The 72,089-nt window shown below is 35.5% G+C and overlaps 1 pseudogene; it reads left to right on the forward strand.

Moving 5' to 3' along the window:
- The first annotated feature begins 32,897 nt into the window (after nt 1–32,897).
- LOC118602424 lies at nt 32,898–33,016 on the forward strand (annotated as a pseudogene).
- Nucleotides 33,017–72,089: the final 39,073 nt, after the last annotated feature.

Consider the following 72,089-nt stretch of genomic DNA (forward strand, 5'->3'; position numbering starts at 1 on the left):
AACAGAGGTTGTTCTCTATGAGGTCTTCAGATTATTTTTTATTCATGGCTATTCTAGCCGTTTGAATGTCTCAAGAAAAGTATTAGCATCTACCACTGTCAGCCTGAGACTGAGGGTGGCATGATTGCTGCATGATCAAGAATATATTGAGAAAGTTGGGAAGAAAGGCCTCCCCCACAAAATACAAGCACACGAAGACACAGAAATACACAGATAATCCAGATAAGAGAGGTGAAGGTGAGGAGAAGAATGGAGGGAGAAGGGAGAAGAGGGGAGACAAGCATAAAATTTAAAAAAATAATAATCGTATCAAGCTAGGAGGGCAAAAACAAAAACAAAAGGAAAGGGAGAATATCAGTGTAAAGTTCAATAGAATATCAATGTGAATCTAAGATGGGTGTGGGATGTTACCCTCTTAATTCTGTTTTCTGTTACCCAGTTTAGAACAGTTCTTTTCAAATTAATTGCTATGTGAAAGTCTCTGTATCCTGCCTTGTTAATACTCACCTGGGATCTTGCCACAGCTCTTCGACTGGCTTTGGGCTCTTGGCTTTGCTATGTCCACTGTGTCCTTCATCCTGCCAAGATCTCTAAACTCATTCACAGTATCTTCACAGCAGATATTCTTGTGGGGTGCCTGGCCCCTGCCCTGATTCTCCTGGCTCTAAATCTTGTCTTTGTGAAGGTGAGGAATAAGAAAGGAAGGTACTTTATGATTTCTGTGTTGTGATAAAATGCCAGAAAATAAAATAGTTTCCAGCAAAGCAAGGTTAGTAGGTGGATACATCAGAAAAGACACATAGTCAATCTACAGGAGTACAGTGAGATGAAGACTTAGATGAATAGTATGAGTAACTGTGCTCTTAAATATTTTCCTCTTCATCGGGACCATATAGAAAGTATGTCTGTGCTGAAATTCTAACTGTGGCAGAGGATGTCTGACTCAATTGTTCTCTTTTAGTTATTATATGTGCCTAAGAAAAACAAATATAAGAACTCAAAGAGCCAGAAAGAAGAAAGAAAGACATTAGGGAGGGAATGACAGAAAATCATTACAGCAGCGATTCTTTTCCTCACCCCCGCCACTGATGGCATCATTTAAAAGCCAAACCTTTTTAAGTTTTATAGATTCAAATTATCTTGAAGCTGTGGGGGCTTCTACTGATTTATTTCAGAATCTTGCTTTTAAAATAATCACACGATTATACCTGGATTAAAAAAAAAAAAACATTTTAAGGAAAGTTTCTCTGTTTAGTTCAATTGAATTTAACAAATATGGAGTATTTGCCTATTATGTATCCATAATTGTAATAAGTACTAGGGGTGCCTTAGAAATGGAGACTACCACCATCCTGGCCCTCATGAAGCTTATGCATGGTAGTATTTAAATTGTAATTTCTAGAAAGATTTATGTTAGCAATAAAGAAAATTCAGCTCAAGTAGAGTGTATAACAAAAATGGCTCTGGGATTAATTAAATTAATAACTATTATATACTTTATCCTCTTTTGGAGAGTCATAGTTCATATTATCACGTTTGAAGTTGAAAGGAAAGAAACTCTTAGCCTATTCTTGTTGCTATAAAAGAAAACTATCATAGATCAGATGGCTTAAACAAGAAACATTTATTTTTCACAGTTCAGGAGGCTGGGAAGTCCAGCAATTTGGTGTCTGCTGAGAGCTCACTTCCTGGTTCATAAGGCTGTTTTGAACTGTGTCCTCTCATGTTCAAAGGGGTGAAAGAGCTCTCTGGGTTATTTTTTATAAGGACACTGATCCAGTTTATAGGAGCTCCACCCTAATGACCTGAGCACTTCTCGAAGACCCCACATCCTAATACCATCACAATAGGAGTTAGGGTTTCTATATATGAATTCGAGGGGACACAGACATTCAGTCCATAGAAGAAAGCTATTTGATTTGTTAAAGGCATTTTGTGGATAAAGATTTATTCTGATGTGTGACAGAGCGTACATTTTATGTAATTTTTTTGTAATTTTTATTTAGTTTTAGTTTGGCTTTTACAACACACTGATTTTTAAAGAAAGTTACTAGGAATGAAATGTGTTATTAGAATTGCTTACCATGTTTTTGATTCCTCCAGACATTACAAACACTTGAATCCAGGAGGCAACACAGAAATCCAGAGATTTCCTGTTTCTTTTTCATGGATTTAATTGTATTTGATGGTATTTGTTCCAGATAGGTTAAGAGAATAAACTGTGTTCTCTAGGTTTGAATGAATCTTAACTTCACATATTTATTTCTCTATGTTGGTATGTAACGGTCTCTGTTGTGGAATAAGACACACCAAAAGGGAGAAACATTAACAATAGAGCATGTGGATTAATAATAGAATATATGTTGAACTTCCAGCATAAGCACTATTACAGTGCATTCGAAGGGTTGAGAGAAGGGAATGGGGAAAAAAGATGTGGAATAGGAAAATAAGTTTATATTTAATGGCAGCTGTCCCTAGATGGGAAGTTCATGCATTTTCTATTTCATGCAGTTGAAGGTGGAGACCAGAATAGATGACTAAAGTTTATTTCAGTAAGCACCTATTGAGCAATAAGAATGAGCAGTACTAGAGATGCCTCAGGGTAGGAACCGAGACCCAGGCAGGACTTAGACCTTTCTTTTCTCCATGTGCTCTGGGACAGAATGAGAGAAGAATCCTGCAGTGGTGTCTCAGTCACTTTTGCAGCCAGGCCCCTAGTATATTGCTTGGTCAGAAAAGCTATCAGACAGATATTTGTTCATTTGGGTAGAATTTATCAATATTCAAGCAAATTCACCTCTTACCATTTTAGTTTCTGTGAATCAAATGTTTCTAGAGTAAATCCATTGACCTAGCCACAAGAGGTCAACTAAGGAACCTAAAATTAGCATGTATTAATTACTTAGAAAAATCATGTTTTACTGTGCCAGAAAACGTTATGTATATATTGATATATGTTCTTTTTAATTCTCACAAGCCTAAGAAAGCCTATTCTTTATTTCTCAGCATCAAGAAACCAAAGCTCTGAGAGTTAATTAACTTACCCAAGGTAATACAAATAGTAGATGAAAAACATCATCCTTTCAGTCTAATAAGTAGAACATTATAATATGAACTTGGAGCAGCATGACACAAAAACCCAACCCTTAAATTTTATCATCTAGTCACAAAAATAAGAAAAAAAAAATGCTTGGTATCTACAGTGAGCAATGACAAAGAGGTTACAGAATAAATGACACTAAATTATTCATTGTTACATTCTAGACTTCAGAGGAGGATGGTATGTTTGTGTGTGTATGTTAATTAGACATTATCCTTGGTGCTCACTTTATTAGTCATAATCATACACTAGTCACAAGGAATTAACAATTTAAAGCAGGATAGGACTGATGCCTGCAACTAACCATTTGGCCGTTAGAGGGAGCCTCCATCTCACAATTGAGCCTCCTACCACAGAAGGTGTGAAATCCTGTTTTCTAAGGGAGCCCTGAGAGGTCCAGGAAAACAAACTATCTTCAAGTGTATTGGGGAAGAGGGGCTGGGGGGGGGGGAGCTCTTATTTTAAAGCGTTTCATTGCCCAGTTGCAAAGAGGAATGTATATCATTATTGTTCATTACCTAAATTAAAGTTACTGAAATCCAATAGAGTGTTAGATGTTGCCTCCAATTCATTATATTTTTCAAAAATTAAAAATTGCAAGTGTTATCTTGGTCATTATTGAGACATTTTATTCCCCCATGCTGTGCTGTGACATCCCTTGGCTTCATTAATATAGTGACTAATGATACCAACTAACTGTCAATGGATTGCCTCCTCCCGTATTCTCATTTCTTCTGATTCCTAAAGGGAGAGTGTGATATATACCAGGACTAAGGATAAAAATATGCACACTTATACAGTTACATTACCATTATGCGAAATTTGGAGGATAAAGAAATATCCTAATGCCAGTTAAGGAAAAGCAAACTTTAGTTAACTATTTTTTTTTTTAGTTGCATTTTACTTACTTAATTTACTTATACGTGAAAGGAGGGAATAGAAAAAAGAGAAGGCATGTTTTTCTTTTTTAGCCTGCATTTTAAAGAATAGTGATGGTGATGATGAGGATGATGATGATGATAATTTAATTGTTCTCATAGAATTTATTTCCTTGTGTCATGCTTCCATTTTTTTCTCTTATTTTTTTTCTGTTTATTTGCTCTATATTCCTCTACCCCATTTTCTTCTTTTCCACTTTTTTCTCTTCTCCTCTTTACGACATCTATTATTTCTTCTTTGTTTTTTTCTAATCACTTCACATTCTCCAAGGCATTCTGCCATTTCGCACACAAATTAACTTAGTCAGCTTTTTTACAGAAGCTGTCAGTCTCCTGCATCAATTCCACATGACTTGAAATAGTGTGAGGAAGGACCTCCCCAAATCCCACTGCTGATTTTAGAGAAGACGATCTCTAAGATGATTAGCTTCTGAGCTCAGGTAGGAAACCGATGATGGCTGGTCACCTGTCTTGCCTCTGATTGAGCAAAGTGGAAAATAGATACAGTTGTGCTGGGATTTGATATACATGAACCAGGGCAGGAAGAGAAGCTAAAACAGTTAAGGGGGAAACATAAAATTAAGGGGTTAAAGCTAGAATAAGAGAGATAACTCTCTCTGACTAGTTGTGTTACTGTGGTTAGGTCTTTCACATTCTCTAAGTCTCAATCTATATAATGGAAATAAAAATCTTCACACACACACACACCCCCCACAAAGGTTTACCATGAGAATAAGTGAGTAATGCATATAAAAATGCTCATGAAAGAACTTGGATGTAACTAAGAGTGTGATTTTGAAAGGTGATATGATGATGTAGAAAGGGCATAGGTTTCGCAGTCAGAGGTTTTGATCCCTGCTGCAGTGCTTTCTAGATGCTTCACCTCCAGCAGAACTTAGGGGCAGATGCAAAGGTTTCAAACCCGAGGTCTGCACCCCTACCTGCTATGTGATCTTAGATAAGCCAAATCAGTGTTGGGGTTTCTATTTCAGTATCTTCAAATCGAACATAAATAGTACCCACTTTCAAGTTGACAAGAGTAAATATGATGATCAGTAGTCAGAAAGTGCTGTAGTCGGAAAGGCAGGCTGCTTGTCACCTCTTTTATTCTTGAGCACCACTAAGCCTTTTTACCCCTCCTGTCAGGTATCAATTACTTCAACCAGCATACAGACTGCTCCTTATTGTAATAAGAGCTTTCCAAAATCTAGTCTCTCTTTCAGCCACTGTTCTAGTCGAATGTTCCTATGCTGATCTTCTGCTGTACCCAATGTATCATTGCTCAAGTTTGGAACAAAATCACCTGGGTCTAAATCACAGAATATCCTGGAAAAAGATGCAAACATGATTATGCCCCTGGTTCACCACAAAATCATTCTGGTCCTGCCTCCAGTGAGGCACCCTTACTTTAGTTCTAACAGATGTTCTAGAACCCTCGCTGAAAGAATGCTGCAGAACTTTCTTCTCAATGTTCAAATAAGCACCAATTTTAACTGAATTAGCTTCCTGCTTCACTGAAATGATGGAAGCCATCTGGTGTGACCACCTCTCCTTTCTAAAAAAAAGTACATACTTTTTATTCTCAACCTGGCTGTTTCTTCTCTGTCTCCTTAACTCCGTCTCTTTTATTTTTCCATAGCTATAATATGGACATTCCTAAAGACTTAGTCATAAGTGCTTTAATTTCCCGAGGTTTACTCAAATGTTTTAGTAAGTGCATCCATTTTTGTAGAATCAACTGTTGCTTTTGTCTAGATGACTTAAAGTCAGCATCTTCTGCTTTGCTCTCGCTTATGAGCTCCAGTTTTTTATGTCCAGCTGCCCTCTGGGAATTTCAAGATTACTCTATGTTGCTTACAGTATAGTGTAGAAAAAACAGGAAATGCATTACCCTGTTCTTACAGAGCACATTATTTTCCCCTTGCTGCTGCTACAAATTTAGCAGCATAAAACAACACAAATTTATTATCTCACAGTCTGTAGGTATGAAATTCAGCACAGTATGGCTGGATTCTCTGCTCAGAGTCTTACCAGACTATAATCAAGATATCTGCTGAGCTATGGTTCTCATTTGGGGCTCATGGACATCTTTCAGGTTCACTGGTTGTGGAAAAATTCACTTCCTTCTATGCTTTCTATGTGGACTTCTCCATCTTCAAAGTAGCAGAAGTGGGTATAACCTCTTCGTGGTTCTAATCTCTGACTTCACTTTCTGTTTTTAAAGGTTCATGTGACTATATTGGGCCCAACCAGATAATCTAGGATAATCTCCCTATTTTAAGGTCTATTTTTTAGTAATATTAATTACATTTTCAGCTTCTTTTGCCAGGTAAGGTAACATATTCACAACCTGTTGACTCTTATCTGGGTCCATATATATATATTTTTTCTATGAAAGAAAATTACTGATGACATGTCTGTCACCTTTTAGATGGAAGATTAAACTAAAAAGGAATAATAGGAACCACTTGGTCCAATCTCTTTACTTTCCAGGTAAGGAAGGTTGAGGTTCAGTTAGTTCGTAGACCTGCCAAGGTTACACACTGTTCAGTGACAACTTCGGTGCTCTTTCTACTGTGTCCCAAATGTAGTACTTCCATCTTTTTCCAGTAATTTCATTTATTAAAAGCATTGCCATGTTTTTATTCCATTGAAGTTATATTTAATCGTAAGTTTTCTATCAATTATAACAGCTATTTGTTTCAGCTTTGAGTTGTTATTAAATGAAACTGTTAATAAAAACATTAACAAAAGACTTCTAAAGTTTCATGGAGACCTGAATGAAGCAACTAGAGATAAATCATAATGAAAACTTTGAATGTATATAGATATGCATGCTTAAACACATATGGGTAATATGTATGCAAATATACCTGATTATATAGAAACAGGGTAGTAGAGTGTAAGAGTGTCTAGCTAGCACCGAATGAGTCAGGAAAATCTCCCTGAAATGAATTTTGAAGGACAATAAAAAAATATTGGAAGAAAGCGAAGGTGTTGTTACAGAAGAAAAAGGCATAGATGTCTAAATTAATAAGTTAAGAGCATCAAGCAGATTGGATTTTATTTTCTAAAATGGAAGGACTCTTTTGAAGAATAACAAAGGGATGATTGTGGATAGATAAGAAGGAATCATTTGCTAGAAGGCTTTGGATCCAAGTCCATAAGACGGCATTTAGATTGTTTTTTTAAAAAAGCTAATTGAACATTATATTACAACTGGCCACCATGGGTAAGATAGAAAGAGGAACGGGGAGAACCAACCAGGAAATGGTTCATGAATACAGACATTGATTATGAAATGTGAGAGTATGGAAATGGAAAAAAATGGAAAAATCAGGGAAACGTGGTTAAGACATGGAAGAATTGGCTGACTGGTTGAATGTGCTACACGTAAGAAAGAAAAAGACTTCAGGTGCAGGATTTGAACTCGGATGATCTGCAGGATGGACATGCCACCATCAGAGTTGGGGGAAAATAAAAGATGGAGTGTTTTCCTTTCATATATACAGAATTTTATTCATAGGCTGTCATATGTAAACTTGAAAGCCATTAATAAGTATAGGCAATTATACTAGGTATCACTTTTTATTCTTTTTTTCCACTTTGTTTCCCACAAGACCAACCATTTACATTTTAAAACAATCATTTAAAGATAAAGTGATTATTTGGATTTGTGGTAGCTAAGATTTCTAATATATATGAAATTAGTGTTTGTAAAACTTCACAAAAATGGAAAATATTTTTTAAGAGGCAGTGACTAATATTTGACATTCTACATCTATCACTAAATTCCACTTTGTAGAAGTTTCTCTAACATTCTTTTCTCCTTGCTACTCTGCAACTCTCACATTCCCATTATAAGCAAGGCTTGTCTATACCTTCCTCATCAACATTACCTTAACCACATTTCTATAGTATTGGTCAGTGGAACTACTCAGGGTTCTCCGGGGAAACAGAACTAGTATTACTTACTTTATCTATCTTCTTTCCTTCCTTCTTTCCTTCCTTCCTTCTATCCTTCCTTCCATCCTTCCTCTCTCTCTGTCTCTCTCTCTCTCTATCTCTCTCTGTCTCTCTCTGTGTATGTCTCTCTCTTTTTCTTTCTATCATCTATCTATCTATCTATCATCTATCTATCTATCATCTATCTATCTATCTATCTATCTATCTATCTATCTATCTATCTATCTATCTATCTATATTTATTATGAGGAATTGGCTCATACGATTATGAAGGCTGGGATATCTCATGATTCCTATTTGCAAGCTGGAGATCCAGGAAGGCCAGTAGTGTAATTAGGTCTAAGGCCTAAGAATCAGTGGAGCAAATCAATGGTTTAAATCTTCTTCTACAAAAAAGAGAAGATGAGATGTTCCACTCAAAGAGTAGGGCAGGAAAAAAAAAAAAAAAAAAAGGACAACTTTTTTTTCCTTTTCTCTGTCTTTTGTCCTACTCAGGCTTTCCATGGATTGAAAGTACCAACTCAAATTGGGGAGAATAATCTACCCTACACATTGTTATTCAGACGCTAATCTCATCTGGAATTATCCTCAAAGACACACCCAAAAATAATGTCTTATCTGGGTACCTTAAGGCTAGTCTAGCTGACATCAAATTAACCATCACAGCCAGTGAACTGGGAAAAACTGACAAAAGCTGCAAAAGTGTGAATGATTAGAGACAAAAATGCCCATAAGTTAAAAAAAAAAAAAAAAAAAAAAAAAGGAAAATTTTTGTTTGGGTTTCTGTTCATCCATTTATTATAATATACTTCCCTCATCTCTGGTTTCTACCTCTTTCATCCTTTAGACAAATTTTCCTAAGATCTCACTTTATTAGTATCACTTAGTTAAAAATCAAACAGCTTTTTAATTGTTTCTCATTGCCTAAAATACCTAACTCTAATTTTTAATGTGGCCAGTTTTCTGAGGTATTATTTTTGTTTTTCTCCCAGTATGTTTTTACCCTTCCATTTCTTCTTTCAAGCAAGTATCCAGGCTCTGTACTCTCTTGTGCTAGGGGACGTCTGTGGCAGTGAGGAGATCAGGATGTCTTTCCCTGGCTTTTCTTTTCTATTATTTGTTTGTTTGTTGACAGCAAATAATAATAATAATAATAATAATAATAATAATATTTAATTTTTTTTAATTTTCTATTACAATTGACATTTGATATTATATTCCTTTCAGGTGTATAGCCTTGATTAGACATAACTTGCATAACTTACGATGTGATCACCCCAATGAATCTACTACCTGTCTGACACCATACATGATATATATTACAATACTACTGACTATTTTCCTTGTGCTGTACTTTACAACCCTGTGATTACTTTGTAACTACCCATTTATACTTCTTAATCCCTTCATGTTTTTCATCCAGCTGGCTTTTGTTTTCTAAAAGTCAGAGAAGTTTAGAATAAAGATCTTGGAGGGATAAAAGGCTTAAAAGTACCAGATACAGATAACATTTAGAAATTTTAATTGATATTGAAATTAGTGTGAAGTTGGGCTTATGACAGAGTAAGAACATTTCTTCTTCTTATGGAATATTTAATTTTATCATAATGCTTTTTCTATGTTTATTGAGATAATTGTATATTTGTTATCCTTTTATCTAGGAATAGAGCAAATTATATTTATAGTTTTCCTAATCATGAGTTACCCTTTGGTGCCTGAGATAAAATCACTTTACATATTTCTGAATTTGTTTATTAATATATTGTTTAGGAGTCTTGCATATAAGTTTATGATTGAGCTTAATTTATATATTTTTTCTAATATGATCCTTGTTTGGTTTTGGTATCAGTGTTAGCTTCCTAAAATCAAGCAAGTTTCCTTTTTTCCTATTCACTAGAAAAAAATGTATGAGGTTCGAATGAGCTCTTTCTTGAAAGTTTGATAGAATCTTCTGTGAGACTATGATAAACCTTTTCCTTTTAGGAAGATTTTTTACTGCTTATTATGATTTTAATGATTGATTATAGGACTATTCAAACTTTCTAGTTCTTCTTAAAAAGGTTTTAATATGCTTTGTTTGTGTAGGATGTGTGCAATTTTTAAAAATTTTCAAATTTACTTTAATAAGGTATTCACATGCTTTATTATAGTTTTAATCCCTGTATGTCTATTTCTTCTATTTTCCTTCATTAGTTCTGACAAAGTTTTGTTTAGTCTTTAGTCTTTTTATATAAATATATTTTGCCATTGTTGAAAGTCTTATTATTATTTCCTATTTTATTAATTCCTATATTTTAAAATCTTTTTTTTTTTCTATTTTCTTTGGGTTTATTCCAATGCTATTTTTTTCCTGCACTTTGAACTGGACATTTAGCTCAAGTTTTTAAAGGTACTCTTGTAATTTATCTAGAATACAGTCGTGTTGTCGTAGCTGCCTCTCTCAAAGTTTACAGTTTGACGTACTGCCCCAAATGGTAGTTCTTTAAGTAAAATTTCTTGAGCAATAGAGGCAAAATAATAGCTCTATTCTAGCTCCTCTGACCACTCTTGAAGTATGATATTCAGTTCTCTTTACATAATTAAAAGAAACTTTAACATATATAGGATGAACATTGATAAGAGTAAATAGAATATAAAATAATATTGAATGTCAACTCTAATTGAAAAATAAAAATTAAAAAAAGAAAAATAGGAAATAGTGGGATATCTGAAATTCATAATGAAGAAATACTAAAATAACTATTGACTATTTAACCTAGAGATTAAAATGGTAATGGAAGGATGAGAAAGTCTTCAAATTTTTGAGATGCTATAATATGAGGAGAGATTGAACTTTTTTTTGTTTGCTTCTAAATGGCAAAAATTAGTTTACCAGATAAAATTCAGAAACTAAATTTTGATTCAAGAAATAAGTAACTCCTGATAAGCTACTTGGTGGTAGAAAATCTGTTATCACAAGAATTGTTCACAGGCTAGTCCATACAACACAGCTAAATATTGTGGTAAAATATCATGTATGATTTGGGGAATTGACTATGATAACCTTTAATGTTCTTTCCAAAGTTGGGATTTTACGATTTTAAATTCAGTGGTCATTGAAAAGAGATCCTGTATTGTCTACTGCTTTTGTTGCCACTGCAGTACCTAAAACTTCCTAAACGAGTTATATAAATTCCAAAAATGAACTTATAAATAAATGAATAATTGAATAAGTAAATAAATCATGACAGCAGCAAATATGATATGAATATGCGTGGTCTCTCACCACCTTGCCTATAGTTAATGCAGCTATATATTTAGAGAGGTGTGTATGTTGGAGGGGGTGAAGTGGGAGGTAAAGAAAATCTTTTAAAATTCAAGCACTGGAAGTGATTTCTTATTCGGAGTGAGTAAAACCCTCTAATGCTTCAATTTAATGACACCTTGGGAATGTTTTATGGATCAGGTTTCATCACCTGTTAGCAATGGGACTGAAAGGCTGAGCTATTTTTGATGGATGGCCCTTCAGAGTCTTGTCTTTAAAACAGTACCCTTGACTCACCCCTTCTCAGCTACTCCCTTCATGCAGTATTCTGATAATCTTCCTTCCGCTGTCTCCTGAGTTAGTGTAGGTCATCTGCTTTTGTTTGCAGTAAACTTCTATCCTCCTTCCTACCTTGACTGTAAATTACTTACAGGACTTGTAATTCTGCCTATTTTTCAGTTTGGGGAGGGAATTTTATCATGTACTCTCTAATTTCAGTCATCATTCTCTTATCCTTAGATTACTACAATAGTCTCTCACCTACTCTGCCTGCTTCGAGTTTCACCCCCTTTCTCCTCCCATCTGATTCCTATTCTGCATCCAGGTGATCTTTTAATAATAATAGTAATAATAATAATAACAATAATAGTAATAATAATAATGCAACTTTCTTGTTTACCCCTGTGCCATGTTCCTGAATTACTTGATAAATTCCAAAACCTCAGCATAGCCTAAGAGAGGCTGCAAAACCTGTAGCCTGTCTACCACTCCTACATTTTTCTCACCAGTACCTATCTGCACCAGGCATAAGATCTTTGGTTCTTTGATACCAGCCATTCTCTTCATCTCTTGTCTACATCTTGACACAAATTGTTGCCTTTGCCTGGAACCCTGACTAGTAATGTCTAAGGAGTTTAATATGGCAAAAATAATTTGTAACAATGAATACATGTATGGCAGGGTAAATCTTAATCAACAAAGCTTACAAAAAATGAAACTTTTTTCATTAAATGAACTTAATGACTTTAGGCCACCATTTGCCATCTCTGTCCTTCTACTAGCTGGTTTACTTGATTCCATTATACTGTCTAATGATCCTTCATATTTCTATAAGAACGCTTTTTTTTTTGAGGGTTTCAAACATAGTTACGACATTTCCAAATTTCAGATCCTTCGGTAGCTCTCTGTAGTCAATAGGATAAAATATATCCTAGACTGCAGGTTGTGCTCTCTCAATCTCTGCCTTTCCCTTGTTTCTGGAACACTGACTGCTTAACAACAGACTACATTTCCCAGCATCCCTTTTAGATACATCTAGCCCTTTAACTAAGCTCAGGGCAGTGGGATAACGAATGGAAGTGATGTCTATAGTCAAGATCATCTCCAAGTGCAGTTATTATTCTGTAATCTGACCTCTGCTTACCTCTCTGTTCTCACATCTTGCTCTTCCTAAACCTTTACACTCTATTAGTATCAAGTAACTGTGGTCCCCAGTTGTGTTGTTATTGCATGCTATGAACTTTTTCTCCTTTTGTTCACCTAGGATGAATTAACCTCTGTGCCTTTCATTATCTTCAACTTGTAGAACTTCATCTCCTGTAAATTTTTCTTGTCATCCTCTCCTATCTGTTTTGGTCTGAGTTAAGTGCTATCCCTGTGAGCTTCTACCATACCGGGACTATTGAAATTCTTATTTATATATACATTCTATATATTCAGTTTTTCAATTAGGATAAACATTCTTTAAGAAAGCTACTGTGTTGCATCCGCATTGATAGCCTTAGTGCCTAGCAAGGGTTTGTCACTTAGTCCATACTTCACTGAATTGCTTCTCTTATTGACCCTGATATTAAAAATATTCAGGTGGCAGAAGGCACTGAAACATCATAACTAGTTGAAAGCATGTAGTAAGGAGGAAAGAAGAGTAACATCCTCCAAGCAGCATTGGATGTCTACATAACTGGAGTTCTAGAAGAAACCATTTTCATTGTAAGAGGAAAAGAATCTTTGATTCTGTATCTCCTCCCCAGTTACACTCACGTTCCTTGTTTCTCTCTTGTTTTTTTTTGTCCACATCTTCTTTAATTGGCCTTTTTTCATAGCATGCTACCATCACACTTCAAACTTGACTATAAAAGGAATGCCTTCTTATCACTATTTCACAAAGTATCACAATTGCTTCGGACCAGAGAAAGCAATATAAAAGCAAAAATATAAAACATTTTTTTGTTTGCCCTAACTATAGAAGAGTGACATGATTGGTGAGGTAAAGTATAATTGAGTATAGGGGAGAAAAATGTTTGGGGGAAAAGATTGCTTTTATGGCATAATAACAATATTATGTCACAGCTATCGCATGACGATTGTTATTTGCTTTTATATCAGATATTTATGAATCACAATTCCTAGCTGATTAAGTGACTTAGATTGTTAGTAATCTTTCAGCCCTCCTGCTCACTGAGTTAACATTAGAGTCTAAAAGTTGCCCTTTCTGTTCTTTTCTCAAGGCAAAGAGAGTTAATCCTTAGTTTTTCATCTCCTCAACTATGGCCAATATTTTTAGTGGTTGTTATGACACCTCCAGTGGTTATGCCAGCAGAGACATTTCTGCTGCATCTTCACACAATACAGGCTACACAAATCTCACTTTCCTATATGCAAATTTTAGCAAGAAAGCTATTTATTCATGAAAAATATATTTATGGAAGCACCTTTTAAATTTGTGCTTGATTGATGTCTCAAATTCATATTTTTCTCTCTCTCCAATTTCCCTGTTTTGTTTGTTTTGTTAACATTCTTGTCTGGGGCTTGCACTGAGTCCAAGAACCTTCCCGCTCTCCCCAGAGTCCCTGCTAACCTTGCTAGAGCCCTCTTTCCTATTACCCATAAGGGAGGTCTTGATGTTTGACTTCTACCCACAGCTCTGACTTACTGTGAAGGTACTGCTTTAGCCAGGCTTCGGGGTTTGCCTCTTGTCTTAGTGGAAAATACAGAGGCTTGTTCCTTCTTGACAAGGTTTGAGATCACACGTAGGGTTTTGGGTTTGCCTTTCAAAGACAGGAAGGATAACAGGGCCTCCAATGCTGACCAGGCTGTGAGCCTATGGAGAACATTTCCCTCTTTCCTGTATGTCTGGAGATAAAACTCCCTTCTGTCCTTTTATTCTATTTCCTTCCCTCTTGTGTGGATCTTTAATGATTGCTAGAGTTCTGGGAATTTATGCTAATAATGAATTCTCAAGAGCAACTTTCCCTTTTTTTCTTCTTTTTTTTCCCCTTGAATGGTTAACTCTGAAAAGAATAATTTATCAAATCATTTTTATTCAACTTTGGAGGAAGAAGAAAGAGGAAAAGGGGGGAGAAAAGCCCTTTTGCGGTTTTAATTGCTTTGCTGCGTCTGGGGGAGACTCTGCTCAGCTTATCAAAGCTCACACAGCCGATGCCCTGCGCTCATGGCTCAGCGCTGCCTCATTGGAGCGGCTGGGCTCTGCTGATGGACTAGATAGTGCCTCAGCTAATCTGATGGCTTCAGTGCTTAGGAAGCTAATTCAAGTGATGAATTGAAAATTTTGGGAGGGTGGAAGAAAAAGGATAGGGGGGTATTTTTCAGAATTTTTAAATTAAGATAAAAAAATGATGTATTATTCCTTCCTTTCTGCTTTTCTCAGGACTTAATAAATTTGTATGTTTAAGGGGGAAAATAATTTCTTCTTTAGTGCAAAGATCATAATATGAATTAGAGTCTATTGTTTGATTTAGCAGTATCTCTTTCTAATATTCGGGACCATCTCTACAAAATGTGTCTCATTGAGGAAGCCAGAAATCCATGGGAGCATTTATACTTGCAGAAGAGAAAGTTGAGGTTCAAGGAGGTATTCCAATTATGGCATATAATAGGTTGTTTTAAGGAAATGTTGACAAGATGGTCACAATATCTAGGAAAGCAGAATAAGAGAACATATAATTAAGTTGAGTGTAAAAGAAATACATGGACTGTTAGAGACGTAGAAAAACAAGTTTTTTATAAAAGCGATTTGAGAGCAGCTTGTGGAATCACTACCAACAGAAGGGCTTAAAAACTGATATTTTATAAACCGATCTTTAAAGGTAAGAATGGTGGTCAAAATTAGTTTGTGTGTGTGTGTGTGTGTGTGTGTGTGTGTGTGTGTGTGTGTGTGTGTTTCTTTAAGATCTTATATAACCTTGAAGTTGTACAGAAGTGCTTTGTGGGCAGGTATAGATGATTGTCCAAGTACAAATAGAAAAGGCATACACTTGTCCATGTGCAGTTCTCCTTCTGTGTTTCACAATATGCATGTTTTCTTCCATAGTGGATAAGAGCACCAACTTTGAAGCCAAGCAGCCTCATTCATATTCTGGTTCTACCACTTAATAACTGTGGGTATTTAAGCATGTTACATGGGTGAGTATTAAGCACATAACCTCTCTGTGCTTCAGAGTTCTCATCCATAAAATCAGGATAATTATAATTATTGCATCATAATGCTGTCATGAGACTTAGATGAGTTAATATTATAAAATGTTTGGAGTGTTGCCTGACACACAGTAAGCCCTATGTGATACAAACTGTGCTTATGCTATGCCAATCCATTGTCATGATACAAAATAAACTACTTAATCCTCAGTCCAACTGTACTGCAGCTTAGGCATTAAGCCACCAAACTTCCTATCTCCTTGCATAGAAATGCTATGGCCAATTCACTACTGTTGGTGTTAACGAAAGCTTTGGCATATTATTATGATGATGATCAGTATTACTATTATCTGTTTTTTGTGGGTATTGGTACTTGAGTCAGGTCAAGTGCAGGAAGGCAGAATGGGAGCTATAGTGTGTATACAAAGTGCATGGATTTGGGGATCCCTCAGACCTGTCTGTGTTCAATTTCAGCTTTTTTCTCTGACTGTGAGCAATTTACTTAACCTTTGTAAGTCCTAGTTTCCTCAATGTAGAAAAACGATTTTGAGGATAAAGAGGAGGATGGTGGTGATTTGAAATGCAGTCACAGCCATAGCCGACTCCCTTATACAGGGAAGTCAGAAAATACTTGCTTATTACTATAGATTATGGTGATATGGGTTGCTATTGGGGAAAGGGTATTGTGTGAAAGATTTTTTAAAATAATATGCTTAAATATCTTTTGAATAAGATAATTTATAGGTATTACGTCTACCAAACCATTTGATATATACTTCACATTTAAAAGATTAAGAACCCTTTAACTATGATTTCAATTAAATTGTTTAATTGGAGGCAGAATGCAGGGTTATTGCTTGTCACTTATATCTGATAAAGAACCTGTGTTTTCTGGTTAATTCAATTTAAAATAAATCCCATCACTTTAAATATATTAGGAGAAGCGGGTGAAAGGGCTTTCTCTATTGAAAGCAACAATGGAACAATCTATTATTAAATGTAGAAAATGATGCTAATGCAACCTGATGGCTGAGATTTCATGGCACAAAAATCAGGAAATTCAGAGTTCTGTTTCCCGCAGCAACCATAACTCTTCTATTCTTGAGCATGTGTAACATTTCATATTACCAAATATGCACTTAACTCTAAAGTATTATATATGCACAGTGGGGCTGGATTATACTCACCGTGGGCACCAGAAATGTGAAATTCCTGACATTTGTGTATTTGAGAATTTAAGTTTCAGTGGTGCTTTTTGTGTTTCTTTATTATTCCTATTTTATTTTAGATTTTTTAGAATCCTCTTTTAAAATATCGTCACTGACTTAAGCCTTAAGCTTCTGTGTATGAGGTAATAGATACGTCAGAAAGACTACAATAATTAGTCTTTGTGAATGAATTGGAGACATACTTTGCACAAAACCCAATCCTGTGCTCTTTAATTAAAAATTTATGCTCAATGTTCAGATCCTTCAGTTTGCAACTTCTTACTTAGCCTCCAAAACCATCAATCAACTATGATTAAGTTCATCCTCGCAGTCACCAGTTTTTCTGTTTGAAAATGTTTTTTGGAAAAACTCATCCTGGTTTGATATTATTAATGTCCACAGCCCACCCATGTATTTATTTAATTAAGGAAGATCGATATAACTAGCCCTTTTACTATTAAATTCCTTTAGGATATACTTTTCAACCAATCTAATCTCTCTTCACTCCACATAATTAAAATCTAAAACAAAAACAAAACAAGAACCATAATAAACCATGTTAACCACTATAAAAATCTATGTAATCTCGATTTTTGATGGTGTTATTTCAGTTTAGTTCTTTGGTGGTAGATAGTAATCCATGGGAACTCCTGGCCATAGTCTCTTGCCATCAATTACCTGAGAGGAAAGGAAGATTCTAATATAGTCAGGTATTTCAAATGCTACAAATCTTAGAGATCATTGCATTAGAAGTTCTATCTCATGGAATTTGCCCAAAGCATCTAAACCAACAAGGGCACGAGGATATATGTGCAGAAGCTACAATGTTAAAAAAAAAAAAAAGGAGGTAAACAGAATACCTTGTCCTTTAATAAGGACTTGTTGACTAAATATTGACACAGCATCATAATAAGCAGCATTTAACAATGATTTATTCACAACATGAGTAAAAGGGCATCGAGAGTGTGTAGGAGTGGGAGGAAGTGATAGTGGGTGTTGAAAGCAGATATAAGTGGATGAGATAGAGATGAGCTGAAGGAAGCATTTTAGAGGGATGTGGATATAGTGGAAAAGAAGTATAGATTTTAAGGATATGATTTAGACTGATTAGCAGGAAGACTGGTTGTCAAAAGCATAGCCTTAGAATATAGTTCAGTCAGGATTTATTGAATGCTTATTTACCAAAAAGCCAGCGAAGCAGAGATATAGCAATCAAGAGGGAGAAAAAGGAAGACATCCTGATGAAATGAAGAGCTAGCGTGTAATGAATGAGCATTGAGCTTATGCCTAGAACATCGAGAGATAAGACTGAGCTACCTCGGCAGAAACTCTTCCATTGAAATTTTACACTGTCTTTTCTTTCCTTCCCACTGCAATTACCCTAATCTGAGCTCTTATTTTCCCTCTTAACTCACTCATGCAAAAATTTTTGTGTATCTTTCATCAGCCATTGTGAACAGGAGCCCTTCAATCCTTTTAAATGTAATTATAAGAAGAGATACAATGGGAGCAACTAATTCAGACTGGTGAATCGGGATAGGGTATTTTGTTTGTTGTTGTTGTTGTTGTTGTTTGTTTATTTGTTTTTTCTATCTTATTTCTAGATTCCTTCAGTGGCTTCCCAATTGTTAGACCTTGTCTTCATTCCACCTAAAGCATCTTAATGCTGATAATAGATTAAAATATTCTAAAAAAGTTTTTTTATTTTGCCACTTTCTTGTTTGTGAACTTACATTGACTTTATATTTTCTTTTACATGTCTTTTATACACTTAAGCTCCTTCCACATTATCATTGTTTCATACTTCTATCCAAATTCATAGTTCTTCATTCATTATTTATTTAGCTAAGATATTGCCCCTCCCATCTCCCTGCTATGAGGACCACTGAGGTTACAAAGATGAGTAAGATATGCCCCCTGTTCTCTAAGAGTTGATAGCCTAGTAATACAAAGTAGAAGTATACAAAAATGAGTGAAATGAATGTATAATGCTATGATAGAGTATATACAGGACACGGCATAAAGGAAGGAATTGTGAAGTCTCTCCGAGCAAAGAAAACTAAAACTAAAAAAGAGGAAGAGCTTAAGCTAAATATTAAAATAAAAACAAGCTGGAATTGCAAACTGAAGGACAGCTTTCCTTACTAAAGGATGGATACGAATAAAAGCATGGATAAATAAAGCAACCTGTGAATTAGAAGAGAGGTTGACGTTGATTTTGAGCTCAAAATACATAGAAAAATTAGTCTAAATCATGGAAGGGTCTCTTTCTTATACTAATTAATTTGTAGTCACTGACTTCCATGGAATAGTTCTATGAAAGAGGCATGACCAGATTTGAATTGGGGGCAGTGTGGAATCTAGCTCATTGAAAGGCGAGACCAGAAAGAAACAGCATGACCTGTTGAGAGCCTGCTGTGTTTCTTCAGACAAGGGTACCTCACCAAAGGTACTAAAACAGGTTAGTGAAGGGAGGAGAATGATATATGAATAGGTACAGATCCAGGAACAAGAATTTGTGGCATAATTTCAAGATTTTTCAATTGGTGTCTGGACCGATGGTTGATATTCATCACAGAAGAGATTATATAAGCTTATAAGAGGTAGAAGAAATAATGTAGAGATGTAAAGAGACAAAATAATGAATTCAATCTTGGGAGTTTTGCATTTGAATGTTGTGGGTTGATTCAAAGAGATGATTGAATATATGGATTTTAAACCTAGGAAAGAGTCCTAGGCTATAGAAACACATTTGCAAACCATATAAAAATTGCAATTGAAATCATGGAACACATCCATTCATTCAACAAATATTTGATGGAAGCCAATTATATGCCACAGAGTCTTCAAGATGCCAAGGATTTAGAAGTAAGCAGCCTCTTGTAGAACTTGCATTTTTGCGGAAGGTGTCAGACAAGAAGTAAAAAAGTAAAATGTGTAATATGCCCACTGGTAATAAATAGAGCATGGAAGAGGGACACGGAATGCAAGGATGGTAATGATGAAAAGATTTGCAGTTTCTAAAAAGGCAGTCAAAGAGGACCTCACTGAGAGGGCGATGTTTAAGCACAGACAAAAAGAGAGGCCATTGCTGCTATAGTTATGGGTAGAAAGGGTAAAGTTGAAACTGCGACAGAGGAAGAAAACCTGATGATATAAGTTTTAAAACTATTGAACTAAAAAATTGTTCAAAGAAATTTAACATAGTTGCAATATGTTTGGTAATATTTTTAAGTTTAAAATGAAAGTGTTATCTAAAAAATATTTTTATGCTTTAAATGTAAAATATAGATTAATTGCTAGAATAATAAAAATGATCAGAAATTTGGATTCTTTACTTAAACAGTGAAAAGGGATACTTGAAATTAAAGTGTTTTCGAAAATCATTCTAGCACGCACCTTTTCTCTATATATCTAAATATCTTTCTAGCTATACATCTCCAAGTAACTTTGGATCGTGTGTTTAAGTTCATACTCTCCATCTCTAAACAAGTCCGCCATGGCCCTTCACCATGGTCAGGCTATAATATTAGGGGATTCTATACCAATAAGGGAGAGATGTCTAGAAACTTCAAAAACAAACTATCCCCCATACCTTAATGGTTTCTGTGTGCCTTTTCACCATGAACCTCGCTTTAAGAATTTTAAATTTACTAAAAATTGAGCTGTTATAGTTTCATCTTTTCTTCCTTGTAACAACAAAAATCCAAAATGTGTGATAATTTGTGATCAATTTCTATAGCACTCCAGGAAAGTGTTGACTTTTTTCTATTTATTTACTCATTTCTTCCCCATGTGTATAATTAAAACAATAACATTATGCATGCCCTGCATGGCATAATTTTAATACGCCCAGATACTCTATCACCCTGTCCAAACCAGACAAACCGAATTTCTTAATGTAAGAGTTTTTCCCAATATCTTCATCTTTTTTGCATGAAAGCATTCATTATGTTCTTTATTCCTGTTAACTGCATTCTTCTCTTACTCATATCTAACGATTATTCTTTAATTTGGAATATTTCCTCAAAATATTTGATGTAATCAATGTATAACTTTTTAATATGAACACAATTATGAGTTTTATACATTTTCATATATAGAAAATATTAGCTGTTCATGATCTTTGTCCCAGAGACAGAACCTAATATTAAGTTGCTCCAGACCAACTGTGCTCCCTAAAGCCCAGCATTCTTCTACCCACTTGCGCTCTTTCTCTATCTGTAGGACTGTCATTATTATAGAAATCCAGGAATCTCGAGATATTTACCATCAAATGTAAATCTCTTACTTAGCATTTTTTTCAAACTGTATTATTTGTGTGTAGATCTCAGTTATTATTGTTTGTTATTGAAAGCAAAACAAACAAACAAAATAACCTCACATACTCATCAGAAGCTGTCCTTATCTTTAATCTACATTTTCTTTTGCGCGCGATCTCTCTCTCTCTCTCTCTCTCTCTCATTCTCTCTCTCACACACATATATAGCACTTATATTTTGCTCTCTACTTAGTAGAAATGGCAATTGGACACAATTATATAGCAGCTAGTTTCATAGGCATGAATAAATCTATTCATTATATTTATAGGATAAAGGAAAAAGTTATATTTTATAAAAAAAAAAACTTTTTCATTCTTCCCTGTCAGTTTTTCACTTCAGCTCAACTCTGTGTTATTATCTATGTGGGGGGTAGATATGTATTTTTCAGTGTATCTTGGGCACAGTTTCTTGCTGCCAAGCCATATTTGATGTACATTCCTGTAGGCCACAGAATGAGTTCATTGTGGGCTATGACTTGAGTTAAACTGCACATAGTTTTTGACCTAAGCTGTTTGTCATATCATTGCTACCTTTGAAGAGTATGGGAAAATCAAATGTTAACTGCATCTGCTTTTTAAATATTGTAATAAATTTCTCCATATTCTCAGCTTCTCAAGTGGTATAGAGAGCTTCATCTGCCAAGATAATCATTGCTTTATCCTTTCTTAAAGACTTCTTGTGTGTAGGCATGACGAAACCAAAGATAGTAGCCTGCAAGCTCAGGATAAACTACACCATGAATGCACAGCAAATATCTCACAGAGATACAGTAATTACACAACAAACATTTCTTTGCTAAGCAATGAATTATAGAGCCCAATATCCTGTAATTACAAACCATTTATATATCTGTTTAAATTACTGTGGATGCCACTTAGCGTAATCACTTTGGTGATTAATCAAACATTATGTGTGGTATGGAATACTTCAGAGTTCACAGGTGTGCATGTTTTTCAAATGCTTGCCCTAAAGTATCAAACGCCAATGCTGTAGTATTTTATTTTTCCCATATTTTGTCGAAACTTCTATAATCCCATATTTTTCTTCAATTACTATGGCTTTAAGCATGCTTTGGAGGCATTTAGGAATATACTATCCAAGTTTCAATGGTTAAAAAGCCTTGTTTTAATAGCTACAGTTTTCTGAGCCTTAAAAAGCAGACACTTCAGGGGGTTAAATCAGAAATAAACTCATCTTGCCAAGTATTTGTTCTGGAGTGAAGCTTTAATGGTGCATTTTGCTCTTGAGTGAGAATGTCAACAGAATAGTCAGAAAGCTTTCAAGGAATGGGGCCAAGTGCCTACCAAGGTGTTCCTTGGGCAGATCTGCCCTAAGGCTGTGAATGACAGGGATTAGTTCAGGACCATTGGCCTGAGCTCTTGCATTTTTGGCTGCTATAGTTTAATCTTTCTGGCAACATTAAGTAAGGGTCAAATCAGATTATTCTAAACCAATATGAGAATAATTTGAGAACAATAGCTGGCTAGGGAGAGAACATCATGCAACTGAATTATAATAAATTATACAGAATCTTGCCTTGAAAGGAATAATTTGATCACAAGATCTGCAAGTAACAATTATTACTGATTGCAGCAGGCACCCCTCAGCAGCTCATATGGAAACCCCCTTAGGCGATAAGCAACCTGATCCCCTCAGTTTGCACATGATCCAAATATGTGGATCTGCCAATGTTTATATTATCTAGGAACAATAGCTAACATTTGCTATATGGAAGAAAGTATCCTAAGTGTTTTGCCTATATTAACTCTGTTGATCTTTACAATAACTTCTTAAGATACATACTATCTTTACCCCATTTCATAGATGAGAATACTGAACACAGATTTTTTTCTTTTTTCTTTCTTTCTTTCTTTTTTTTTTTTTTTTTAAGTATTTGGCTCTTATCTACTACATGGCAGAGTTGGCTTTTCAACCCAAGCAGCCTGGCTTTGAAGTCTGTGCTTCTAAACACTATGCTATGGAAGCCTCTCCTTAAAGTCCAAAATGAGTCTTACTTGGAGATATATTATTGATTTTAATTGTATGTTGCAACTCAAAAGTATTTAATCTTAGAAATCATAGTCTTCCTGCCAAAATTTTTGCATAGCTCTCATTTGTGCAACTCTGCATGAGTGTCTTACAGCCCCTAAATTTCATTACATAGTACTTTGGACCCAACTAACATAGCTGTGTGATATGAAAGAACAGATCGAGGGATTAATAACTGGCAGTGCAACTCATTGGTAATTTAATGTGCAGGCTATCAGGTAATTTAGCTGCCTCTATCAATTGCCTGCTTCCTCTTTTTTATCTTCTCCTTTCATTCCCTTTTCTTTTAATTAAGAAAAAAGCATTGTCCTTAGACTGTAAAAACTAAATTTGAATTCCCAACATTGAGAATTTCTTCCTCTAGACTTTGGAAGGCAGGAACCCAAAATTGAAGAACAAAAATCTATTTGAAAAGAGTCAAAAATAAATTTGATATGGAAGCATCACAGAAATCTGAAAACATAAAAATAACTAATGAAGAAAAGAAAGGTAACTGTGGGAATGGAGGCACTCGAAAAAGTAAAAACAAAAACAAAAATAAAACAAAACAAAACACCTCATCAGCGCTAAGAAAATGAAGACATTCTTGAAATTATTTTATGATTATTGAGAGAGCGAGAGAGGAAAAAATTAACTGCCAACAGGCGAGTGGATTGAAAATGTCTTAAAGTGGAGTGAAACCTCTTAAAGACTTTTTTCAGGTCACAGAGGTTTTAGTAAATAGACTCGATAAATTGATTAAAAGGTTTTCTAGGAAACTGTTGACACCAGTTTTAAGTTTGAAGTATACAGGTAAAGCAATCCAATTCATTTACTCATTCACATAAATTTGAGATTTGATACCACATAAAATGCTGTGCTAAGCATAGCTCCTACCCTCCAAAGATCAGAATTCAGAGAAGACAAGAGAAATATCCTCAACTAGCAGTATTCTAAAATCACCATGTTAGAACACACATACACACAGACACACAGACACACACACACACACACACACACACACACACACACACGGGAACACAAAATGCCAAGGAGATATTGCACAAGGGGACCATTAAATGACAGTTGGAAAAGACTTTATAACAGAGGTAATATTGAGCTGACCTGGGTAGCTATAATTTTACAGAGAGAAAGGAAGGAGTCTAATGCAATCTGTTGAGAACCAAGTGTGACCAGTGGATACAGGGTCAGTAAGGCCTAGTACTATCTCTTTTGTTAATGAACATGGAGTAATTTGAGACATTTTTTGATAATCGAGAGTGGATTAGGCTCTGTATAAGCTACAACAGAAGATGCTGTCTCTGTTTTAAGGGTTCTGAGTACTGTTGGGGTGAAATAATAGACCAGTAAACAGATCTCTTATGATATAACCAGATATGACTGATAAAAGCAGTCAGAGCATTAGGGAGTAAAACTGCCTAGAGGTGACATTTGAACAAGGCTTAAATTGATTAGAAGGAGTTTGGCAGGTGAAAGAAAACTTTGCAGGGTGAGAGAAGAGTTTGTTGAAAGACCTGGAATTTTGCTTGGTAAACCATAATTAGATGTGGATCCCACATCCCACACCCAACTTCCCTTGTTGATTTTCCTTGCATGGGCTGGAGCCCAACACTGAAGGTCTCTGAGAAGAAACTAGGCTCATTCCTTCTATCTTCTGTTGATTCCTTTTGCCCTAAATTAGAAAGTGGCATCCCATCTAGTAGGTCTATGATCAGAATCTTCATTTTTAGTAGAATTGTATTCCATTGCATTTCTCATTAAACTATAATTTTACATCATTTAAGACAATAATTTTGAAGTCAACACGGGACATCCTATGTGATATACTCCATCCGTCTAGCTCTATCTTGAACTTTGTTTTGGCTTCCTTTCTTTGAAGTGTCAGCCTGCATCTCATTGTGTGGGTGCTCATGTATGTTTGCGTACATGTATGTTTGGGAGATTCTGCATTATGTAACATTTTTAGCACCTCAAATAAACATTTTATAAAAGAAAATATCAAACATATTAAAAAGTAGATAGAATGGTATAAAGAACACTGTGTATTCATCAATAAATTTTAATAGTTATCAATTCACGAGCGCTTTTGTTTCATATATATTACTACCCCATCTTCCAATAATTTTGAAGTGAATCTTCATCATGTTATTCATCTGAAAATCTATCAGTACATATCTCTAAAAGATAGGGATGTTTTAAAACTTAACCATAATACCACTGTTATTCTGTAAATTACCTATTGTTCCTTAATATCAAATATTCAGTCAGTATGCACATTTCCCTAATTTATAGATAGGCAGGTAGATCCATAGATGGGTGCGTGGGTAGATGATACATACATACATACATATATACATACATAATCAGTTTGTCTGAATCAAGTTCTAGATCCTTTCGATTTCTATTGTAGTTAGTTAATAACATCTTTTCAGTCTTATTAATCACTATGAACTTTTAATCAACATGGAGGGATCAGCAAATGATAGTCTATGGACCAAATACAATTTACAACCTGCCTTTGTTGAGTTTTGTTGAGATGCAACCATGCTCATTAGTTTATATGCTTTCTATGACTGCTTTTATGATACCCTCAGTATTGAGTAGTTGTGACCAACACTATATTGCATGCAAATCTAAAAATATTCACCTCTTTCCCTGGACAGAAAAAGTTTGCTGATTTCCATTTTGTGGTTCCCCGCAACTCATTTTCATCTTATCTAAAATACAAAATTATTTAGGGTAAGTATTATACATATTTTGAGTACCAAGCCTGGCTGTAGAAGAAATGTACCCTTCCCCTTTAAAAACAAAATGGCATCCTACGAACTACAAACTCTTTTGGAGGGATGTAGAAGATAAAAAGATATAAGAAAGAGACAGCTTGGCTTAGTCTTCACAAAGTGGAAATAACTTGCAAATGTTACAACCTTAGGTCCTCAACATTATACTTACTTGGCTTTGCCACTATACTCAAAGATCATCAAGTCTTGGAGACTAACTTCTACCTCGTTAGCTCAGCTTTTTGTCAGCATGATTTGCAACAATAATGATAAGATTTAACATTTAATTGGACTTGAAATGTATTTCTAGCACTGCTGTCAATACATGTATTAATTAAATTCTCTTTCTCCCTCTCAATCTCTCTCTCTCTCTCTCTCTCTCTCTCTCTCTCTCTCTCTCTCTCTCTCTTACACACACACACACACACACACACACACACACACACACACACACACACAGGAATTAACTCCATTTTATAGATGTGAAACTAAGGCATAGAGAAGTTAATGGAAGCCCCAGACTGACCAAACATTTGTGTCAGCTTGCCATTATATTCTCTTCTTTGTTAGAAAATCTAAATGAAGAGTCAGTTTTTTAATCAGGTTGATTGGTGAGCATGGAGCAAGATCAATGCAATTTAGGTAGATCTTCTTGGTGGTAATGTAGCTCAAGATATAATGGTACAATCTGCACTCCATTTTATAAACAAGGATAAATGTGCCAAACAGCACATTCATGTTTGCTCATTCAGGAACCCTGTGGCCTGGATTATGTTGAAGATACAATGACATCATTTCCTTGCCCCTTGACTTTCCTTATGAACCTATGCAAACTATTCTCTTTTTCTTCAGGATGGTTAAAAAAACGTGACTAGGTTTTATTTTTTCATTCTCCAGTCCTGTTTCTGTAAGCTTTTGCCCAAGTCATCTTACTTAAGTCTGGATATTTCTCAATCTGCTTTGCTTTACATTTTATAAACTCTCTTTGGCACTTCTATGGATGACTACTCTACTCTATTTTGCTTCTTGATAATTTCACTGTCAATGAGTAAACCGATTTCCATATTTTTGAGGCATTTTATATTACCTCTACCTACTCAATAAACCCTTGAAAAGATTAACTCTGTCAGAAGGATTTTTAATGATAGTATATTTAATTTCCAAGTCTATAATAGTACACACCAGCATAGTCAGAATTGATATTTTATTATCTATTCCAGAAGGAAGGGCAAGAGTTGTTTTAAAAATTCATAAGTACTCTTAAGTCTCAGTGCCAAATTCCAAGACAGGACAGGTCAAAGATTCAGAAAGACTAGTACTGCCAGTGTTTGTATGAGACCTGGTAGGAATAATTTCTGCCCCCATGCCTGCCAACCCTCACTGTCTTCAGCAAGTACAGCTGAGAGTGAAAACCTTGGGACTGTACTGGCATTATGCAGCCACCCAGATAGACATAAGCAATATTTTGGTGGTCATTCCTACTTTCGTAGTTTACCTCTCTCTGAGCATTCAGCCTCATGGTAGGGTTAAATGCATTTAGAATGAAAATAAACCAGTGAGAAATTAAATGTAGTCATCGTTATCTAAAAAGGATTTTAGGAATAGTTAAGTTATATACTGTAATGTGGAGTGAAGTGACATCTTCTCTCAATCAGCCTCTACCCCTGGACTAGTGTCTTACCATCTCGTGAAAGTAATGTCTGGCATATCATGAAAAAGGGTTCGTGTTCCATGCTTAAGTCTACGTGGAATAGAGAGACAAGAAAAGTCAAAGGAAGTAATATGAACATGAGACAGAGAAGAGGACATGAGACTGAGAGGGTTCTGATTACGAGAATAGAAGGTCCAGAGATTCACAGGAATCTTGGAGAACACAATGGATCTTTTTACATCTGATAGAATGAGCTCTGAGCCAATGTTATTTGGATTGCAAATTCAATACAGGACTATACAAACAATAAAATGTGAAAATTAGGCAGTGAGGTTTATCGAAGTAAGAGAGAGGGCTTTTCATTAGCATATCCAAAAGAATGATCAATTCTAATCCACTGTGGACTCTTCTGATACCTTCCTGTAAGTTCCATATTTTTGTGGTCCACTGTCTTTCTGTACTCAGATGGACTGATTCCACTTATGGAGGGCTTTTAATGATTTAATGATTTGAAGAAAATTAATTATTTTGTCTTCTTATAGACGCTTGTATCCTCCCATATTCTGCTAAATATTGGTTATCTGCATTACTTAATATCCTAAGAATACCTTGTTTCTGCTTACTTTTCCTTAAAGATCTGTAGCAACTTCTGTCATGCTTTCTTATCTGCATTTCTATAAACAAAAAAGTAAATTAAAAAAAACATTCATTTCTTAATTGGAGTGCAAAATACACATAAATCCTTCTTCTGTCCCCTCTGACCTATCCCCACAGATTAGAAATGTGAATGCTATGTTACATCCTGTGTCAAATTTTTAAGTGTCATTTTTCCATTGAAGGTGAGAGATTTATAATTTCATGTTCAATTTTGAGTTTTTATTTTCGCTTTGACTATGGGGTATTTAGTGCTTTTGAGAACTACTTTGTATGGTGTGGGGAGATGATCACAGCTTTTACTTATTTTTAAAATTTTCTTACCCATTTGTCGTATAGCTGTCAGATGCTATAATAAAATTTCTATTTTCACACTTGCAACTGAAATGACCACTTCCTTTTAGTGAGAATTTTTTTTTTAACCATATAAGGTGGGTGGGTTATGTTGCCTTCTTGTAGGTGGATTTGATCACTCAATTTCTTTGGAGGCACAACTGCATGAGCAAAATGCTCAAAGTTTTGTGTATCAGGATGAGAGGCTAGAGCAGAGCATAGAGTTTCATGGAGGTTTCTATATTGTGGTCTTCTTCTGGTAGAGAGCAAGAGGAAAATAAACTGTGTCTGTTGCCTGGAACCAGCATTGCCTGTGACCTTCACTGAATGTCTGCATTTTTTAGCAGCATTGCTGAGTAGGAGGAAGGCATGGGTTGAGGAAGCATATTCTTGGAGACTATTGTGCTCAGCCTAAATAACCATCATAATGCATAAGTGTGAAAAACACAAAGCTGCCTAATTGTAAGACTTGAGTTGAAAGAGAAATCTGGTGACATCTACTGGGGCCTTGGCTTTGGGGTTGTTGAAAAGGTTTTGTGTAGTAAGCACTGATTGGCATGATTATGGGTCCAGCTGTGGCTATGGATGCCCAGTGCTTCTGCCATCTTACCTGGGCTCTCAGAGAGGGGACCAAATGGATGACAGGGACTGGGAAAAACATTCAGTTTTGAAGACCTTGAAGCAAAATAGAAAGCTATCTAGGTCCAAAAAAAAAAAAAAAACAGTGGCTGAAACACTGTCCAGTTATAGCTTCCTTGAATCCTGCTGCTTCACCTCTCCACATCACAGAGCACTGAAATGGCCGATGAACAGGCATGTTGTCTCCGTATATAAATGGTCTTGGTCTGACCCTGGCCAGTAGCACGTAGAAAGACAGTTATCATTGCATTCTTCTTCTTTTTTTTCCCCATTCAGCAGTGCTTTAGCCTCTGCCTGAATGACATGCAAGAATGATTTCTTAGCTAAACCAGAGAATCCTGTGACTAGAAATAATGGAAGTAAATATAGTAGGGAGCATTCTCATATAATTTTTCTCACTCATGCAGTGGACACTTGATATATTTCTTGGAAAATTATAGCAAAATTATTACAAAAGATAACCCCACTTACATTACTTACTCTAAGCCTCAGTGCTTGACTGTTTTAAGACACTTTTTTTTAAAGACATGACTATAATGTGCAAAAAACTACTGGCTAACTTTCTGCCTTGAAAAAGAACTCATAAAACATTGTGGCTTGCAAATGCACACAGAGATATTTTTATTTTTAGGAGTGGATACATAAGCAAATTGGCACATTCAGTTGAAAAAGGAATCTGAAATTTATAGAAACAAGTGTGTGGTAGGAACAGGACAAAGGAGCCAAGCTTCAAATGTGAGGGGACAATCTAATTTACAGGCTTCCTTATGACCTAACTGAGTGTATTTTGGGCCTGAAACTTGATTTGTTATAGATCTTGGAGGGTAAAAATTTTCTTATGATATTAACTTTATTATTTTGATTACTTTTAATAACCATTGACTTTGGGAGTCCATAGATTCTGAAAAGAAGTTAAGAGTCAACATTTCATTGCCGACTCCTTTATATATTAATTAATTCAACAAATAATTATTTGTGATAGATTATAAAATAGTTAACAAAATTGACATGAGTCTACCTTCTTAGATCTTAGAGTCTAGTAAAAGAGATAGACATTAAGCAAACCAACATATAAAATCCATAATTATCAATTTTACTAACTGTACAACATATACATTTGTATCAGATCGCACAATAATACAATTTGTGTAGAATTTTGTAGGACAAATTCAACTGTTCTGTTTTAGAGCAAGATTTGGATATGCATGACATCAACTGCTAGTTGTTTTTCAATATCTATTTTACCCTTCCTTTTCAGTAATAGGGCTTTTCACTGGGCATATAGTCACCCAAATAAAGAATACATTTTCAAGCTTCTCTTGTAGAAAAATATGTCACAGTGACAAAGTTCTAGCTAGTGGAAAGTGAGCAGAAATGTTGTATTCACGTGTGAGGCTATTTTCTTAAGAGGAAGAGACATGCCTTTCCTTTCTCTTTTCTCCTTCCTTTTGACTGAAATGTGTTCATAATGATGGTAACTAAAGAGCATCTTGGGCCATGAGATGGAAACTACATGTCAAGGATGGTAGACTGACATGACCCAACACCATTAAACTACGAAACCATACCCAAATTATCCACCTGGACTTTAATGTGAGAGAGAAATAAACTTTGGTGTGAACATCACTGTATTTTTCCATTTCTTTGCAATAGCAGCCTAACTTGTATCCTGACTAAGATCCTCTTCTCTTAGCATATTGATATGATTTTTGACTGAAAAAGTTTTTATTTCAAGAACAGAAAATGGGCAGTTTTTGACATTTTCCTTGTGAAATTTATCTAGAATATTCTTCTATTTCTAAATTTGTATTTGCCAGTATAATTATAACTAAATGCTTGATAATGTGCATAAATCCCATAAGATTTCCTTTGCACAGTGTTCAGAAACAGACAAAACTATCTATTGTGTTAGAGGGCATAATAAGGAAAATTAAACATTCAAAGATGGTTGAATCTTATAAAGATCTTGAAGAGCAGTGAATCATAGCATTAGAAGAACTGAGAAATCGGGCAGATGGATGCTAGATGCTAGAATCTGAGTTTGACATCATTTGGTTGTTTAGGGATATGAGATGGTGAAAGTCCTTTAAGTAATAACATTTTTTAAGTAAAGGAATCTCAGAAGCCACCTTTACATTGTATAAGAATGTTTCATCTCTTTCATTCAATTCTAGAGAGAATTAACTCAGTAGATATACTTAGATCATTCACTTAATCTTCGTAAAAATTATGTTCCAGAATTCTAAATTTTAATTTTGCTGTGGAAAGGGTATCTTATAAGTTACAAATAAACTGAATTCATAAGTGTTCAATTACATTTTTACACTGATTATTTAAAGGAAAATAATCTGGGGATAGGAATGAGGATATCTGAGAACAATTGCATTCATTTAGCAAACCAGTCTGAATGATACTCCTAATGACAAATAATGGATCAAGTGTCATATATCCTCTATATATCTTTTACTTCTATATTTCTCATGAGTCTATTTGACTACTGATATAATAGGAGACATCTTGTTCACTAAGAAAAATAAGCTGAGAATGGAACCTACCACATTTATCTACACCATGTGTTTATTGTTTAAAATGTTTTATAAATTTCAACAAAAAAAAGAGAACATGATTTTCATTGCTGAGGTCTGAATACCTATCACACAACCATGGGGAAGTTTTATACCTACATCAGAGGAGACAATAAACTTAAAATTGTATTTGTAAACTTTAAATGAATTTAATGCACTTTGTTTCATATCTTAGTCATCTTTAATTACTAATGGGCACATTCTCAAGTCATTTGCTCTCCCCCATACTTTTATTCCTATTTCAATAATCTATTTCTTCTCACCTTATCTTTCTATCACTCTCAACTTTTCTGCTATGTATTCCGGAGTGTCTGACCAACAATAATTTAACTCTCAGACACCCCCAACTTCTTCCCTCCCCTACTTGCCTTAATTGAAGGCTGATTCACTGCCAAGAGTACTGTTCTCCCAGGAAATCCTTCAAGAAGTGGCGAGTGATCATTTTGCCGATAGATTCATATTAATTCTGGTTAATTCTCAACCAATTGGTTATTCGCAAGCAACATTCTCTAATCTCATAAAACCAAAACCAAAACAAAACAAATCTTCTTTCAAGTCTCATGCCATCTATTTTCCACCATTTTTTGGTCTCTGTCCTTCCAGACAATTTCTTTGCCATGCTTCCCTAAGTCTGGTATCATCTTATGTTTATTTCAAATGCCATGGGGCTGACCAGAACAACTTTCTGATTTTCTAATACTTTGGCTTCTTTGACTCTGATAAGTTTCAAATTAACTTTACCTCAGTTCTCAATACTCACATTAATAATGGATTCAACTTTATCATCTCTTAAAATGTTCATTTCTTACATATTAAATTTCAAAGCCCCATTTTCTAAACAAAACCACAATTAAATTTCTTAAACTTTCTCATTGCCTTGTGCCAACTGTGTTATCTTTGATCTCATTTCACGTCTGTTTCCTTAACATATCCATTTCTCTCTATAGCTCTCTCCTATTTTAGAGATGGAATGAGGAATCAAAAAATTCTAATGTACTACGGCCACACTACCCTGAACAAGCCCAATCTTATCTGATCGTGGAAGCTAAGCAGGGTTAGGCCTGGTTAGTACTTGGATGGGAGACCATCTAGGAAGACCAGGTGCTGTAGGCATAAAAAATAAGGGATTGTAAACTGACAAGGTCCTTGCAAACTGCGAGATCAACCAAGGGTTGCTTCACTTAAAAAAAAAAAAATCCTATGTAAACATATTAAGCCTGAGAGATTTCTGATTAAACAACAACAACAACAACAACAACACTAATGATAGTTGTACATAGACAGGTCAGAAATCACAGAGTAAATCTGGACTGGAGACATAATTTTGAAATATTCAGTATAGAGAATGCATTTAAAGATACACATCTGGATGAGATCAATAGAGAGAATGTGCTGATAGAAAAAATGGGCTTGGGAGGAATATTGCAATACTTTAATATTTTTAAGTGTGAGGGAGAAGAAGCCAGCAAGGAATTCTGAGAAGTGACTACAGGGCTGGGAAGAAAACAAGAGAGTGTATATGAAAGTCTAGAGAGGAGAGTTTTTGAGGATGGAGTGTTGAGTCTATTGTGAGGGATGCTGTCTATGATAGAAAAAGAACATATTCTTGGAATATGAAACATAAAAGTTGTTACAGAACTAGTTTGTTAGACTGTAAAGTTAGAAAATAGATTAGAGTGAGTGAAATGGTGAGTAAAAGATGAGGAAGATCAACTGCGAAAGAATGGAAAATTAGTGAAGGAGCTCTGGGAGATTGTGGACAAGGGGTGTTTTCTCTCCTTCCTCCTTCCCTGCTTCCCTTCCCTCCCCTCCCCTTCCCTCCTCTTCCCTCCCCTTACCTCCCCTTCTCCTTCCTTCCTTCCTTCCTTCCTTCCTTCCTTCCTTCCTTCCTTCCTTCCTTCCTTTTTCTTTCTTTCCTTCCTTTCTTTGTTTCTTTCTCTGTAAAGGTGAGAGATACTGAGTACATTTGAATATGAGTATGTTTGTATATCATATGAGAATAATCTAGTGGTAAAGAAAAGATTTATCAAACAGTTGAAGAAGAACAAATGAAGGAGTAAAATCCTTGATAGTTCATATGAGAGTTGGACTCAGTATTCAGGTGGAGAGATTTTCTCTTTTCTGAGAGAAGGAATGTTTTTACACTAGATTAGAAGAGCTAAAAATGCAAAATATTTTTTAATTTGTTATTGAGAGTGTTAAAGCATTCATTGTAATAGTTCATTTTATTAACAAAGTATAAGGCAGGTCATCAACTTACAGTGAGAAGGGGAGTAGAAATGGGATATTTGAGGCAAGTTAAGAGATATGAAATATATTAAGAGAGGGAGAAAGCATATTTAATGAAGAAAGTAATAGAATTTTGGCAGTGATCAAGGTTCAAATGAGTTTATGCTCATAATTTAAAATGAAACTAGTCAGGCTGGATGTATGTTTTTGTCACCAACCCCCTTCCCTGGCACCATTTAGTTGTTCCTGCACAGGCAAGGCAAGAGAGACAGATGTTTCAGAAAGGGGGTGGAGAAGGGAGGTTGTATAAAGTAAGTAAGATAGAGAGAAAACAAGGCCAGGAAGTTGAAGGTGATCATAATGATGACCCACAAAATTATAGACAGCTTACTAACAAAAACAAATGAAACTCTTTTTCCCAATCTAATATTCTTGTTATTTGCATTTTTAGGCTATCACTGTCTTTTTACTGTTTTTGGAATTTCTTTGTGACTTTAAAATTTATTTATTTAACACAGCAGTCTTTCTTGAGGAAAGATATCACATCCTATTTTACTTTCTTTCATCATAAGAATAAGCGAACTGTAGGTGTTCATTAAAGTACACTGGGTCAGTAAACTGAAGATGAGGATGAGGGGTGAACTCTTTCAGAAGTTTTACATTAAAGTTTTTATCCCACTGCCAGAAACTCATCCCAAGAAATATTTGTTTAGTGTGGGTATTTACAGATACAGTATAGCAATTTTAGTGGAATTTTAATTTAGGCTTTATGTAGTATTCCCAATCCATCTGTTAATTGCACTGATTACATCCTCTGGCTGATTACACTGAAAATTGCTATCCATGTCTCAGGTCAGGCAATGAGAAAGTTGTGGGTTGAGTTGTAAGGGAGGGTAAATCGGTGTGAATTGAAGTAACAAGCAACTGAAAATAAAGGGAGAGGATGTTTGGAGAGAGTATGCTGATTAGTTACCACACTGAGCATTTTGCCTTCAACAAAATCTAACTCTGTGGGCAGACTGACAGCCTAAACTGCTGACTTGCTGGGATACCACACTGTCCCTTAAAGTAAACTTGCCAACAGTCTACATTTTATTTTATTTTGTTTTTAGTTTAAAGAACACACCTCTTAATTTATCCATGAGGAATGCTTCTTGCCACAATAGGTGGTCTGAAGTCATTGTTTAAATTTCCAAAACGTGAGTCACTTAGCTCTCTAATCTGGCCTCCTTGAATATCCAGTGAAATCCCTTATATTCTGGGAAGCAGTATAGTGCAGTCCTTAAGACTTATGGAGGAGCTTAGAGCAAGTCCTTCTTGGCTTGAGTCTTATCTCAAGTATTGTCTTGAGTCTTTAGTATTTGAGTATTATCTTTAGTCTTGAGTATTATCTTACCTCTAGGAAGGGAAAAAAAAAAAAAACTGAAAAGAGGGATGAGAAATCACTAGTCAAAGTGAGGACTCTTTTAGGTCTGATGTGTTTTCCCAAATATGAGTCTTGCTTAAGGCCAGTAAATGAGAGTGAAAAAGAGAGAAGATGAAGCATTTAAGCAAATCTGTACTTGGCTGATAAAATATACTGAAAGTCTATGAACCTGCATTTATATCTGCTTTGGGACTTTTTCTACTTGGTATTTTCAACAGTTGACTTAGATAACAAAATAGACGGCCTGCTTATCAAATTTTCAAAAGCCTAATTTGGGAGGAATATCTAATATTCTCCGTAACAAAATAAAAATTCAAAGGACTGTCTGCTTAAACAGTGAGTTACAGCTAACAAGCTAAAAATCGATGAAATAAATGTGAAGTCTCACACTTAGATTAAAACTTCCACTACACAACAGAGTTTGGGGGAAATTTAACTTAATATCAGTTTATATAAAAACAGACATTAATCGTTGACAAAATTTATGATAAAGAGCAGAGTAATTTTCTACTTTGTTAATGGAAATATAGCCTCCAGATTGTGGGAGTTAAAAATCCAAACTTACTCTGCTCTGGTTAGGTTACATCTGGAGTCTTATGTTTAGCCAATATATTTTAAAAGAGCCATTGAAAATGAGATGGTAATTAGATGGTAAAAAAAAAAAAATCTGTATACCACCATATGAGATGATTAAACTGAAAGTAGGATTATTTCAGGGAGATAGGATGCCTTTTTTTATTATTATTATTTGAAGGGTTCCCACATACAGGCGAAATTAAACTTGTTCTCCAAATGCCAAAACTTTCTTCATAAATTAGACTTAAATTTTAGCTCCAATTTAAGGATGTAGTTTCCAACAATTAAAGCTGTTTGGGGAAACAGGGGATACCCTGCTAGACAGAGCCTGGAAGAAAGGCTGCTAGGATGGACATAAGGGGCACAGTGGCATTCAGTGAGGGGTTGGGCCTGGATGGGGATGATCTCCAATGTCCAGGAGAAAGAACTGGATTTGGAAAATTCAGTTTTAATAGTGAAAGTGTATAACTTGATATTAGTCCTGCACATAGATGTTATTTGCTATTCAATTAGCTCATCCTTGTCTGATGGGCAGGTGCTGTTCCCAGTTAAAGCAGGCTCAGCTTTCTTTGCTTTGGTTACTTCTAAGCAGAGGGACTAATCCCCTCTAGAGATATTTATTTGTTTTTGCCTTCAGAACAGTCACACTTTTCCCTTTGTGTCTCTTGGCTTGTTTTTTGAAGTTTAGCTTCACAGGATAATAGGCCTTATATTTCCTTGGTGATTCACTGTGTCTGGACAGCTCCTCCTCCACCCTCCAAAGCAGCCACGGGGCGGGGGGGGGGGGGGGGTTCTTCAACCTGGTTTGCATTTTAACCTTCAGAAAGAAGGGCGAAATACCACTTTTGGGGCCATAACTTAAATTTTTTTTTGCAGAAAATGTGTCAGAAGTCACAGTAGGCCAATGGCTTCCCCCTCACACCCCCTGAAGAGACGTCTCTATGAAAAGAAAAGAAAGAAATGTTAAATGCTGTCATTTTAAATTTTAGAAATTAATGCTTTCATCAGAAATAAATATAGTAACTCTATATTAACCCTGTTTGAGATAAACACCAGTGGTCTCTACATATGAGGCCTTTATCATTAGGGTCGTGGCTAGTTGACCTTTCTTGCTATGCTACCTCAGGCCCTTCTCCAAAATAGGATTAGCATAAGGGCATGGACTTAGAAACACGTTTATAAAAAATGAGCTTGAATTAAAAGAAGGAAAATGTTATAAAATCTTCACATAAATAAAACTACAAATAAATGTTTGCTTTATTGCCTGAATGCATTCTGTTAATGTCATATGAAATGAATTTAAATCTAATGTAAATTTTCCATGAAATGTATATGGCTGGTTCATAACCATTTTTCATTGATGTCGTTCAGCCAGAATGAAAATACCCTACAGAGTCTCGCTATTCTAAATGTAGTCCATGGACCAGCAGCATCAACATCATCATCTGGAATTTTATAGAACTTAGCATCTCGAGCCCTAACCTAAACTTATTATATCAAGACCTACACTTTAATAAGATCATTTAGCGACTAATATGTACATTAAAGTTTGAGACATACTGATCTAGAACATATACACTATAAAAATTGCAGTCATCTAAGATCTAATAGGGAGGGCTGGCTATACATAGATACTACTATTTGGGTGATAGTATTTCAGAATGGCTGTTAGGTGAAAAATCTTCACCTGCTAAACTCTTTCCTATATTTAGAATAAGTCCTATAGTTTTTAGTGTGAAGGTCAATACTCCCTATTCCCAACCTTCTTATACTCCTTCAGACCAGAGTTTTGTATGTTCTAGATCAAGGACACACATTTTATGCAAAGGTCCATGCAAAGGTCCACAAATTCCAGGATTGACGATTACTCAGCACAGATTTTTGCCTGGGTAATAATTTATATTTAAGCCACTCCAGCAAGAAAACAGGTAGAATACATAATAGACCATTGCTTAAAACATAACCTTAAATTCTTTATCGAGATTGTGTGAGTGGTGTCAATTTCATTGCATTGAATTAGATTGTGTTGTAAGAACTAAGAGATTATAAACTCAGGGTTAGAGATGTTTTACTTGTGTTTTTCCTGTTTGCCTCAATACTTATGCAAAAGTGACCTTCAGTTTTTTTCTTATTTAAGATGAATTAATAATGATATAAGGTCATTGTGATAATTTGATGAGATAATGCATGTGAAAGCACTTGGTAAATTGAAAAGGCCAGCACAAATATTGAATGCGCACATAAAAAACAGATACTTGCCATTTCTCAATGCAGGTCAACCCTGACTGTGACCTAAAAGTGAGTGATTCAGGTTTTTCTCTTAAGACTTCATGTTGTTATTATCAGAATCTGCAATTGATGAGCAAACACTCCCTCTTAGCATCTCTCTCGCATTTCTTCAATTCTATCCTCTCGTTTTGCTTTTTCCCTAGAACAACCGAAAAAGTTCCCTCTCTTCTCCTGCTGTTTACATTCTTCAAATGCTTGTAGACAATTATCATACGCCACCCCAGTTACTTTGCCAAGCTATATAAATTTCATGTTTTCATTTTTCCTCATAAATCAGTACCTCCATCTTTTAATCATTTTTCTGGCTGTTCTCTGAGTGCCATCCAATTTGTTGATATCTTTTGGGTAGGAGGTGCCAAGAACAAAGTGTGCAGTGTGATTGAGGAGCTGTGTCCATCACTTCTCAGACAGATGGGATGGTTGGTACTTCAGAGGAGGACATGCTGAATATATAGTGAAGCCTGAGATAATGGGGAAGGAAACAGTAAGTCTTGAGAAAGTAATTCTACAATTCATTGTTCCTGGAGAAAATAAAATCAGCAGTTAATTAAAAGATGCATTTTAGTTTTGTGAGTAGTACATGCAATTTGGGTGAAAAAGGCAGAAAATGGTATTATTTGATAAGATAAAGAAACAGAGTAGCATAACACCATAAATTAGACCCTGTCTCACATTCAAGAAAACAATGGTAAATTATAAACAATAGTATCATGAGAAATGCATTTTATTTTATTCCATATAAAAGCAGAAGGGAAATTTGGATCAACGAATTTAAAACATTTCACATATTCCTTGTACCACACTAATGCATATAATATGCAATTCATAAAATGTGCCCCCACAAAAGAGATAAATTCTGCCAATTTATATTTATGTAGAGTTTCCATTAAAAGTTTTTAGGTTAGGTTTCAAAATTTAAGTTGAGGTTTAGTTGCAGGATGAATGAGAGATTAAAGTATGCATATTTGTTATGTAGACAGCCCGTAGTTCATACTCAACAGCCAGTATTTTCCAGTGTATTAGACTGAAGCTGAGTATAGATATTTCAGCCAGATGCTTTATTGAAGTTGAGTTTCATTGCAGCCCTAATTTATCTTTAGCGTTTTGCTTTATGCTTATGTTTAAAGTTTTACTGTACTCATTGAACTGTGCTTGATCATTAATAATGGCAGCTATCTTTAATGAGATGCATGTCACCCTCTAGCAGGTGGTATGGTCTAACAGTCTGAGCATTGAGTTATGAGTCAGAAAGGAAATACTTCTTATATAGGACAATATTGTAGAATGAGAAAAATGTAAGGATCTTAAAAATGGAATAACGTTTGAAATGATAGAATGAGGTGGGGGAGGTTTTCCTAAATAATAATTATGCCCCCTTAGTCCCTAAAAGGAGAAATCATAGCTCTCATACAGCTACAATGAAATTTAGTAAAAGCTTGGTCAATAAAGTGCTGACATTTTTAGTTGAGATAGCCCATTTGTTACTTTATGCTTTAAGGAGGAGGAAGAGAGAAATTATTACTTCAGAGCTAGTACATTGTCTAGCAGTAAGCTGCCAGAGAAAATAAGTATACAGGTCCTTACTTCCTAGAACCCTGAAAATATTTCTGAGGTTGTGTTAGCCTACATACCACCCACATTTATACTAATGTCAATTCTTAGATATAGGCCTAATCGAAATGCCATGTTTAATTATTAACTTATACCTTCCCTTTCATACCTTTATCCTAAATTGAGAGCTAGGAATGTAAGGTCAAGTTTTATAGGCATATTCACAAAGCTCCATAATTAAATTCATGGGAATCAAGGTTGGGTTTGGCTCACCCAGTAGTGTGACCTTGAGAAATGCCTTCGAGTCTAGAGTGATTATTCATGCTCTCTTTAACTCCTAGGGTAATTGGGGATATCCCAAGGGACAATAGCATGGTATAATAGTGAGGATAGTGCTACACAGAAAAGCACAATACCTTATTATTGTTTCACTATGAGGTAATTCATACCTCCTTACTTTTCTTTCATCTTTACTTCAAGGTTTATTCCTAAAATATATTGGTTTAGAAGAAGGGTTCAGCCTTGCAAACATGTCAGTTTTGCTAGCTCACAGTAGAGAATGGGAAAATAACTCACATTGCATGAAAAGTAGTACTCAACATTTAGAATTTTCTTTCATAATAGATTTTATATTTGGTATTTTTACCATTTTAGTGGAGAAATAAGAGATAGAAAATTACTCTAGCCCCAGCCAGGGCTGTGTTATCTCACTGTACTGTCGTAACCCAAATATATGGTTACCATCAATTCTCTTTAACATTTTTGGAATAAGGAGGGGTCTGTGCCTCTTCATTTCCCACTTTTTTCATCTCAACTGTCTCTTCTGCATAGTATTTTCTCTCTTCTGTCATACTTTACTTGTCATGGCCCACTGATTTTTGTTGCTGGAGTGTCAGAGAGGGCATAGGTGACAAAGCTCTTTGTTTAAATAAGCTGTGATCCTCCATATAGTGGCCTTCGCATAGAAGAATGAAGGGTGGGTCTTTTTTTGTTATGCTCTTTTCAATTACTGCCTCTCACAATTGTATGCAAAAAAAAAATTGTGAGCACGTATAACAGACCACTGAAACATTGGAAAACTATTTTAAAATTAAAAATGTGTAAAAAAATTTAACTTGCATACTAAATAGGGTGATCATTGTTTAGGAGAAACATGCTCAAGAACTTAGAGTTGGCTTGGGATGCAACCAACCTGGTTTATAAAATCACTCTCTTATTCCTTGCTCTCTCCACTTAGGAGTGGTCTTTCTAGTTTACACTACTGCCAAAAATATTTCCACCAGCATTCAGGACACTTCATCCTCTACCCACAGAAGTTAATCTTAACCATCTTCCTACTCCTAGCAGGTAATTTCTCTAAGTCTTTAATGTGGAGTCTGTTTCCAGAGGGACAGCTCAGGGTAGACTTTGGTAGGTTTTGTTTCACAGAAAACTAAGGTGACATGGGAACTCCATTTGTGTTTCTCATGGGGTAACAGAGCATGTCATTAATATGCTTTTTTTTTTTTTTTGAGTGTCTAGAAGTTAACTGGTAAAACAGGTGCACACAAACATATATACTCTACTAGTTTAAGAAGGAAACACTAATTCACAGAGACAGATCTTTCTAAATGAGATTTCTCAAACTAGTAATCCTCTAGCCAAATTCAGCCCACGGATATATTACATTGGACCTATTTGCTTATTTTTAGAAATTAAGCTGGCATTAAAAACTGGTACATTTCATATGAAAATTCAGATTCCTGACTTTTCTTAAAAACTAGATCTACAGTTATGCCTGGCAAAGGGGCACAGGGCCTGTAGTCTTTGTTAGCATAGTCTCTACCTGTCCCTTTTACTTCTCCAACATGGAGGCCATGAAAGTTATTTATCATTGCATTGTTTTTCTTATTTCTGGCCTTCTTATTAACATTATCTACATCTCCATCACAGACCATGGTCAAAATTCATAATTCTGAGTCATGGAAAATCAATGGGATGATCTGATTCCTGAGTAAACCTGTTAAGTGGCAGTAACCACAGTTCAAATGTGTCATGTTTTCATCCATAACAAATTTCATCTATAGCAAAATTCCATAAAGTAGAAATAATAAGAAATAAAACTATAAAAATCTACCTAATCGAAATAATAATTTAAAAATTAATAAAGGATTAAGATATACAAAGAAATGTCGACTGGACAGGTGACCACCACTGAAAACAATTTTAACTGTTCATATATTTTGGCAAGGATAAACATTCCATTTTTTCCTTTCAACTCAATGTCTTTGAGTAGACTCTGTAGACAAATATGTAATGATTATGAAAATGGAATAAAATCCCTAAAGGAAAGAGAGTGCAAAGCAAAAGTCATTATTTTCTCAGCTCTTATAATGTGAGCTTTCTGGTTGTATGGTTGAGGGAGAAGGAATCGCAGAATATTAGAGATGGTATGACCCATACTAACATTTTTCTTCTTCCACCCTCTAACATTTACAGATGAAGAAATGGAGAATCAAAATAGTCTCATGGTTCTACTACTCATCTTTTCCAAGGCTCAAAACATAGGAATTTGGCTAAGAGATGGTGCTTTTTTTGATCATTAGAAATTACCTCAAGATATACATTTGCCATTGCTTTTATGTTCACAGGCCACGAGATATACCTGTTTTTGGTTTTCAATAAGACTTAAGTTGTTCAGTGGGCAGGGAAGATGGTCACATGATGGACTAAGGAGAATCATATTAATAGCTTTCATTTCTATAGAAAGCTTCACCTCTATATCTCTTAGGCCATGACATTTTATAAATTGAGTTTAATCCTTTGCTCTTTTTACCAAAGCAACATAGGTAGACAGCTCTGATCTAAGTTCTGGCTCTGCCTAGTGTTTAGCTTTAAGACTATGACCAGGAAATGTAATCTTTCTGAATCTCAGCGTTTTGTCATTACTATGAAGATGGTGTTGCTTAGCTTGGGGGACTGTTTATTTATTCATTGAAGGAGTACATATTAAACTCCTACTATGTGCCAGACATTCTTGTCAGTGCTAGCACAGAGCCTGAAGACAGAGGACAAAGATAGGTGTTAGGGTTAAATAAGTATCTGCAGTGGTTACTGGCACAGAGGGTATGCTGAATAATATTCCTTTTTCATTCTCTACCTTATTGTTTTCCAAAACCAAGTTCTAAATTCAAGAAAATTTTTGCTCCCAGTTTTCAGTATAGATTGAGAAAAGAAAAGCATATGTATTTCCAAGAACAGGACTTTGTGAATTTTTTAACAACCAGCCAAAATTCAAACTATTTTTTTTTTACATGCCCATCTTGAATGAGGTATGGGATGTAAAACAATAAGCAACTCCAACTGCACACTTTTCCATGACAACAGATACAATTGCATAAAATATGTAAGTGCCCACAGTATTATTTATACTTCAGTATTTTTCTATGACTCTTGAAGAAATACCACAGATATTTTGCTTTGTCATTGCTTCTTCACATAACACTTGTAAGTCAAAATAAGCTTTTTGTGACTAATTCCTACACACTAGGAGTGAGATGGGGGTGGGTCATTAATCAGGGAAAAATTCTTATTTCTTTTTTTGATTATCATCTCTGAAAAAGAGAAAGGGTTTTAAGCAGAATTAGGCTGTGGGAAGGAGAAATTGAAGGCATTTAGGAAGGCTAACAAAAGAATCATTTATTTTTTATCCCCAAAGAGAATAATCTGTTGATATTTGGGAGAATCAGCAGTTTGCTAGACCTCTTACATTTTTCTATAATTCTCACAAAGGCAATATAATAATACAAAATATATATAATATACAATTGGCAAAAACCCTATATACAATGTAAGTATAATTTTGGATTATGCGTGTTTTGCTTCTATTTGACCAAGAAGTGCATACTTTCACTGCATTGTAAGTGAGATTTATCATATTCTGTTAGCCTTTGCCATATGGGTCTTAAAGTGTTTGCCTGGGCTCTCTTTCATTTCAATTCAAAGTATACATTCTTTATTATGTAGAGCTATTTGATGTGGTGATACCTCCCTAAAATAAATTATGGGATCTGGTAATGTAGAGGATATTGGATGAATGGCATTAGATATCTATTTCAGGCCCGCTACCTACTGGCTGCACGGCGTGCATTGGGAAAGCTACTTGATCTTATTGGCTTTGGTTTTCTCACCTATGAAATAAAATGAGGTTAGACTGGATTACCTATAACATCCTTGTATCTCAGCAAAGCCAGATTCTCGTGGGATGTGTATATTAAATTAGTTTTACTTTCAGATAATTGACTAACCCCATTTTCAGAGTACTGGAAATACTCTGAATTATCACAAAAGTATGGTTCTAACTCTCTCCTCAGAGATATATATTTACTGTTAGTTCTAAAATCCTCCCCTACATACCTGTCATTGGCACCTACCTGCTCCTATCAAGGTGATGGAATAGGAAACAGGAAACAGGTGCCCCAGCTGTGTATAGCTTATTTCAGAACCCTGAATCCTGAATAATGAAAATGCTATTGCCCAGTTTCTCCTTTCTCTGTCTTTCTCTCCTCTTTGTTGCTAATCTTATCTTCTCACAGCTATCTAACGACTAACCTAGGCGAAATTATTTCTGAAAAATGTGGCATCGTAGTTTATATTCCTATGTTGTAATAGTAGAAATCGAGGACTAACTTTCAATTGCAATTTCAGGCTGTCGCAGAAGTGAAGGTTGTTAAGGAGAATGGGCAGTAATTTCAGAGAATTAGAACATTCTGAGCAGCCCATATCCTACAGATGATGGCAACAAACAATAATGGATTTCACAACTGTAAAGTCCCGACAGAATGCCTGGCACGTAGTAAGAGTTTAATAAAGGGTCAATTTTCTTATTCTTAATCTGTAAATCAGCTTTGTATATTACATAATCTTCTCAGGTACCTGGTAGGCTTGTTCCCCTTTACAGTCCCCTTGAAGTCTTTGAAACCTGGGACAATATTTTAGAGAGTAACCTAATGTATTTGTTCTACGAATGAACCATCTGTCTCTTGTGTATTCTTTTATCTTTCTCTGGCTTTTGCTAATCCCTTATTTTAGTATCCGTTCCTGTATTTTCTCTCATTCCTTCTTTTAAATTCATACCTTTTACATCTACAGAATTGCCATCCCCTAATTCTCTTATTATATAGGCCACCTTGCTTGTGGCCATAGGGTAAAGTATATTCTCTGGCTCGGGAGAAAATCTAGTAATGTGCAGAAACACCATACCTGAGGCAAGGGGAGAATTTAATACATTTTCTAAACTCTTCTTCTCCTGTGTCTGTCCTTGTATTTGAGAAGCGAGAGTCAGGCAATCCTTCCCCACCCCCATCCCCACCCCCATCCCCATTTTCTTTTCTCCTGCCTAGTTTTATTTTGTTTTGGTTTCTGTCAGCTTGTGGAAGACTCAGAATCAGGGATGTATGATGAGAGAGCCTGATAATATGAAAGCAGGAGAAAAAGCTTGAGGGCCCCGCTGCTGCCTCATGCATACTACTGGCATTCTCCCATATAAATGAAATGGATTTATTTACTTTTCCTTAAAAATGAACTCAGCCTGTGGTTTTATCACCTTCCTTCCCGAGTCTGTGTCTTTCTGATGTCCAATGCTTATTTCTCTCTCTGCTTTTTCTTACACTCTTTCTCTTTTCCTAGATAACTGCTTTCCCTCTTCTCTAGCTGATATGTCGTCTTTCCAGGGCAGCATAAATCCTCTTCATTTCCTAAAAGACAGGCTAATTATTAATACCAATAAAACAGAAAATGAGTATTGCTTTACAAAGAGGTTGTTTTTTTTTTAATTTTGACATTTTATCTAAGTTTTTAAAATGTTTTTTTTTTTTTTTTTTTAGATGAGGCAACCCTTAGTTGACCTCACAGATTGCAAGGACCTTGTCAGTTTACAATCCCTTAGTTTTTATTTTTTACATGTGATCTTCCTAGGTGGTCTCCCATCCAAAAATTAACCAGGGCCGACTCTGCTTAGTTTCTGAGATCAGATGGGATCAGGCTTGTTTAGGGTGGCATGGCCATAAACACATTTTATCTAACTTCTGAAATAACCCTCTGAGGTACATATTACTGTCATTTCTTTTCACAGGTGAAAAAAAAACAAGCCCAGGTCCCACATTACATGAAATTACTAGATATTCTGATTCCTGTTAATAGGTCCTTTACACAAAATTTTACTGTCTTTCCATTTTAGCCTATATCAATCTTTCCATTTTCTGATTTATTTTAGTATTTATACCTAACTATAATTTAATATTTGATTATATATTATCTAGGGCTATTTTAGAATTACTTTATAAATCACTGTATATCAGTTTATTCTGTCTAACAATATTGTTGGCCGTACAAAGACTGACATTTTATCTTACGCTTGTCTTGTTTCTATTGGAATACCTGACTCAGTGTCAGAACCCTATATGCTAAATAAATATTTCTTATGGAGTCAAAAAAAGTTTGTCTTATTCCAACAAGTTCTATATGTTCTTAAAAGTCTAAAAGGATGGATAGCTAATAGTGGTGATAGTGGCGGTGACAATACTTTATACTTTACTTCTTGCTCATAAACGCCATCATCTTAATTCCTGCTTGAGAGCTATGGTTGTGTTTATTGGTAGGATTACCCATTTTACAGATGCTGACTGTGAAGCAGACAGTGGCAAAACCATTGCTGCCTGTGCTGTCCTTGTCTAAGTAAATGAAGACTGTCCCCCTTTGGAATGTATGCCACACTCTATTGTGTAAGGGTGAACCTGTTGTGTAAGCCACAGCAATGTTTACCCCAAGAGCAAATTAGATATTTTTTGACCAAAGTCACACGTTTAGAACATCACTTTACAAATCTCAATAAGCCGAATTCCATTGTATTATACTACTCTTGCCTTCTGTGGAATAAGATATTTCTTAAATTCCTTCGTTTTTTTGTTTGTTTGTTTGTTTGTTGTTTTTGTTGTTTTGTTTTGTTTTGTTTTGTTGCAGAAATGGTATAAGGAGAAAGTAAAGAGCTGGTTTGGATATTTCTCTTTTAGTAGAAAGAGTACATCTTAAAGGAGGAAACAGGTGCTGAAGTGCCTCTTCTCTTCCTTACTCATACCCTACTCCTTGCTTTTCTCCATCTTCCTAGTTGGCAAGAGTCTGGCTTTTATGCATAAGATTCACAGGAACTGTTTCTTCCTCAGCTGAAGCAATATTTAGACAGCAGCAGAGATAGACTTGAATGCCCCACCCACCACAAACCTTCTGGTCTAATCCAGTCTTTCACATGAGAGAACTGAGACATGAATGATGTTCTTTAAAATAATTTTTAATAATCACAGTACTCTCTTCCTTGGAGGCTGGCAATTTTGTTTTTTTCTCTTCACTAGCTTGAGTGTTGTAGAATTCTGTCATCTACTCTTCCTTTCCTTTTTTTTCGAGGGTAGGAAGTCCCACTCTAGGTTATCATGCAGGTGTCTTTGAAAGGAGACAGTGGAGAAACAAGGCAATAGCTGCTTCACAGTCTAGCTGGAAGCAGTGGTAAAGAAAGGGATGCTTTCAGGACAGTGAGGTTATTCTTTTTCCAAAAGCCAGGTTAGCATGTAATGGAGCACACGTAACAAGGGACCAAAAACCCAAAATAAATGAAACTTTTAGAGAGAAACAAAACTATATCCCCTGAAAGAATAAAAAACAGGGTGCGCATATGCAATGCAGGTATTATTTTGGAGGCTGGAGCTTTCTTTAACACAGAAAAGTGCTACTCTTTGTACTCAGAGTGGGTTTCTGGGATAAGCAACATCTCCTGTGAGTATGTGAGAGGTGCAAAATCTTCAGCTCTGCTTTATATCTACGAAAGCAGAATTTGTATTTGACAAGAACTCCAGGTAACACTTGGGCACTGCTAAAGGCTATGATCCTTATCTTCCTTTCTGACTGTTCTGCCTTTTTGTGTCTGGCCCCTTTGCCTCTACTCTCCCCTTTATTTCAACACCTCCTTTCTGAGGCTTCACATCTGACTTCTTAGCTACTGCATCAAGTAATTTGTTGGTAATAAATTGCATAATGCTGTAGAGGGGATCAGTACTTACCCAAAAAAACCACAAATCATTTCTGATGCCAGGCTATCTCCAGGGGTGCTGGTTGTGTATGCTGCTGAGTGCTCTGTGGTTAATACATAATTTCACTCTTGAAAGACAGAAATTAGATCAATGTTTTTTTATTTTCTTGGGTTTAAGAGGAACACATACCAGGATTAATAGGTCTTAATTTTTTTTCAAAATATTAAAATTTGTTCTATGTTGTCAGAACAATAAATCATTGACTCTCTGAGTCTTCATGCTCAAGGAATAGTGAAGCAATTACTGGTTTTGGTCACAAGATTAAACCTTTGAAATGATATTTGCTGATATATTCTTCCTCAGAAAATATCATCATTTTCTTTGCCAGTTACCATGGGTTAATAATGAACTCCTACAACCTGAGCTATTGTGTTATTGCTTTATGCCAAGAAAACACAATGAAAGCATCTAGAAAATTCTCACCAGCTGTTCTCCCCAAGTACCGTGACACCAGGTTTGTTCTGCACAGTACCATATAATTAAGACTCAAACCTGCTTTGGTCCCTGAGTGTGTTGCTGTGGTGTTGAGGTCTTTCTAGCATATTATTTGCAGTATTCAGTTACAGGGGCTTGTTTGTTGAAGGTCTTACTCCCATTTTATATTAAAATAGAAAAATCTTAGGATTTTTTTTTTCCTTCAGTGGTTGACTACAGAGCTCAAATAAAATATATTAACTGGTGAATTGAGATAGAGTATGATTCAAATCCAAATAAAAATCCATTTTGGCTGAGTTGATTCCACTCTAGGGGAATTAAAATTTCTTTCACTCTGTCATGTCTACCACTGTGACTGAATTAGCTGTGGTGTCCTTATTCAGTATTTTTAACTTTTAGTCATTAATTATACAGCAGAGAATTTGATCAACCTTGCACAAATATGAATTGTTTTTTAATAGATTAAAAAATACCTCTTTTTCTGTGTCAGGGGACCTTCACAAACACAGTAGGTGCTCAAAAATACTTGTTCTATTTCTTAGATTATCAATAAAAATATTGAAATTTCACCATGTTCAGTAGTTATGCCTAAAATCAAAGAAACAGAATACAAGGGGAATTGTTTCTTTTCCTTAATATTGAAGATAATGTATCTTGCCAGAAGAAAAATTCTAACATCCATAGTTCTTTAATCCATTTCTAAGAGATATGCCTTTGCCTAGAGCTATGTTGATTGACCCTCAGGGTAATTTCAAACCCCAAGCTTCACATTTTGAATTGAAATCAAAACACATATCTTTCTCGCTGAGCAAAGTGTTCTTTTCAATTCGACAAGAATTTATAACGTGCCCAGCATTATTGTAGACAAAGGAAATGCTAAAGATAAAAAATATGGTCTTTCGTCTTTCTACAACATATATATTATTTCATAAAATAATTAAAATTTCAAAGAATACATAAAACAAAGACTTGCCTGTAGAGATTGAGTCCTTTCTATTTTCAGCAAGTTGGTTCTCCTTCTTCAGGTCCTCTTTCAGAAAGGAGTACACTGACCACCCAAGCCTCAAACACAGAATTCACCCTCCATTCCTCCCTTTGCCTTCCCACTATGTCCAACCAATCATCAAATCCGATGATTCTAACCTTCTTAATATTTCTTAATTCAATATTGTTCTCACCATCTTTTATGCTGCTACTTTATGTTGGTCTGCCTTACTTTTGGTTTGGACCATTGCAATGCCCTTTTGTTTCTCTGACTCTGGCTTTCCACCTAAGCATCTCTGAAAACAGATCTAAAATTGATATTTTTCTCATTAATATTCTCCATCACTCACAAGATAAAGTCCAAAGCCTGTATTCTAAACTTAGGCCTCCAGTTTTGTCTCTATCAGCATAGCTACTACATTCTCACCAGAACATATCCAGCTGTTTCCGCATCTGGAGTTTTTCTCATTCTACTCCCCTGCCTAGAATGATTTTTCTTTTCATCTTTACTTGACAATTAAAAAAACACCTTTCAAATTTCCAAAAAGTATCTTCCAATCATCTTCCTTAGTGAACTTACCTTTATCTTCCTTCACTCTATAGACTGGGCACACTTCTATCCTTATCCTTACTATATTTACTCTCATTTGACTGTATACTCCTAAAGATAGTGTCCAGATACTTGTCTCACCAGATCCTAGAAGAGTGAGTAAAACATAGCAGGTATCGTCACCAGGCAAATGAGGAAATGAATGATAAATGAGTGCTAAAAAATGAATGGTCAAAGTGTGGTACTCCTGTAGATACATAGCTGAGATGAGGTTCATCCAGTATATTGGTGTCACCGGTGAAGTGATGTGAAATCCAGCATTGCCCCAGGAGTGTAGGGGAGGAGCAGGAGATGAATAGTGGAGTATGGTGTATTGTTGTTCCTTGGTTCTTCTTTGCCGATGAACCAACACATTACAGGTCGACAAGATTTAGAAAAAGTAAGATTTATTGAAAGTACCTTTTAGAAGGAGATGGGCCACTCTAAGAAAGGCTGCAGCCCTGTGGAATTTAGGAGGCAAAGAGGTAAGATAGTACACCCCAAAAGGTGGGGGTGGGTTTCCAGTCAAGAAGGCTGTAACAACATAGAGATGTGAAGGTCTGTTTATATTTGGGTCATGATGGGAAGTCCTAGATGATCTGTATGTGAGGTCACCTTGACTGACGGCTGCTATATAACTTTTTGCCTACTGCACATGTGCTTACCCAGAATTCGGACTGTTATAATTAGATTCATGAACTTCCAGGCATAGTTATGATATTATAATGATGGTATCTTGAGGCTGAACTTATAGGCAGTACTTTCTGAGCATGTGTTGTACCTGGTTTAGCCAGCAGCTCGTGGCCTTTGTCCTCTAGGATTTGGGGTAACTTATAACCCTAAAAGGAAGGTATTTCTGGGAGGTGCTTAAGGAAGATCTTCAAGGGAAGTTTCTTTGGTTACAGAGCTGGGCCCCTTTGTTCCCTTGTCATTCTTATCCGACTAGCTACCTAACATTAGTTTCCTATTTCTGCTGCAACAAATTACCACAACCTTGTAGCTGAAAACACCTGAATGTATTATCTTACATTTCTGCAGGTCAAAGTCTAAAGTTGATCAATAGGACTGCACCCTTTCTGGAGCCTCTAGAGGAGAATGTTTTCTTGCCTATCCCAGCATCTAGAGGCAGCTCATTTTCACTGGCCTGTGGCCCCACATCACTCTGATCTCTACTTCTGTTGTCACAAATCCTTCTCTGACTCTTGTACCATACGCTTCCATCTTTTATGAACCTTGTGGTTACTTTAGGACCATCAGTGTAATTCATGATAATCTCCTCATCTCAAGGTCCTTAGTTAATCATACCTATAAAACTCCTGCTGTCATGTAAAGTGACATATTCATACATTCCAGGGAATAGGATATCTTGTTGGGAATGGGGGCTGGGGATACATTATTCTGCCTACTACATCCAGTATCAAACCATGTCTTGGATGTACAAATGTTTTCCAGGCATTTTGCATTGAAAGATAGAATATAACCTTGCAGGGAGGTACTAAAGAAATTAGAAATAATGAAGGAAAACCAAAGCCACCTGAGGTTCATAGGCAAGTTTATAGGCTAATTCACATGTCCCCAGTCAGCATGTATATCTGCCTGCAGATACTCACATAGAAAATATTCTCTGAGCCATATTCAGGTCAAGACCTTTAACTACACTCCCTGGATGCTATATTGTCCTTGGACTTTTTCTTAAAGACTTTTTCTGAAGATGAGACTTAGCTTGATTTCACGTGTTATGATGCCCAATGAAGGTGATTTGTCTTAGCTGTCTCCCACTTAAAAAATGTTCACATGGGTAAAAGTTTGCATTTTTGCAAGCTCACTTCAGTCTTCTTGACATGAAAAGGGACACTCAGATCTGTACTGTTCAAAAACACCTTCAGAAATTGGTTGGAGCATTTAAAGTAAGAATACAAATATCTTTGGTTTAAGATAGTTGTGATTTTCCAAAGTTACTTGCTTTGTTATTTCCTTGAAAAGCCTCAAGAAAACTGACAGATTCCAAGCATTCTCATGGCCTGAAATTTAATTTCCCTATTGATATATGCCTACCTTTAAGATTCTTCATCTCTCCTCTAAGGTCATAAGTTGGGCTTAGCTTTAAATAGTTTTGTTTGAGCATGGTTAAAAACTCCTTCAATAATATTGCACAACTTCTTCTACCTGGCTGAGAGAATGGTGACTCAGACAATTGTTAAATTTATCTGCTTCTTTTCCCTTGAGACTTGATGACCCTTCTTGTTCCTATTCAACAGCCCTCTCTATACCTTTAATCTAAATTCTCTAACTGTATGTGTGCACACTCATGTGTGTGTGTGTGTGTGTGTGTGTGTGTGTGTGTTGGTATACTTAGAGCCAAATGCCTTTTCTTTTCCCACTTAGGAACTGGATTGAGAATGTAATAAGACTATGTTTTGAAATATCAACATTAAACCACTGGCCCCAAAGGGAATAGTGTTTAGAATCTTGAAAGACCTTTATCAGACTAAACTCTATTTCTCTACAACTAAGAACCACCTTATATCATAAATACTTGTCATGCAAATGCCTTCAACTGACAAGATAATAGCTTATCAATCATAAAATTTCCAAGTTATGTAAATGTCTTCTCTTATTCTGTTTGTATTGTCATTTGTGAATGGTGAAAAAAAAAATCCTAGAAGTGAGAATCTAATCAGGTCACTTTCCACATATACTTGAAAAGTTAAAGACATGTTTCTCACCGATTTTAAGAAACAGATTGTTACTCATGCAAAATCAGTCAATAGTAATTAGACATTCTATTATGGGACTTTAGGTGAGGTGTGTAAAAATAGCATGAGATAACTTTCTGGAAAACTCAAGTTCTGATGTGTTGACTGAATTTGATTTTTGTGGAATGGCTAACAACCCGAGGGCATTATCCAGAGCTGCCAGTTACATATCAAGGAGTTCTCTGAATTTGGCTAAGCTTATTAGGGATAGCATTATCATTTATAAGAAAATCCCATGAGGTTTTTTAAGTACATGGAGTCCTCAAGCAATATGAAAAACACACACAGTGAACTACGAGATAGGCAGTGCTCAGTCTCTGGAGAATGACAGGTTGTCTTGACCCAGGCTGGATTTGAAGCTGAAGTTCGAGATATTATAGGGCCGAGTTTTAGATCACTAAATAATCCCCTCTGGCTCATCTTCTCTGCTTAGTCTGTGTCAATTTTTTCTTCAAGTACTTGAATTACATTTTTATGTTGCTCTATAAATAAAGTGATTGTGACATTTTTAATGTGTTTACAGTTCCTGTAAGTCACTGCTTCTTTTACTTAATTGAAGGTGGGTTATATCATTTGAATTTGGTAATGTAGTATAAAATGGAGTTCAAATCCAACTCAGAAATAAACAAGTTCCTTCAAATTTAAATACAAATGAAACATTGGGGCCATTCAAATCCTACTTCAACAACATCTTTATTCTAGAAACCTAAATCATTATATAAACTATTAAAGAAATTCACAATGAAATATATTGAACTGTTAGCTCTTTAAAGGTAGTTGCCTTATTTTATTTTTCTTTGTTATTTGGAAGTTCAGTAGATTTTCTGGCATGCATTTAATTATTCATTTAAAAAACATTAATTTATACCTGCTATATACCAGGATTATTTGAGAGCCTAGAAATACAGAAATAAATATCACGGTTCCTCTTCTAAGGAGAGAGATGTAGAAAGAGATGTGAGACAATGTAGGCCAGTCACTTTGCCTAGCCTAGGGAATGACAAAAAATTCCCTAGCAGAAATGATTCCTGAATTGAACTTCGAAAGGGAGGAAGAAGTGATAGTGTAGGTAGATAGGTAAATATGAGCCAGAGGGAAAGGACAATAAGGGCTTAATGAGGCTCCAGACCAGTCTAGCAATAAAATGTATATAACAGGACATCTGATAGCTTCAGGCGCCTCCCTCATTTTCCCATGGTCAGAAGTCAGGTAGAAGCAAGACACTTGGTGGCTTCTGATGCCTCCCTCATTCCCCTGTGGTCAGTTACCTGCAGATAACCATTGTATGACTTAACTCTAGGGGCCCTCAATAGGTGTAGGCAAAAATAGTTAACTGAGCATGTGCCTGCCCTCCATGGTGCAGGCATATTACTTCTCATCTATGGGAACACACCACGAGTGTCCCACCAGTAGCAGGAGGCTCAGAAGGAGGCACAGGGATTTATATGAAGATGAGAGGGATGGAAGGGGATAAAGAAATCCCATGGCCCCTATAATCCCTGACCCTCAACTTCTCGATCCTTTGCCAAAGTGCCTGCTTGGACTTCTCCCAAGTGAATTCTGCCTAATAAATCACTTCTGCTTGTTATTGTTTGCCTGCTGTCTTCTCTGAGCATTAGATCTCCACATAAATCTTTCATGGGGGATCCAAGGACCCAGCCCCAGATTTACACAATGCAGACATCTGATTACAGTAAGCAAGCCAAGGACTATGTATTAGAGCAGGGGTTCCCAACCTGTGGGCCCCAGACCAATACTCAGTCAGTGGCCTGTTAGGAACTAGGCTGCACGGAAGGAGGTGAGTGGCTGGCCAGCAAGTGAAGCTTCATCTGTATTTGCAGCTGCTCCCCAGCACTAGCATCACCACCTCAGCTCCACCTCAGATCATCGGGCATTAGATTCTCATAGGAGCACCGATTTCTGCCACCAACAAGTCTGGGGACTGCTGGAAACTGGCAAAGCTTAACAAGAATGCAGTAGTCAGTGTGTGTAATGGGAGTAACGAGATATAGTTTTTAAGAGCTAGCAAGGAGACTGTCATAAAAAGCCTGGTATACTGGTAGTTTGAGTTCTAACCTGAAATTCATGGGTAGATGTTAGGGTCTTAAGAAGTACTAAAGCATGACATGATTTGGGTTTTAGAAAGATGACTCTAACATTATAGAAAACAGATGGGTGTTGGGATATAGTGCAAAACTGGGAGCATGGAGACAGTCAAAAATAAGAGATATTTCAAAAACCAGAAGATGGCTCTGAACTCTGAAGAAGTAAAGGTGGGAATGTGGGATGCAAAGGAAAGAAGAGTTGGGAATAACTCATTTCTTGCTTTAGCATCTGGGTAGATGGCAATGGCGTTTGCCAAGAGAAGGAACAGTGAAGCAGTAGTGCTCAGAGGAGGAAAAGAAGAAAGAAAAGAAGAATGACAATGAGCTTAGGAGGATACCATGCAGTAATAATGTGATAAATACAATATTCTTGAATAACATTGGATTATCTTTTTCTTTTAGCAGCCCATAACTTTTAATTCTTTCTAAGTGAAATATGCTTTAACTATACCACATTAACATGATCAACTTCCATGACTTTTTTTTTGTTATGTACTATTTCATTCAATCTTTTATCACATTTTCCCCCTTTCTTTTGTACTGTCCACACTTTCACTTTCTGGTATAATTTTGACATATAATTTACCTCTCATGCCTTCGTATCCCTGTCTATGTTACAAAGCTAAATTTTAGCATTAGAAATTCAACTCAGTTGAATCTCTTGCAATTCAAATAATCTCTTATTCTATAATTATTGGGTTTTTAAAGCAGCTTACCCATCTCAGACCTTCTCTTTGAAAATGATTTGATATATCTTGGTCATCATCGCGTTGATTATAGGAAGGGTCCAACATGGGATCATCTAAGCCTGAACAAATTGCCCAAAGCTAATTACTAACTTATAATTATGCCTACATATTTTCTTTAAAAAGATTAAGAGAAGGAAGTGAATGAGCCTTAGGGCAAAAAGAACACCTAATGTTCAAATTTACCACCTATTCCTGGATTGTGAGAAATTTAAGCATGTCGAATCATGGTTTTTTTTTTTTTAAAAAAAAAAAAAACAATGTGGTTTTCTAATAATCATACAACAAACCAGTCCCTTGATTATTATACAGTAGAACTGTTCCCATGATAGCTCTATCCAAAAATTTAAGTTTCCTCATTACATTTCTTAAAAAAGTAGTAATAAAGATAAAATGAGGAAAAATAAATTGTCTAGAAACAAAAGAAAGCACAAATTGGAGAAGATAAGGTAGACTTCCAAACTGCAACTTGTTCTTTAGATAAATCATTTTTTGCCTCAGTCAAAAAAACCCTTTTATAAGTAACACAGCTTTTTAACTGAAACTATGAAATCAAAGACGGGGCATGGTATCTGAGGCTCTTCAGATATCCATGTGGCTTCCTCCTTTTACCTCCATGCCATCTTTACTTAGATAACACCTTAGCAAGATTTTCATGGACACTTTATGTTGAATAGCTCCACTATTCCATTCAATCTCCCCATTTTCTTTTCTTGCTTCATTTGACTTCGTAATACTTAAATCCATTTAACGAACTACGTGTTTAACTTTTTAAATTTTGTTTTATGTCCACCTCCTCCTCCCCAACTAGAATGTAGGGTCCTTGAGACATAGATGTGTTTCTCTTTTGTTTATTGCTGTATTCACAGCCCCTGGAACAGCACTTGACACTCAAATATTTGCTGAATAAGTGAGTGGTCAATTGTTTTAGAGCTATTGCATCTCTTAACATTTTTTTTTCCCCAAGAATTTTTTTGTACTTATTTTTTCTTGCATTTAAAAAAAAGTTAAAATTGTTATATAACCATAAGATTGTGAAGAGAAGAGCAATTGTAGTAAGAAAGATGAGAAATATCTTGTCATTGATACTAGAGGATCGCCATTTTTTTTTTTAAGGAAGAAATCTGTTTCAAATTGGATAAATTTAAAGTAACTTTGTTATGATGAGAAATGGATTCTTAAAGAATTTTCAACAAGGCTCTAGATTTTTTATGAAGTATGTTCTGGAATATGCATATAATGACCTCAGTGTGTGTCTGGGGAGGGGAAGGGTGGTCTTTTGAATATTTTACTTCTGTTTTTGAAAGCTTATTATTCTCATTTGAATTGTTTGGATAATCATCTCACAGTTGTTCTCTCACTGTCTATTAGATTTAGAGCTTTTGGAGAAAACCCAGACAAAAAAGAATGAGTAGGCAGAGTGTTAATTGATTGCCCATGTAAGCAGAATATTGACAATTTATTAATTTCTGGTTCATGCCAGTTTTATAAAGGGGTGGAGAGTAAAAGCATGCTGTGACCAAGATGGGCTAGTTAAGTAAGCAGAACAGGCTCTATGCCATTCCCAATTCAGTCTTCCTGTGTCTTGCTCAACCTGAGAATTCATAGAGACTTAATTTTATCATTAACTGCAAAACCATAAGACTGAGGGGAAGAGAGAAAATACACAGAAGAAGAGATTTGACCTTCAGTCAAAGACTAGCTTTGACCTCTTCACAAATTGGCAGATTCTTAGACATATTTTAATTTTAATATGTTCTGTGTCATTCATTTGTTCAACAAACATTTTGCGATTGCTCTATATCAGGCACTGTGCCCTATCTAGGTAATATATGGACTCATTCATTTTTGAAAATAATATTTTGAGCTAATAGTGCCTGTTCCAAGCATTTATGAGAGAGGGAGAATGAGAAGTATAGAGAAGATATAAGCCATATTAAAAGGTAGACTAGACAAGACGCAGTTATTCCTTAAATCTTGAGCAGCTGCCTAATTCAAGCGACTTGCTAGACACTCAGACACTCAGTATATATGTGTAGGTTTACATTATATTTCATGGAAACGTTTGTTATGTATGAAACAACACGGACTATGTCTGCCACAGAGAATACTTATCAAATTCATGAATTGAGCCTGTCACGTTTTATGTGTCTTCTCAAAAAAGATAATTTCTCTTTAGAATATATTAGTAAAGGAAAAAATATTTTTATTTCAGAGTCATGTTTGTATTACACAAGCAAGTCTTTTCTCTTCAGGTAGTAATAAAGCCATCAGGCTTTCAGTAGAGAAACAATTGTCTTGAAAATGAGAAATGTTAACTTACATATAGTATAAAAATTTACTGATTGTTTCCCACCCCCACTACCTCTTCAAGAATTTAGCCACCAATTTTATCTACATGTCCACACACATACACACACCTATATGAAATAATTTTTTAAAAATTTTCCCTAGTAGTGTTGAGTGTCACTTAAAAATGCTCTCTTCCCATTAGATTGAATTACTGAGCTGGATAGTGGAGGGCTTGTCCCTTTCTGACCAGGACACTGATGAGCTTCATGAATTAAAATTTATGTCTTCCCTTGTTACTGATGTACCACCTAGCTCTTTTGAATTATCACAACCACCAAATGAATTTTATAGTTCATTGGGGGTTGTCCATGCTTGTTAAGGTGATATTTCCATCTCTGGCATAGCATGGAAACTCATCTCCTCCTCGGTGAATAAACACAGTACTAAATCCCCATTAGCTATATCAAAGTTATATGTCCTCTTCCTCTTAGAAAGCCAGTCTAAAGATGGTATTATGATCAAACCTTAATGTCCTTGTTGATTATCTCTATTGCATATTATCTTCCCCCATACCAGCCTCTGGTTCAGTAACATATATTCCTTAGTTGGGTTTGTTCTATTTCCATCTTGCTTTTCCTCATTTCAATTCTTCTTTTACTAGTTTCTATTATTTTCTACTTTCCCCTCTATTCTATTAAAATCATTTAGATTCACTCTGCTGGGGGACTTACATTATTACATTTAATTCTTTCAAGACTATGTAAGTAGTCATTTTTCTTCCTATATTAAAGATGCAAGAAGGTTGCCCAAGGTCAGATAGGTAATAGGAGAAAACCCCAGAATTCAACTCGTAATTATAGAATTCCGAAAGCTATGCTCTTTTATATCCAATACTGCCTCTTAACAAAGCCATGTATTTCCCCTCATTCTAAACCTCACTCTAGCATTTTCAGTATCTCACAGCACACTCTCCTGGGAGAAGAAAACAGACTTACAATATTTATTCCAGTGTCTTCCCAGCAGTTTTCTTCTAAGCCATGAAAGCAATATGAGAAGCTAAAGAATTTAAAATTTGGACTAGAGAAATATGGTATTGAGTGTTGTTCTGGCACCAACTAGTAAAGTGATCTGGGTAAATCTCTCTCAAGTATAAAATGATCTAATAATAACTTAGGATCTTGGGAGAGTAGAAAGATTAAAATGAGATTGCTTAGAGGTATCTATGGCAATCTGATTGACCCAAAGTCATAGAATAGCTGAAAATCAATGGTTTGAATAGAGAGCCCAAATAAGAGCTCCTGAAAATGTGTGCAAATCAGATCCTGGGCTATGCCTGGATCCCTGTCTTTCCCAAGCCATGTTTGTGCAAACCAGTCAGCATATTGTTCTAAAGTAGTTCCCCCCACCCCAAAGCATACCGAAGTCATATTTTATTATTTACAACACAGGAAATCTAACTAATATCATACCCAATTTGCAACTCTCCAGGAGTCTGATTCCCATGAGGTCTCATTCAGTCAACAAGATTCAAGGTACCTACTACTCTGGGGCCCAAATGGCTAATTTGAGGAAATTTGAGGAATTTACTTGTGAGTCTATATACTTGTCTCATTTAGTAAGAGGTTGAGCCCTGGAGGTATCATCATATTCTGTCCTCCTCCTCTGGCTTGGCATTTCAAGGTTGGCCATAAAGCTGCATGCAAACTAGAGGGTATCCTGAGGCCATAGGTAATTCAGACCTGGAGTAAATTCTGAGGGACAGCTCTAGATGGTGAGGACCCCCTGGGCTTTCCTAGTTCCATTGGATACCTACACCCTGAGACCCTGGAATGACATAATATGTTCTGAGATAGGTTGCTACTGAAAGCCACTTTGATTCTCAGCAGTGCTGCCTCCGTTGATAAGGAAAACTACAGGTACATGTTCTAACTGCAAGGCTGTGCGGGCAGAGGTAAAGTGTGCCTCATTGTAATGCAACAATTAGTGCAGATTTGTGATGACAGATCAGCAAGTTCTAGCCACTGAATAAAACAGGAAAGAGAGAGATTCTCCTAAGAATTTACCTTTTCTTTATATGACAATTTGACGCATGAGGAATTCTTTAAAGCACTCATTATGAATATTATTTTCTTAAGATAAACTTCAAATTTTGGATTGATTGGGTTTATAGGGTAAAAAAACAAAGAAGAGTGTGTGTGTATGTGCATGTGCGTGTGTGTGTGTGTGTGTGTGTGTGTGTGTGTTGTATCTGTGTAATGGCTTTGCTCCTGCCTTGTAGTTATAGTAAATTGAAATTCTTCTAAATTTGGTTGGAAGAAGACTAGAGAATAAATGGTTTTCCAGCAATCAGTACCATTACTAAATCGTTCTCTGAATGGATCTCTTTTTTATTGTCTACCCACTGTAAGCAATACACTTGAGGCTGTACGATACATGAAGAAATGAATAAATACTCTTCATTTATAGGGATATTTGATCTACTAAGGGTTCAATGCTTTTTGGATAATACATAAAGTCAAGATCCAGATGGCTTGCCAATATTAAAGATCCAGTTTAGGCATATAATTTTCAGGTCTTATAGCCCCTTAGATATATCTAAATGCTAGTTAATTATTATGCTTCTCTAAATTCCCTCAAACAATTTTACTCAGATGCAACACTCTTCCCTGTTTCTGGGTGGAGGTTCTGTTGCTGCTATTAAACATCTGCTAGGCCTTTCTGAGGGGTGAGTTCATTGATCCTAACCATTACTTACCTCATCAGTTGTATGAGACAGGTAATTCATACTTTGAAAAAAATTAAATGAAAAATGTTTAAATCCCTTAATTGAAAGATGGCACAAAATTCTAGCATTTCATTATTTCTTTCAAGAAAAAAAGGTAGCCTCAGCATTAGAAAAAAGTTAAAGGGAGAAGGGGTAGAGTCAGTATGTATTCCATTTAGGTCCATTGACCACATGGCTGTCATATATGGCTGCACATTAGAATCACTTGTGATACTTTTAAAATGATAAATCCCCTAGTCACAATCTAGACCATTTAAATGAGAATATCTGGAGGTGGAGCCTAAACACTGATTCTTGTCCATAGTCAGAACTGAGTACACTCACAGAATTTCTATCTCAAGTGACCCAAGGCTGAATATCACTATCTACCTCCTATTTTATAGTTTTAGCCTTGGAGAAGACAAAATAATACTCTAGAAAATAATTAATGCTTTAATTTGAACATGCAAACTGTGTAATTAAACGTATCCTAAAAATTCATAACCATGAAACCACACTATTTCCTCCAAGACATTCTTACCTTTGTTATACATATAAATAATAATCAATATTCTTACTTAAGTTGTCCCTATGCCATATTTCCTTTCTTTTATAAGAGCTACTGCTATAATACCTAGCTATTTTAAATTTTGTCATATCAGTTAATCCTACTTTTAGTTCTTTTGGATGATTTATATAGCCCCTGGAAAGAAAACAACATGTTAATTGATGAGGAAAACTGGAGTTCTAAAAGTCTGTTTAGTCAGGAGCTTCTGAAGACTGAAAAAAGATCAAATGCATGTGAGTTTGTCCACTGAAATTAGTAGTAAGGGACACAGTCAGTTCAGTTTTGCCATGTGCTAGTGGCAGCCACATCTGTGCAGTTCTGTACCTTACTAGGCAAAGCCCTTCCTCCTTTGATCCTCACTGTAACTCTCTGAAGATAGAATGAGGATTATTATACCCATTTCACTGATGAGGAAACTGAACCTTAAAGCTAGTTATTGGCTTTTCAAGTATAATTTGACTGCACTGGTATCTGCAACACAACGTTTCTGTATGTGAGATATTTTCTTCCTGTATATTTATACTGGGATTTGTTGTATTTAGAAAACCTATTGCTTTTGATATGTTAACTTTGCACTCCAACTTCTGTCAAATTTCTAATTACCGATCTAATGCTTTTTCATTTTTTTCTCTGGTTTCACATGCACGTAAACCTAGTATCTCTAAATAATGACAATGTTGCTTTAGATTTACTATTAGTAGATACCTTATTTCTTTATCTTGTCTTGAAAATATTAAATATTTTCTTGGTACTAATTTAGTAGGAAATACATTAAAATGTTTCATACCTAAACATGATATTGGCTTTTAGTTTGAGAGAATCTCTATGTGTGTGTGCATGTGTATATATATATGAGCTTATAAGATATATGCATGTATAAAATTCAATATTAACAAAAATCCAACAATAACTCAACAACTAAGAGACTAACCACCCAATTAAAAAAAAATAGGCCAGTGAATATGAATAGACATTTCTCCAAAGAAAATATACAGATAGTAAATAAGCACATGAAAAGATTCATAACATTATTTGTCATTAGGGAAATACAATCAAAACCACAATGAGATACTACTTCATACATACTAGGATGGCTTTAATCTTTTAATGGAAAATAAGAATGTCGGTGAGAATGTGGAAAAGTTGGAGCCCTCATACATTGCTGGTGGGAATGTAAAATGGTGCAGCCACAGTGGAAAATAGTTTGGTAGTTTTTAAAAAATATTGAATATAGAATTACTATATGTTCTAGCAATTCCACTCCTAGGTATATATCTGCAACACAACGTTTCTGTATGTGAGATATTTTCAATCTAAAGATTTAATGAACTGAATTATTCCCCTGTCCAATTCATATGTTGTCATTCTAACTCCAATATGACTACATTTGGGGATAAAGACAAAGAGGTAATTAAGGTTAAATGAGGTTATAAGGATATGCCCTAATCCAATATGTCTGGTGTCCTTTTAAGATGAGAGACACCAGGGGAATATGCCCACAATAAAAAGACTGTGTAAGGGCACAGTGAAAAATTGGCTATCTGCAAACTAAGGAGAGGGACCTCATGAATAACCAACCTGCTGGCACTTTGATCTTGGTCTTTCAGCCTCCAGAACTGTGAGAAAATAAATATCCGTTGTCGATGCCGTCCAATCCATGGTATTTTTGTAACGGAAGTCTTAGCAGACTAATACAGATATTTGAACAAAAACTTCTACATGATATTTATATCAATAGTACTTACAATAGACAAAAGGTAGAAATAATACAAATGTCCACCAAACAATAAATGGGTAAATGCAATGTGTTATCTCCATACAATGTGATATTATTTTGCCATAAAGTAGAATGAAGTACTGATACTACAACATGAATGAACTTTGAAACAGTATGCTGTGTGAAAGAAGTTAGACACATGTTGGGTCACATATTGTATGATTTCATTTATATACAAAATCTAGAACACGTAACCCATAGAGATAGCAGATTAGTTGTTACCAGAGGCCAGGAGGGGAAAATGAAGAATGACTGGTTAGTGAATACAGGGTGTTTCGGGGGAGTGATGAAAATATTTTGGAACTGAATGTTGGTTCATTCATTGCAACACATTGTTAAAGTACTAAATGTAATAGAATTGTATATACTTTAACATAGTTAATTATATGTTATGTGAATTTTACCTCAATAAAAAGGAAAAGGAATTGACAGGAAGTACATATGATCTCAATTGATTAAAAAACATTGTCCAGGTATTTTCTTCAGTTTTTTTTTTTTTTCTGTCCAGGTATTTTATTCAGTTTTTTTTTTTCCTAATGAGAAAGGCATACATATTTTTGAATACACGATTAACATTCTCCAATATATATTTATACTTGATCTATTATGATGAACTACTAATAGATTTGCCCAATTGAAACATCTTTGAAATTCTGCTATGAACCTCTGGTCATATTCTGCTACATGCTATGGGGCCATATTCTATTTAGTATTTTGCCTCTGTATCCATAGTTTATCTGTGGTTTCTGTCTTTTTTGGCACTGGTTTGACACATTGTAATATTAGTGTTTTGCTAGACTTGTAAAGAGAACTTGAAAGCTCTTTTCTCATTGATGCTCAAAAGCAGTTACATAGCATCAGAAGAATTTTCTCCTGGATGGCAAAGACTGGAAGTGTTATTATTATTTTTTTGTTTGTTGGTTTGGGGGTTTTGTTTGTTCGCTTGTTAGTTTTTGTTGGTGGTGAAGAAGGCTAATTCATGAGAAAAAGAGTGAGTAGTTTTTTGACAACTTTTTCATTTTTTTTTTTCTGTAGCAAACAGCTTGTTAGGTTCTCCACCTCTTGTGAGGTTGATATATATATATTTTTTATTTAAGGTACCACTCAATGAATATTCACTGAACATAACTTGTAACCAGTATATAGATAAGTAAACAGAATTTTACCAGCGTTCAAGAAGCCTTTCGGTACCCATTCCAATTGCTATTTCATTCTCAGGGAAAACCTCTGCTGTTACTGCTATCATCATAAATTACCTCTACATATTTTTGTACTTCATGTAAATGGAATTAAATACTCATCATGCTTAGGTTCTTTCTCTTGACATTATTGTTGTGAGATTCATTCATATTACTGTATTTATTTATTCTTATTGCTGTATAGTATTCCATTATATAAAATTGTGAAAATATCACACAGTAATTTATATATTCTTCTCTTGATAAACATTTTGAGTAGTTTTCAATTGAAGATTTTTGTGAATATTTCTGTTCTTCATATTCCAGTATCAGTCTCTAAACTATTAATTCATTTCTTTTAACTATATACATAGAAATAGAATTGCTGCATGCCAGAATTTGTTTTCTCAGGTATAGAAGATACTGCTAGTTTTCAAAGTGGCTATACAAATTTATATTTCTGCCAAAAGTGTATGATTTCCATTTGCACTAATTCCTTACCAACCCCTAGTAATTTCTCTTTTTAATTTGAGTCATTCTGTTGTATGGATATATTGCTATATATTATGCTTGAATTCACATTTTTGGAATGACTAATGAAATCAAACACCTTTTAACATATTTATTGACCATTTAGATAGCTTTTTCTATAAAGTTTTGTTAAATCATTTGGCCAAGTTTTTCTATTGAATTTTCTTTTTCTTACTGATTTTAGATATTATTTATATAGTATGATTACAATTTCTGAACTCTTTATTATAAATGTGTCACAAATATTTTCTCCCAGTTTGTGGGTTGCCATTTTATCCTTTTTTTTGACGACACCATGTATAAGTTAACTTTGCATTGTATCTGTTATTATTATTTTTCAAATATTTGTTTTATTTTTCAATTACAGTAAACATACAATATTATATTAGTTTCAAGCATACAAAATGGTGATTAGACATTTATATAACTTATGAAGTAATCATCCAATAAGTTTAGTATCCATCTGACACCATACATAGTCATTACAATATTATCGACTATATTTCCCTATGCTGTACTTTACATACCCATGATTATTTTTATAACTGGCAATTTGCCCATATTAATTGATTCACCTTTTTTCCCACCCCCCAGAACCCTACTCCAATCTGGCAACCATCAAAATGTCCTCTGTATCTATGACTATCTATGACTTTGTTTCTGCTTTGCATGTTTGTTTATTTTATTTGTTTATTTATTTGTTTTTTAGATTCCACATACAAGTGAAATCATTTGGTATTGTCTTTCCCTCTCTGACTTATTTTACTTAGTATAATACCTTCTAGGCTCATCCGTGTTGTTGCAGATGGCAAGATTTTGTTCTTTTTATGGATGAGTAATATTCCATTGTATATATGTACCATCTCTTCTTTATCCCTTTGTTTATTGATAGACATTTAGATTACTTCCATATCTTGGCTACTGTAAATAACACTGCCATGAACATAGGGATTCATGTGTCTTTTAAAATTAGTGTTTCGAATTTTCAGATAAAAACCCAGAAGTGGAATTGCTGGGTCTTTCTTTGTCTCTTGTTATAGCCTTTGTTTTCAGTCTATTTTGTCTGATCTAAGTATTGCTGCCCCAGCTTATTTTCTTTTCCATTCCCATCTTTTTCCATCCCTTTACTTTCAGTCTCTGTGTGTCTTTCAATCTGAAGTGACTCTCTTGTAGGGAGCATATATGTGTCTTTTTTTTTTTTTCTTTCATTCAGCTACCCTATGTCTTTTGATTGGAGCAATTAATCCATTTACTTTTAAAGTAGTTGTTGATAGGTATATAGTTATTGCCATTTTAATCATATTTTTTATCTTTTTCTTCTTTTTCTTAAAGAAATTCCTTTAACACATCTTGTAAAACTGATTTCATGATGATGAACTTTAGCTTTTCCTTTTCTAGGGAGCTCTTTAACTGTCCTTTGATTCTAATGAGAGCTTTGCTGGGTAGACTAATCTTGGTTGTAGGTCCTTGCTTTTTTATCACTGTGAATATTTTGTGCCATTCTCTTTTGGCCTGCAAAGTTTCTGTTGAGAAATCAGCTTTAGAGTCTAATGGGGCCTCCCCTTTAGGTAACAAATTGTTTTTTTCTTGTTGCTTTTAAGATACTCTCTTTGTCTTTAACCATTGGCATTTTATTTATGATGTGTCTTCTTAATATTGACCTGTTTGGGTTCATCTAGTCTGGGACTCTCTGAGCTTCCTGGGATTGTATGTCTACTTCCTTCACCAGGTTAAGTAAGTTTTCCATCATTATTTCTTCAGATAAGTTTTTAATTTTTTGCTTTCTCTCTTTCCTTGGTACCTCTATGATGCATATGTTGGTATGCTTGATGTTGTCCCAGAGGCCCCTTAACTATTCTCATTTTGGGCAGGATTCTTCTTTCTCGTTGCTGTTCTGATTTTTTTTTTCTGCTACCTTATCTTCTAAATTGCTGATTTGAACCTCTGCCTCATCTAATTTACTATTGATTCCCTCTAATGTATTTTATATTTCTATTGCATTCTACATTTATGACTATTCTTTTTTTGGGTGTTTTCTATCTTCATTTTTTATGTTTCCTATCTTTTTGTTGAAGTTTCACTGAGATCATTGAGCGTCCTTATAACCAGTGTTTTAAACTCTGCATCTGGTAGATTGGTTGTCTCTATTATGTTTACTTCTTTTTCAGAAGTCTTGTTTTGTTTTTATTTTTAATTTGAGACATCTTTTTCTGTCTCTTCATTTTGTGCTGCCTCCTGTGTTTGTTTCTATGTATTAGGTAGAGCTTCTATGTCTCTTGGTCTTGGTAGAATAGCCTTATGTAGTGGGTGTCCTGTGGAGCTCAATGACGGAGTCTTCCTGAAACCCTGAGCCGGGTGCTCCAGGTGAGTCCCTTGTGTGGGTTATGTGTTGTAATTGAGCCTTGATTGTTACTAGCACAACAATGGGAGGAATTGACCATCAAGCTGATTGGCTATAAGGACTGGCCATGACTATAGTGGAGGAACTATTGTGCAAGGTCTGACCTCATTGAGCAGGATATACTTTAGCTAGATTGTGGTGCCTGCTGAGTTTACCCTTCGGTTGTGTCATTTGTGAAAATGATTGAGTTATGCTCTGGTTTGATCTAAAGCTGACCACCAAGTATGTTGTTTCTCCTCTTGGGAGAGGATCAAAGGTCAGCCTCTGCCTTTGCTCTGTTTAGGGCCAACTGGTATGGGCTACAAAGTAATCTGCAGATGTTGCCACTTGTGCTGGGCTAGGATATGCTTTGGGAGAGGCTAAGCAGCAAACTGAGGCTGGTTACCATGAGAGTCAGGCTTGGGGCTGCTTAGCAAGAGGTATGGGGCACACTGAGGCCAGATGCTAAGTCAGGCTGTTTGTATGGAAAAGCCACTAGAAGTAGCTTGGTGGGCCTGCAGATTAGATGGGGCAGGGTTTCAGGGAATCACTGGGGTGAGACAAACAGTGTTAGCCAGGTTCATGGAGATGCAGATATAGGGTCCTCTTTTGCCTGCATAGGGAGGGCTGAGCAAAGGAACAGAGGCTTCTACCAGCACGTTTATCTTAGAGAAAGCTGCTCCTCCAGTCTTTGCCCTGAAGCCAGACAAATCAGTTCCTCCCTAAATGTCTCTGGTACCTTTCGAGCTACTGCTCAGCCCTGGAGTTTAGAGCAAGCGAGCTTTTCAGTGAGTAAGTCCATCCTTCAGCCCTTTAAGAAGAACTTCTGGGACTCCTACAGGCCTTTGTCTCACTCAGGCACCAAGCCTGCTGGTTTTCACAACTGGAAATTATAGTGACTTCTCTCCCTAGCACTGGAACCCTGGTGTTAGGCTTGGATCCCTTGCTCCTCAGGGGACCTTCACAGCTGAGATATTGCTCCCAATTTTTAATCACCACATGTGGGGTATGGGACCATTCTGTTTAGTGTCTCTGCTCCTCCTGCCAGTCTCGAAACAATTCCCCCTGTATAGCATTAGTTATAGGACATCTGTTCAGCTGGTCTTCAGGTGGTTCTCAAGGGTGGTAGTTCTATAATTTAGTTGTAATTTTGCTGTAGTCAAGGGAGAAGGTGAACAGTGTTTTCCTGCTTTGCTATCTTGACTTGCGATCTCATAGTTTTTATTGTATTAATTTTATTTTAGTTTTTATCTGTATTAATACATTCCTTTTGTTTCCATTAATTATATTTTGTTGCTCTAATTTCTTGAGTTGAATAATTAATTCATGTATTTTTATTTATTTTTTTAAATGTAAGAATTTAATTATACAAATATTCATTCAAGCATAGCATTCTTCATATGCCTTGGATAGAATACATAATGTTTTCATAATTATGATTTTATTAAGTAACTATTTGTTTAAAAATAGTGGGGTAGGCGGAATAATTTTTTTTAAATCTTCGATTCAGATAAGTTGTTTCAGAACAGTTTTCTCATCAAATTCACCAAGCTCTCTGTCACTGTGACATATCTTCATTCTTTAAGGTTCTGCCTTCTTGATCAGCAGGAGCTGCACATGCTCCTTATTAACCTGGCAAATGCACAACCTTCTGCGTGGTGATATAATATGTATCCACCTGTTTTTACCTACCTTTTTTTCTATCTTTTCTCTGCCCACATTTCACCTTGAAACTATCTTACATGCCTTCTGAAGATATACCAATCACCTGAATGGTGTCTGTCTGCTTTTTAATTTCCTCATTCCCAAAGACAGGGACCCCAGGATGTCCTGTGGCCCACAAGTGAGGGATCTAGTGGAAGATTGCTTTTGCTTTACGATCAATGATATATTCTTCTTAAATTTTGAATTGAAATTATTGGTATCTGCTAATTCCACAGAAGACAGAGTTTTCTTTTTGTCTTCCAGTTTTCAGTTTGCTCTATGGAGAGCAGAAAATAATCCCTACCCTGCCATCTTCATGCAGACTTATATAGTATGTTTATTTACAAGTAAATTTTATTAATATTGTTTTTATCAGAAAAAAACAACATAATTATTTTAAATGTGTGGTTTTAAAAGGTATTTTGTGTTTCCACCTGTGTTTATTTAATGAGGTGACCTCTCTCTCTCTCTCTCTCTCTCTCTCTCTCTCTCTCTCTCTCTCTTTTACTGCACCTCCTAGTAAATAAAGCAAGGTGAAAACAGTACAATATACGTGTTTTAGAGCATACTTTTAATGAAATGACAAAAACACATTTAATAAGACAAATTAAAAACTTGCTGACAGTGTCCAATTCTAAGAACATGCCATTTACTTAAAATTTCTCCAAATCACCTAATAGAAGCCTGGCTTTCTGACACAATCTTACTCTAAGACACACCAGAATTCTTCATAGCCTTTATTTTTTTGTTGCAATGACTTCGTAAACCTAATTTTTTAATAGTATAGGTGTTTCTAGTGGTTTTTGGCTATAGAACATTGACAAGTAATATATTTGTCTTTAATTCATAAACCTATTCAAGGATATTTATGGAGCACATATTATTTGTCTGATATAAAATAAAGAAATTAATAATAGTTCATGTTATTATATATAACATATATTTAATAGTAATAGTAAATTATAATAACATGTAGGGTTTATAGAATACTTTTACACATATGTTTTAATCTTTTACTGCTCTTTAAAATAACATTATCTTTAAATTTGTGAAAACTAAACCAATATTAATTGGAAGCTGTAATGTTAAATTATCAGTCTAATGATTACCGCCATAGCTTTAGCTAGCACCTGTGTCATATCAAATAAGTATCATTTCTTTTTGGTGGTGTGAACATTTAGGATTTACTCTTTTAGTAAATTTCAAGTTTATAATAATTTCTAACTTATTAACTCTAATCACTATATTGTATGTTAGATCCCCAGAACTTATTCATTTTAGAACGGAAGTTTGTACTCTTTGACTAGCAACTTTCCATTTCTCCCACTACCTAGAGCCTGGTAACCATCATTCTAGTTTCTATTTCTGTGAGTTTGGGTTTCTTAGATTCTACATATAAGTAATATACAGTATTTACATTTCTCTGCTTTATTTGTTTCACTTAACATAATGTACTCAGGTCCTACCCACGTTGCCACAAATGGCAGGATGTCCTTTTTTTTTCATGGCTGGATAATATTCCATTATGAGATATCTACCACACCTTCTCTATCCATTTATTTGTTGACAGACTCTTAGGTTGTTTCCATACCTTGACTATTGTGAATAATGCTGCTATGAACATGAGGGTGCAGATATTTCTTTAAGATCCTATTTTCATTTCCTTTGGATATAGACCCAGAAGTGGGATTACTGGAGCATATGGTAGTTCTATTTTTAGTTTTTTGAGGAATTTCTATATTCTTTTCCATAATGCCTGCACCAACTTACATTCCAACCAACAGTGCAAAATGTTTCCCTTTTCTTCACATGCTCACCAACACTTGTTATCTCTTGACTTTTTGATTATAGTCATTCTATCAGTTGTAATATAATATCTCACTGTGGTTTTGATTTGCATTACCCTAATGATTAGTGATACCGAATACCTTTTCATGTACCTGTTGGCCATTTGTATGGCTTCCTTGAATAAACCTTACCATTTTGATTGCTACATTAATATTTAGATGCTATGAGAGAAAGAATGTTCCAAGCAAAAAGAGAAAGACTATAGGGTGTTTTTGAGGATATACAATGCATTCATTATTACTTGAGTATATGGTTAGTAAGAGAGAAACTAGAGATGGAGCTGGAAACATGAGAAGGGCAGCAGTGTGTGTGTTGGGGGAGTGCAGATTGGACTATGTTCGAAATAAAATGAAAAGCTATTAAAGACATATGAAGGGGAATGCCATGTAAAATTATATGTTTTTGAAATATTATCTGACTGCAAAGGAGAAACTAGATTTAAGGAGAGTAACACCAGTGATAAGGAAACCAATTAGTAGCATATTTTAGTGCTCTGGGAAAAGTATGATATCATCTTGAATGACAGTGGGAACAGTAACAAAAGAGAGAAATAGAAAGATTTCAGAGATCGATGGTCTAGATTCCATGGGATTCACTTATTGATTGGATTGAGGTGGGTAACAGAGTGAGTGGAGTCAAGAATAACAACTAAATAGTAGTGCAATTACTGGAATGGTGATAAGTAGATTTGTTGAGAGAGAGAATTTTAGCTTTGACATGCTGATTTTCAGAAGTGCCTGTGTGTAAGCACTTAATTAGGCAGTTGGAAATTCATGCTGGTAGCTCAGGAGACATCTGGTATATGTGTGTGTTAGTCATCTGCGTGCATGTGGCAATTGATGCCATAGGACTAGAAAGAACTGTCCTATGAAATTTCTAAGAGTGAGGAAACAGAAGAATCAGGACCAAGATTTGAGAAGCACCAATATGTAAAGGGCAAGTACAGGCATTAGTGCATGCACAGGAGATTGATAAAGAGCAACCAGAAAAGGTGACGCCATGGAAGCCAGAAAGTAGCAGTTCAAACTAAGACATGGAGCAAGATGAGAATGCAGAATAACACTGGATTTGGTAGACAAACCCAAGGATGTTGAATAATCTTCTTTTTCTTTTATTTTTCCAACTGAGACAAAGAGCATCTACAGTGTCTTCTAGGATCAACCTTTCTTTTTATACTTCTTCATGTTTTCTTTGGTCATTTGTTTTTATCCCCATCTTTGCCAGTGGGTTCTAGCTTCATCCAGGAAAACATATCTCACGGTCTTTCAGGTCATAAGATTATCCTGGAAGAGGGAATCAAGTCGTTATTATACATCTTCAGTAGATGTTTCTGAAAGATCT

This window comes from Rousettus aegyptiacus, unplaced genomic scaffold (assembly GCF_014176215.1).
Source record: "Rousettus aegyptiacus isolate mRouAeg1 unplaced genomic scaffold, mRouAeg1.p scaffold_m13_p_4, whole genome shotgun sequence".
Taxonomy (NCBI): Eukaryota; Metazoa; Chordata; class Mammalia; order Chiroptera; family Pteropodidae; genus Rousettus; species Rousettus aegyptiacus.